The sequence below is a fragment of the Rhincodon typus genome, chromosome 22 (assembly GCF_021869965.1).
Source record: "Rhincodon typus isolate 14 chromosome 22, sRhiTyp1.1, whole genome shotgun sequence".
In the NCBI taxonomy this organism is placed as follows: domain Eukaryota; kingdom Metazoa; phylum Chordata; class Chondrichthyes; order Orectolobiformes; family Rhincodontidae; genus Rhincodon; species Rhincodon typus.
Genome location: NC_063353.1, coordinates 13,720,694 through 13,792,782, shown reverse-complemented (window position 1 = coordinate 13,792,782; position 72,089 = coordinate 13,720,694). Strand labels below are relative to the sequence as shown.

The following is a 72,089-nucleotide window of genomic DNA, read 5'->3' as shown; positions in this document are numbered from 1 at the left end:
CATCACTGAACAGATTGATTAGAAATTACTCGAAAGCCACATTCTCAGGATATAGGGTAGGACCGGGATGAGGAAACATTTCTTCATTCAGATGGTGACCAACCCTGGAATTCTCAACCACAGAAGGCTATGGAGGTCGGGTCACTGAGCGCATTCAAGAAAGAAATGAATACATTTAAACATATTAAAGGCATCACATGATACAGAGAGATACCAGGAATATGATGTTGAGATAAAGGATCAGTCATGATCATATTGAATGGGAACACAGGCTCAAATGGCTGAATGGCCTACTCCTGGTCCCAGTTTCTATGGTTTTATTTGTATTCATAGTGGCCTGCTGGTTAAATGCACGTAGTGATCAACTGTATGGGATACACAACCTGGTCAGAAGCATTCCTGACCATGTCTTTGGTCATTACAAATTGATCATAGGGCCTCACAGCGCCAGGGACCCAGGTTCAATTCCAGCCTTGGGCAACTATCTGTTTGGAGTTTTCACATTCTCCCCATGTCAGTGTGGGTTTCCTCTGTGTGCTCTGGTTTCCTCCCACAGTCCAAAGATGAGCAAGTTAAGTGGATTGGCCACGTTCAAATTACCCAGAGGGTCCAGGGATGTGTAGGCTAGGTGGATTAGGCATGGGAAATGCAGGGTTATGGAGATGGGGGAGGTAAGTCTGGGTGGGATGCTCTTCAGAGAGTTAGTGTAGACTTGATGGGCTGAATGGCCTCTATCTGCACAGCAGGGATTCCATGATTCATCTCTGTGGCATAGAAGTAATCACAAACAAACTTAAAATTAAAATAATTTTAAGGGCTACAATTAACAAAGACAATCCAGGATCTCAGAGGATGCACAAGGGCATGGACCTGATTACCCCTCACCTTGGACTGTAAGCGTTTTCCAACATTCTCTAATATACTATGTTACCTTTTAACGAGCAATTTGCGCTTGGATGGGGAAGCTAATATTTCAATAATCCTCCTACATTTACAATCTTCTACTGTACATATACAACATGTCCTGTGCTGCATACATCAGAACAAGATCCACTGCACAAAAATTCCACTCAAAAGCATTCCTTGGCTCTTCTTGTTGGAATCTTCCATGTCCCACTGCAAGAGGACTTGGATAAACTGTGTATGATGTGAATATTGACTGCTCATATCACTAAGAGACTGTATTTTGGTTTTGTTCTTCACACAGTTCCATTGGAAGCATGACCAATGGATCCAGCCACGACAGGGCTTATTGTCACAGTGTTTTTTTCTTTATTCGATAATGGGATGAGGGCGTCGCTGGTGAGGCAGCACTTATTGTCCATCCCTAATTGCCAAGAGGGAGGTTCAGAGTCAACCACATTGCTGTGGGTCTGGAGTCACGTGTAGGACAGAACAGGTAAGGATGGAAGTTTCCTTCCCTAAAGGACATTAATGAACCTGATGGGCTTTTCTGGCAAAAACAGAGTTAACGTTTCGGGTCCGGTGACCCTTCCTCAGAACAGTTCTGAGGAAGGGTCACCGGACCCGAAACATTAACTCTGTTTTTAACTTCACAGTTGCTGCCCACAGCCTACGCCGACGCAAGTCTGTCCACCGCCAACGTTTCTCCGCCCACCGCCTCCACAGCCAGCAGCTTCAGAGGAGACAGCAACACCCAGCCCTGCCGAGTCTTCACTATCCCCCCAGACCTCCCCCTTACTGAGGACGAACGGTCAGCCCTCAGTAAAGGGCTCACCTTTGTCCCCCTCCACCCACACATCAACGAATACCGGTCACATTTGGACATAGAGCAGTTTTTCTGCACCTCCGCCTCCACGCTTACTTCTTCAACCGTGAGCCTAACCCTCCCTCTACTGACCCCTTCTCCCACCTCCAACGCACCGCCTCCTCCTGGACACCACCCCCAAGGCCTCCTACCCTCCCTCGACCTCTTCATCTCCAACTGCCGTCAAGACATCAATCGCCTTAACCTATCCACCCCCCTCACCCACTCCAACCTCTCCCCCGCAGAAAGTGCAACCCTCCGCTCCCTCCGCTCCAATCCCAACCTCACCATAATACCCGCGGACAAGGGAGGCGCAGTTGTAGTATGGCACACTGACCTCTACATCGCCGAGGCCAGACACCAACTCTCCGACACCTCCTCCTACTGCCCCCTTGATCATGACCCCACCCCCGAGCACCAAACCATCATCTCCCAAACCATCCACAACCTCATCACCTCAGGTGACCTCCCACCCACGGCCTCCAACCTCATCATTCCCCAACCCCGCACCACCCGCTTCTATCTCCTTCCCAAAATCCACAAACCTGACTGCCCTGGTCGACCCATTGTCTCCGCCTGCTCCTGCCCCACTGATCTTATCTCCAACTATCTGGACTCCATTTTCTCCCCCTTGGTCCAGGAACTCCCTACCTACGTCCGTGACATCATCCACACCCTCCACCTCCTCCAGAACTTCCAATTCCCCGGTCCCCAACACCTCATCTTCACCATGGATGTCCAGTCCCTATACACCTGCATTCCCCATACAGATGGCCGAAAGGCCCTCCGCTTCTTCCTGTCCCGCAGGCCCGACCAGTGCCCATCCACTGACACCCTCATCTGCTTAGCCAAACTCATCCTCACCCTCAACAACTTCTCTTTCAATTCCTCCCACTTCCTACAGACAAAGGGGGTGGCCATGGGTAACCGCATGGGCCCAAGCTACGCCTGCCTCTTTGTAGGTTACGTGGAACAATCCCTCTTCCGTACTTACACTGGCCCTAAACCCCACCTCTTCCTCCGTTACATTGATGACTGTATCGGTGCCGCCTTGTGCTCCCACGAGGAGCTTGAACAGTTCATCCACTTCACCAAAACCTTCCACCCCAACCTTAAGTTCACCTGGACCATCTCTAATACCTCTCTCACCTTCCTGGACCTCTCTGTCTCCATATCGGGCAACCACCTAGAAACTGATATCCATTTCAAGCCCACCGACTCCCACAGCTACCTAGAATACACCTCCTCCCACCCACCTTCCTGCAAAAATGCCATCCCCTATTCCCAATTCCTTCGCCTCCGCCACATCTGCTCCCAGGATGAAGCATTCCACTCCCGTACATCTCAGATGTCCTCGTTTTTCAAGGACTGCAACTTCCCCCCCTCAGTGGTCGAGAACGCCCTCCACTGTGTCTCCTGCATTTCCTGCAACTCATCCCTCACACCCCCTCCCCGCAATAACAACCAAAACAGAATCCCCCTCATCCACACGTACCACCCCACCAACCTCTGGATCCAACGCATCATCCTCCGACACTTACGCCATCTGCAATCCGACCCCACCACCAAAGACATTTTTCCCTCCCCACCCTATCTGCTTTCCAGAGGGACCACTCTCTCCATAACTCCCTTGTCTGCTCCACACTCCCCTCCAGCCCTACCACACCCGGCACTTTTCCCTGGAACCGCAGGAAGTGCTACACCTGCCCCCATACCTCCTCCCTCACCCCCATCCCAGGCCCCAAGAAGACTTTCCACATCAAGCAGATGTTCACCTGCACATCTGCTAATGTGGTATACTGCATCCGCTGTACCCGTTGTGGCCTCCTCTACATCGGGGAAACCAAGCAGAGGCTTGGGGACCGCTTTGCAGAACACCCACGCTCGGTTCGCAATAAACAACTGCACCTCCCAGTCGCGAACCATTTCAACTCCCCCTCCCATTCCTCGGACCACATGTCCATCCTGGGCCTCCTGCAGTGTCACAATGATCCCACCCGAAGGTTGCAGGAACAGCAACTCATATTCCGCTTGGGAACCCTGCAGCCCAATGGTATCAATGTGGATTTCACAAGTTTCAAAATCTCCCCTCCCCCGACCGCATCCCAAAACCAGTCCAGCTCATCCCCGCCTCCCTAACCTGTTCTTCCTCCCACCTATCCCCTCCTCCCACCTCAAGCTGCACCCCCATCTCCAACCGACTAACCTCATCCCGCCCCCTTGACCTGTCCGTCGTCCCTGGACTGACCTATCTCCTCCCTACCTCCCCACCTACACTCACCTTTACTGGTTCCATCCCCGCCTCTTTGACCTGTCTGTCTCCTCTCCACCTATCTTCTCCTCTATCCATCTTCTATCCGCCTCTCCCTCTCTCCCTATTTATTTCAGAAACCCCTTCCCCTCCCCCATTTCTGAAGAAGGGTCTAGGCCTGCTCCTATGATGCTGCTTGGCCTGCTGTGTTCATCAAGCTCTACACCTTGTTATCTGAGCTTCTCCAGCAACTTTGTTTTTGTTCTAGCAGTCGTACAGACTGGGTGCTCCATTATCTCCTCTCACATCTGTGCTATCCACTGCATTTTTGCTGTCCCCTTTTGAGGCTTCCTGATGGGAAGGAGTAGGTGAAAATGTATTTTGATTGAGGTTGAAAGTTTAATATCTCTCTGAATGAATATTGATTGAAGTTGAATGGCCTGGTATCGCTATAGACTCTATAATGTCTGGGTTAAATTGGTTTCTTAGGTCTGGTAATTGTTCTTCTCGAGTTGTGGTGTGAATTGGATTTTCAGGCTGAACAACGGTTCAAAGCAGCTATCTCTGTCTGTATAATTTTCTTAAAGCATAGCCCAGCTGCCTTTTTTTAAGTAAAGTCCAGGATTTTGGTCCAGTATTTCAGAATTTGGGGATTTTTGCTCAATCCTACATATTCCCCCTTCATACTGTACATCCTAAAGTATCGTTTTGGGTGAGCAAAAATCATCAAGACCTAAAAGCCAATTCCCCAGATCACCTGAACCCCAAGCCACACATTTCCTCCCTTGATACACAGTGCATTGTCCCTCTGAAAGGAAAACACAAGGCAGGGTTAGGGAAAGTCAAACATACAGATATACAGTACACAGTGTACATACAGGACACTAGATTTAAACCTTAAATACATTTTACACATGTTTGTCTTTTCACCAGAAAACTGGGTACATCCCCATCAAAGGTCCCCTCCAGGAGCACAATTTTTATATACACACACACCTCCAGCATGTTATACACTCTCTCTAGTGTCGGGGTCTGTGGGCTTGATACTGTGCCCTCCAATTGACTCCCACTTTGGGTTAGTGCCCCTGAATGTGTTTGGTGTGTATGTATCAGTTCAATTTGTGTTCCCCAAATTCTAGCTTGTGGAACCTTTCGTAACATATCCAGCAGTCGCTCCGTCTCCTGTGGGCATCATTCTGGTAAGTGAGTCTTCATTTGAAACTTTAGTGTGACCCTACTCCTCCTCAGAGTACCAAACCATACCCTGGGGCCTGGGGGTGGCAGGACACCCATCTTGTGAAATCTCCCTCACACCACTGGGGCCTAGCTGTTCCCCCCCTGTTAGGTCAACCTCAACGGTGAAAAGCTTGTCCATCTGACCATCCTTCCCTGTGGACAAGGAACACAAACTCAGCCTTGCCCTTCAGCAGTATTCCGGCTCGGCTCCATGTTAAAACAATCCAACCTCCTATACATTACACAAACTATGTACAGTCAAACTATACAACGCCAGTGTCTGGGTGGCCAGGCTAGAAACTGACTGTTCTGTGCTTCCTTTGGCTTCTGGTTGGCCAGTACACTGGGGACCAGGGTGTCCTCAGCCCGGGGAGTTCTCCTCAGCGCTCCCCCCTTTCTAACCGGGGACCCTCTCGAGTCCCAAACTATGAGTGGGCTGGCCTTACCTGAGGGTGAATTGGCTGTTCCTAGTTCTGCAGCCGGTGGGACCGTGTCCTCTTCCGGGACCTCTTCACTGTCTCTGACTGCTGCCTGTCCTGTACCCTCCCCTGGGGGCTCTCCCCGTCCCAGCACTACTGCCTGGCTTCCTGTCTCCCAGGGACCACAGTGTACCTGTCTTTGGGGCACCTCCCGAGTCCCAAACTATGGGCAGGTTAACATGGCCTGGGAAGGACTTTGCTGCCCCTGAGCGTGTGGCCTGTGGGAATGTGGCCTCCCCTGGAGGGTCTGGGGAGCTTCGTGACTCCCAAACTATGGGCCGGCTAACCTACCCTGTGAGGCAGTTCACCTGCCCAGGCCATACGGCCCGTGGGACTGGGGCTTCCCCTGGGGGCTTCCCACCATCCAGGGTCACTGATGGTTGCCTGCCCCCTTACTGTGACCCATACCACCTGGCTGCCTCATTGCTTCATGCAGGTGCTCTACCTTCTTTCCCCCAGTCAGAGTTCCCAGGAATGGGTCTAGGGCGGGATCCTGTGCCTGGACCGTCTTCAGGTCTGGGGCCAGTGCTACCCTTGCACCTCCCTTTGCTTCCCCTGCTATCGGGCCTGAGTCCCTCGGTTCCCAGCAGGTACCTGTTTGGGTTCCATCCTTGGCCAGTGTGCCAGCCTAGTGCTTGCCCTCAGTGCAGCGCAGTGTCCAGTCTTTACTCTCTCTCCTGCCTGCACAGTCAGCCCCAGGGATTTCTCTTCCTGCTGGCTGATCTGTCCCTTCTTTGGGTTCACCCTGAACCCTTCCAGCTCGAGTCACAGGCTGGGGTTCTGGTGTGGGGAGCTCTTGCACTAGTCGCTGTGTCTCCCATCCCTGCCTCTATGAGTGCGGAGTGAAGCACTTCTAAAAACTCCTCAAAGGAGTTAGGGGAACCCTGCGCCACTGGGCCCTGTTCCCGGACAGGCACGGGAGGATCTCTCCCCTCACCCTTTGTCCATGGGTTGGGGCAATCCTTTCACCAGTGCCCGCTCCTCCCGCACCCAAAGCAGTCGTGCTTCTTATTGAGGGGGCTATGTCCCTACTGGGTACCACTCTTTCTTACTCAGAGCGGGCTTCAACTCGTGTACCCTTCCTTTGGGTGGCCCTTCATCCCCCGGGCTGTAGCTGCCTCACCACCATCTCCTCGGTGGCCTGGGGGTCTTTGGGGTCAAACCAAAGCTCGGCATTGGTCCGCACCCTAGGTAGGCAGTTGGCCACCAGGATGCGGAACCAGCAAGCCCGGTCTCCCCACCTCTCCCCCCACCGAGGTTATCCTGCTCGAGGTACCCTCCACAGACACTCACGTAAACAGGCCACAGCCTGTCCACGAATGCCTGTGTGTTTCACCTGCCATCTGTAGGGTGTTCTCTGCTCAGGAGAAAGGGTTTCCATCATTGAAACCCACTGCTTCCAGAATCTCCTCCTGGACGATGGAGAATGTACTCCACCCCTCCTTGCTGTCAGCCGAGAGGACCTTGTACAGTCTACTGTCCTGGGAGAACAGCACCAACTTGTCCATCTCAGCATCGTTGCCGCCATTTATCTCCCCCACCTGCTCCACTTCCATGAAGTGTACAGAGGGGTCCCCTTTCTGTGTGAGTTTCTCCAGCTGGGCTACCATAGCCCTGAGCTGCTGGGTTCATGTGAGGACACAAAGTGACCCTCCAGATCTGCCTGCTCCTGACCATCCCAGGGCATGCCATATGTCTGCTGCGTTACCGGGCACGTTGGCCCTAGTGCCAACCCTGTTCCCCCACCGACCTGCTGCCAGACTGGGCCTGCTCCCGGTGCCACAGGGACTGGTTGAGCATCCACCTGCTGCCTGCTCCCGGTGCCACAGGTAGTGATCCAGAGCTCCCCCCTGCCCTGTAGTCTATCTGCTCTCCCTGCTGCCACACCAGGCCTACCCCTGCCCCCCTGGTGCCCCAGGTGATCGACCAACCCCATCTGCCCAACAGTCCGCTCCTGCCTCACCCCCTTGCTCTTCCCTGCCTGCCTGGGTCACACCTGGGTTTACCAGGCAAACCAAGCCTTTGGCCTGGGACAGAGCTGGGCTCAGCTTATGGATCTGCTTCTGGCAGGAACTGTGCTCTCTCTTTATGAACCCCTCAGGGAAAGCTATGCTATAGGCTCCCTCAGCTTCTCCTCCTGAACTTTAACTTGATCCCCCAGGCGGCTATTCTCCTGTTTCGGTGCCTGCTCACTTGTCTTGGCTTCTATAACCTGACAACCACAGTTAATCCAGCTTGTTTCTGTACCTTTCCTCTATTTACCACCTTTCTTGTTTCTCTCGCTGCAGGTCTGCATACAGCGTTTCTCCTACCTTGGTCCTCATGCTACAGCCTTCCTTTGTCTCCCTTAACTTTGTCTTCACTTCCCTGACTTTCCTATCCAGCACCTGGACCTGTCACTGAAGGCAGAGGAGCCAGATCACTTTCTTGGTGATCATTTATTGACTGTATGTTCGTAGCTGCTTGAAAGGCAAGCTGCCCACAATTATTCACAGAAACAAATGCAACTTTTTTGTTTGTGTTTTTCCTGTTGTTCAATAATGTTAACATTTTCAACGATTTGAGGACTTTCAGACGTGATGCTCCCACTTTGAACAATGACAGGATGTTATGGGAGAAACTGTGAGGTCTCAGCTTTGTTTGTGTGCAATCATGCCTGTTCATACGATCATAGGATCGCTCCAGTGTGGAAACAGGCCATTCAGCCCATAGAGTCCACACTCACCCTCTTTTTGCATTTCAAGATTATAAGGCACAGGAGAAAGCCATTCTGTCCATCAAGTCTGTACTGGCGCTTTTGAGTGAGATTTTCAGTTCATCCCACTCCCCTTCCTTCTCCCATAGCCCTGCAAAGTTTTGCTTTCCAAGCTTAATTCTGTTTCTTTTTAAATCTGCACCTTCTCACGCTCCACTTACCAGATCTTTATTGCATACATTTGCTGCAAATAAAAATCTCACCCCAGCTCCTGTTTTTTTTTATTCCCAATTATCCCAAATCCACATCCTCTACGTATTGCCCCTCCTGCTGAGGGAAATAGCACCTCCCTTTTCAGAGGATAGTTAAGAGAGAACCACATTTCTGTGGGCCTGGAGTCACATGTAGTTAAAGAGGGCAGATTTCCTTCCTTAAAGGATATTGCCGACAAGCCTAGTTTGTCCTGACAGTCGGTGACCATTTCACGGTCACCAACACTGAGACTACCTTCACATTCCAGATTCCATTAATTGAATTTAAATTCCACCACACCTTTATCCTGGGGCTTTCAGCAACTTGTCCAGTAAGCCATTGTCTCTCTCCTGCGACCCCCTGCTGGGGGAGGGTAAGTTGTACTTGGTTCCAGTACACATCCGGTTACAAGATCAGAGGCATAAATCAGATACCAGATTGCTTATATTTTCAATCTAGAATGACAGTCATAGAGGCCTACAGCAAATGGCCCTTCAGCCCATCGAGTCTGCACCAGTCAAAAACTATTCTAATCTTGTTTTCCAGCACTATGTCCATAGCTTGTTTGCCTTGGCATTACAAGTGCACATCTAAATACTTCTTAAATTTTATGGTGGCCAAAACAGGCTATTTAATTGGACTACCTCAGTTCTCTTTGACTTTCTTTTCCCCCATTTGTTTAGTAATATTTTAGGTCATTTGGCCTTCAACTCTTCACACCTCACCAAACCCACCCATTCTCATGCCACTCCATGCCCCACCCTAATTTACTGCCAACCAATGCCACCCTATCCCCACTGTTACTCATCAACCCCATGCAAGCTTAATGCCATATCATGCCAACCCATTTTGCTGCCCACTCCAATGGTTCCTTATTGCCCCCATGCCTATTTGAGGCCAATTTATGATCTCCATCCAAACCTTATGCTGTTATATCCTTCATGTCACTCCATCCAGTATGTACCACGGGCAGACCTCAGCAAACACGTTGGAATTATACAAATTAAGGGTCTAAATACCCATTTCAGCCTTTGCCTTGATCTCTCCTTTAGGATTGTAAATCCCATATCGCAGACTAAGGCTGTTGCTAAAGCAAAATTGTGGTTGTTGAACACTGAGTTAAAATGATCCTGCAGGGTTTGGATTTCCAGTATATGTGACTCATGCCTTCATCCCTTTCGTCTGTCAATGACTTGTCAGGATTTGTCAGAAATGGGAGTAAGACTTAAGAATTCAGGATCAGTCCACAATTTTGGAAGGTACATCAAATCTCCAAAATTCCATGAAAATCTGGCAATGGTCTCTGTCTCAAATAATAACCCTGGTGGTGAATTCCATAGATTCACAACCTTGTGTAAAAAGAGTTATCCTGCTGTTAGAAATCTAGCCCAAATATATCATCATGCCTTCCTTTAGAAGTTAGCCATCCAGCAAATGTGGAGAAGGTGAGGTTAAATCTCCACTCTACTGGCAAATAAAAGATGGTTTGGGAATTCAAAGACAGATGAGACAAACAGTCAGATATCCAGGATGGATTTTACCTGGATAAGGGAGGTGATTACTAAGAGACTCATCTATCTAAACCATTTGATCCAATCTAAACGTGAGAACAATGGAATTTGCTTGGGCAGTAAACATTTTTGTACTGAGCAGAGCCAATGTTCTCTCAAAGGAAGCTTATATATTTCAAAAAGGGGCATTTCTTTGCTGAAATAAGGGATGGGCTCTCAAGACTGGATTGGAAGTAAAGTCAAAGAAATAAGGACAAAGAGATGAACAGGAGTTGCCCAAGGTTTCCAAGTGGTAAAGGAGTGGGACATGGGACATGTACCTTCCCTACTGTATGGAGCACTGGAGACAATGAGGAATCTATTTGTTATAGTCGTAGCTTGGAGATGCAGAACTAATCACTCTTGATCTGTGGGATTTGGGACGTATTATTTACCTACCATTCAAAGTAAACCAGCAAACAATTGTATAAGAATAATCATATTGTCCTGTAACCTCACATCATCAAATCTTTGTTCATGTTTCCATCTCAGTCAGCACCATAGCGAAAAGTACTATTCTACCTCTAAAACATCAAAATTCTCACACTAGCGTTAAGTCCGTTGTTGTCCACAGAATTCTACCAAGTTCTTATTGTGGTTTTCCAGTTTTAGTTTTCCAGACTGTCATTATCACCTTTTGGCTTTTACATTCTATAACACATAAAATTCCACTTTTTTACAGCCTGGTCAACTTGAGGTGCTGCCAGGACTCTACCTTGAACCTGTAAACCCAAATTGTTACAGTCTTTTAGGCAATGAACCTACTTTTGTTGAATACAATGTGTGCTGTTTTTTTTTATAAACTTTAAGTGTCTCACCATCACATTCACTGACAATTTGCACTTGCTTGGCAGTGAATTCCATCTGCCACTTTCTTATCAATGCCTCTTTGCAAATTCCTTTGATTTTCTAAAGATGTGATGCTTCCTAAGTTGTTATCATCTCCAAATTTTGACCCTGCTCCCTATCATTTTTAATCCAAATTATTGCTCTAGGGAGAGCGTAAGAGACCTCAGAACTGAACTCTGTAACTACAACTGCTTACATTTCCAACAAATCTGAAAACCATTGTTAACTCTTGGTCTATATCTCTATTCAATCTTTAATCTTGTTTAGCATTTTCCTATCACTCTTTTCTAACACCGTCAAATAATTTCTTGAAGTCCATGCATATTAAATACATTCTCTTCCTAAATTACGTCTACGATATCCTGAAAGGATGATGAAGTTTGATGTGATGAAATCATGTTTATTACTGCATGAGTGAGATTCTGTGGTCATGTCTTCCCTTTCCTATTATCCCATCCCTCACTGAAATACTCTCCACACAGAGTAACTTTGCTGTTGAACGTCCTTTATCTTGCCCTGTTTGTGGTCTCCCTTTACCACACCCACATTCCTCCACTGCTTCTGGCCTTTGGCAACTGATATGTATCACCAGCTACAATTCTTCACTTGCACCAGAAACTGCCCAGAAAATCAATCAACCAGCAGACAAATCAAAATGATCCAGACCAGACAGAAGCTGTATTATTATTTTAGATACTACAGACCCTTCCATTTCTTTAGAATTCATTGCAGGGCTTGTCATAGGAGACATTACAGTGATTGGGCAGAGCACTAATTGGCTAAAATATAATCCTAATTTATTCTCACAAATCAGGAGGAATATAATGCAGATTTTCAACTCAGGTTGAGTTCAAGATTGTGGCAGATAGGAGGTAGTACTCAGGATTCAGAAATAGCACAGATTTTGTTCCTATGGTTACTAATGCTAGTAGCGTCATTTGTTAATGTAGTCCTAGAAGGCCTAGGTTATAAAAAGAATTAGTACACTTATAGGAACAAAAATGTGTCAATAAATTCCTCCTTCCATTCATTCATAGAACAATCTAATGTTGAAGGAACTATAAAAAAAAGTTCACAACATTAAAATTCACAACAAAGGAAGCTTATTACAGAAGCCATCACTGCTGGTGAACAATTTTAATGGTTTGTATTTTTCAGATCTGAACACTTTATATAAAGTCAATGGGCTTTGGTTTGTTTATGTTTTGTGTTGCAATTGAAGATAATGACAACTTGTAAATGGTAGCCATGATGTGGAGGCGCCAGTGTTGAACTGGGTGGATGAAGTCAGAAATGACATGACTGCTGGTTACAGTACAACAGTTTTATTTGAAATCACAAGTTTTTGGAGAGTTGCTCCTTCATCAGGTGAAGTGGAGGGAAGCGCACAGGCATAGATTTTATATGCTTCCAAGCTGAGTTTACAGCCTTACTCTTGCAGTCAATCTGGTAAAGTGAGCTACTAAAACCCTTTGCCAATTTCCCAGCACTTCAAACAGTAGCTGTAGTACAGGGAGGGGAAGAGGGTATTGACAATCAGGGATCTGCAGAATATTAAACTGCCTCCCTCTCCCACCTCACCATCCCACCTTTTCTTTAAAGGCTCCCCCTACTGAGTATTCATTTATTCTTTATTTGTGGTTGTGCACAGTTTTATTAAGTTTTAAGAAAGAACAGACTAATAGCTCAAAATAAGAAACCAAGGACAGGGAACCATTCTTTCCATGCCAGTCACCCCAACCTCTATTTCCTGGTCTTCCCCGTGACGGGCATCAGGCAAAATTTTCAAAAATCTGTAACTTGTAAAACGTTTAACTTTCTATTGACTTTTGTTCTATACATATCACCAGATACTGATCTTTGAAAATAATTCAGAAATATCTCCAATTTGTGTTTTGCTTTCTGAAAATTAATAGAACTCTTAATTCTAGTTATCAAGTATATATTGCTACCATTAGTGCTTTCTCATAAGCAGCTCCTTGTGGAATGGAACTCTTATACATACTATAATTAAAATGGTGTAACATAGGCTAGCAATTACCCATATCACTGGATTTGTACTACAGATATACAGGATGGGACAATCATTATGCTGCAAGGTAGCACAGTGCCTAGCACTGCTACCTCACAGTGCCAGGAATCTGGGTTTAATTCCAGATTTCGGTGACTGTCTGTGTGGGGTTCTGCTGGGTGCTCTGGTTTCCTCCCACAGTTCAAAGATGTGCGGGTTAGGTGGATTAGTCATGGGAAATGCAGAGTTGCAAGGATAGGGTGAGGCAGGGTGGAATGCTCTTCGGAGGGTCGGTGCAAACTTGATGGGCTGAATGGCCTGCTTGCGCACTGTAGGGATTCTATGATAATTCTGCCTACTGAGAAACAGGATATGAATCACACCATCAAGTTCAGGCTATCAATCAATAACAATTATTTATTTACAATAGACAAAATAATTATAAAGAAGCAAAAAAAATGCAAGTTGGCTATCATACAAATTCTTGAGTTACAAGATACTTAAACTGCATAAATTCACAAGCTATTCTTTGACATCTTCCAACAAAGTCTCTGATGAAATACTGCACAGCTGATGGCCCATTGGTGGCTCTCTGTCCAAGTGGAATAGGTTGAAGCAGGAAATTAAATGAGGGAAAAGCCTACATCTTTTACACACTTTTCTACAATTCCAAAGATCCAATTTATGATCAAAGATTTTCTTTCAATGACCAATTAAAAAAATAGCCAATCGTGGCCCTTAACCGGATAAAGGATATACAGTATTCTACTGACCACCTGGGTTTGACTCCTGAACTCCTAGAAAAACTGATCCACATTTGTAAATAAAATAATCTAGTACAACAACAGGCTACAAATACAAGTATCCCTTTCAAATTAAATGGCGCACATCCAAGCTAATCTGTAGGCTAAAGAGCTTGCCTGAAGCCAGCAGGCAACGTACAACCTCATTTTTAAAAACAGCACATCATAGTATATTCACAACTGTTCACATTGTAGACAAGATAGAATATACATTTGTTACAAATAATTTACCTGCCCTGGTTCCTGACACACAGTTGGCATCAAGTACTCAGCAAACTATATCTATGCAGTCATGTGATTTAAAAAGGAAGTTACAGCTTTTCACATCTTGCCCACTCCATCTATCAGAATTTTAAATATCATTGCACTGAACTGAATTGGGCTTTGGTGTAGATAAATGGGTTGCAGATTCACGTACATTAGCTTAATTTGATCATTTAAGCTATGGCAATCAATGTGTTGTTTTCAAAGAATAACCTAGTTCAGAACAAGATATGACTCATGAGAAAAAAAAACTGGCTTTTGACAGAGGTAACAACAGGAAAAAGAATTTAAAAATTTTGTAAGGAGGCGAAATGGTGTGAAGAGTGGCAATTTTCATTCCAAAGATGGTGGTGCAACAAAGGGGACTTGTGCCTGGCCACCAGGCCCATGGTAGAGCACTTAACAAAAAAGATTGTAAAGTTAAACACTTATTCTTTTTTTCGGCCTTTATATTGTATGTTTTGGTTTATTTTTCTGTGTTTTAAAGTAGTGCCAGAGATACAACACTTTTCACTATATTTTGTAAATAAATACACATGACAATATGTAAATCAAATCAAAACAAACAATTGTATAATGAATTAGATTAGAATAATTAGCATTTCTTTTCTATTTTAAGCAGAATGAGTAATCACAGAGTCTCCCTGATTCTTTGGTGAAGGCAGAAATTGAACTGATAATAGTTTAGTGATGGTGACACAAATTGATTTCAGGATTGTTTTGAAATGGCAGCTGCTTGTATTGAAAAGAACGGAAGCATTTACACAATACGATGATTAATAGCCTCTAACACTTCTATGATGCAAACTTTGTACAGCAGTCCATTGCACAGTTGCCCTAAATACAACAGAAATACTTACATTTTGAATATTAAACAGACTTAACATGTAGTGTATTTCACAACCACTGGACATAACAATACAATTTACAGCAATTATTGAAATGTAGCTCATTTGGTCTTTAACTCCTACTGCAATGTGATAATGATCTGATAATTTGTTTTTGTGAAATTGAGATACAATGATTTTTCTGTTTGTTCCAAATAGTTACTGTTATCAGTGGGAAAGAAAAAATCTCCAAGTCTGAAATTCATTTTGCTTTTTCTGGGAGCCATTTGTCATCTTCCAGTGATAAGATTCAACCTTACCACATTCAGAAATAAGCCTTAAATAAATGTGAAACAACGTTTCTCTGTTATGTTAAAAAAAATTCCAGTTTTTTTAAAGCTAATTATTTCAGCAGCTGTGCATGTACTTCAACTTTTGTTATGCTGTGCAAAAGTTATTGAAGAATGAATAGTCACATGTTATTTCCTAGTTTGTTTTTGGTACAGATACTTCAATATGATTACCTGTTTACACCGCATGACAGTATCACTGTTGCTGGATACTTGGAAATCCCTTTCCACTGATGCCAGATACAAATTAATTTCAGAAAAAGATGAAATCACGGGTTTCCTTAAATCTTTGGAGCCAGCTTTTCTCAAGCTCAGTGATGAGTGCGATCACTGCACTGCTAACTACACAATCTGGGCCAATAATTAAAATTTCTCTGCCTGAAAAAGGGTCACTTTAAAGAGACTGGTGCCTTCTACAAACTAAGAGTATTAGTTTTGTGGAAGCATCCCCATGATTGTGAATGACCACAGTCCAATATAAATATTAATCATTATAAAAATCTCAACTTTATTAATCTTACTTTGGTGATTGTATTTCATGAAAATTTTGCGTCATGTTTGTACACAACTGGTTAATATTTAAAAATAGTGACAATTTCAAATCATAAGGCACATACCAACTGGGAATGGACAAAAGTAATGCAAGAAAGAAAACTATGATGGGCTCAAAAAATAACCAATTAAAACTAACTACAGCCACCAATGGGAAAAGGATGCCAATTAGCATGGTCCAAGTTTATTTTGAAAATCTGTTGGCTGAGCATCTTGAACATCTACTAGCACAGACAGTACCAAAATGAGGTTTCTAATTTTTTAAAAATTGCATGAGTAATTGATTTAGTTTGTAAGTAAGGCAGTATTTTTGCTAACTTAGAATGCATACAGAATATTCCACTGGAGTCTTGTACCTGGGAAGCCTAGTATTTGACTTAATCTTGACACTAAGTTATTGCTATTACTGTAAACAGCAGATATTGCAAATGGGTTTCTCTGCTTGTAGCTTACTACATCGTTTGGATTTGTGAAAGGTTTCCCTCCAAAGAGCAGAAATGGTACAGCTATTTCGACAACTGCTCTGTTCAGTGATAAAGGCAAAAAACCAATGTGATGGCATGTTAGGACGTACATTTTCTCCGCCTCTCTCAATTCAAGTAATGCTGATTGTCACTGACTCTAACAATATTTTCTAGATGTCCTACTACTACTTCCTTCACAATAGATTCCATCATTTACCCAATGGCAGATGTTATGACGAACTGGTGTATAACTTTCCGATTTCTGTCTCCCTTTTTTCTTGAACAGAAGTACAGTTTGCCATTCTGCAGGAACTGTACCAAAATTTAGGGAATTTCAGAAGATTGTATCTAATGCATCCACCATTTGTGCAGCCACTTCCTTTAGCAGTCAAGGTGCAGGCCACCAGGTCCCGGGGACTTATCAGTCGTTAGACTCATCAACTTTCCTGGTACTTTTTTCTCAAATGATTTTGATTGCTTAAACTCTTATCTACATTTTGCCTCTTGATTTTCTACTATCCTTGGGATGTTCTGTGTCTTCTACTGTGAAAACAGACACAAAATACTTGTTTAAAAGGTCTACCATTTCTTTCTTCCCATTATGAATTCCACACTCTTATTCCCAAAGGGAGTCAATGTTTACTTCAGGTACTCTTTTCATTTATAATACTTTAGGTAGTTCCTACTGTCCTCTTATGTTCCTTGACAGTTTGCTCTCATGCTCTAATTCTCTTTTTAGTTATCATTTGCACAATTCTAAGTTTTGGCTCCTCAATTTGCAAGGTTACTAATCTTTGCATCTTTGTAAGTTTTAACTTTCAATTTGACACCATCCTTAACTTCCTTTTGTACTCCTTTACATTTTAGGCACTATTTTCAACCCAAATTTCTCATCCTCAAACTGAATGTGACATTATATCATGTTACAATTATTATCTAATGGATCCTTTACCGTATAGTCGCTAAACCTCATTACATTGATGTAGGCAGCTCACTTTCAGATGAAATTTTGGATTGAGGCCCTGTCTCAACTTTTATAAAACATACCACAAAATACTTGATGAGCAGGAGAGCCTTTTTGTCCTGGTCAATTCTTAACCAACACTAAACAAGCTGACCAGTTACTCACTTTACTGTTATTTCTGGGACCATATTGTATGCACGTTGCCTGCTGCATGTGCTGACAAAGCAACAGTGACTGAAGTTCAAAAGCCATTCATCGGCTACAGAACACTTTGGGATATTCTGATGATACGACAGTTGCTATTTAAATACATGTCCTTTTTTCACAAGTTAAAATGTACCTTATCAATTTCCTTCCAGTGGTAGATTAAACACTTTTTCTTATGGGAACCAAAAAAAACATTCACTGTTACCCATACATCTCAAAAGACTTTCTAAGTCTTCTCTGTGGAAATGACTAACATTTACATCTCACAATGGTGTCTAACTCAGTGACAAATACCACAGAGGATCTGCAAGAAAAATTAACTATTAAAAAATATCATTAAATTAGATATATTGTACCAACTGAAACAAAAGCTTCAGATAAAAGCTATGGGATAACATAACTAACTTTCTAGTTCAATGTCAAAAAAAATTCATACAGAAAACATGACAAGAATACACCATGTGAAAACAAGAACAATAATGTCTCTAACACAGATCTAACTATGGAAAACATTAGAAGATCAGCATATCAGAATATAAATATCTAATATTTATACCAGCCCTCAATCCCTCAGTTCAATACACACATAATAAAAGTGATAACATGCAGAACTCAATGGGTTGCATTGCCAAAAATGAGATAAAACTGTTTGACAATAAGCAGGGTCACAGTTTCAAATGGATAAAGCAATTTCAACTACAAGGGCTGGAAGTACTATTGTTGTGTAATCAAGATATAACAACATTAAAGGTGTATGTATTTCAGTTAGGTAAACAACTTACTTTTGAAATAGCACAATCAAGACTAATACAGTCCATGTGACTAAAACAAATACTTCACATAAAAAGATTTCAATAAATGATGTTATCATGGTGATTAGAGAGTTTGGCAAAAAAAAACATGAACAACTATCCCAAATACAGAGGAAGGAAATAAAAAAAAGCCCTTCTTCCAAATGTTAAGAACATTACAAACATTTTGATGCATGTTAACTATTTCTGAAGCATGTTAACCATTCATGTACATGATTTTTTGACTCCAAATAAACGTGTGCCCAAAGGTCACCACATAAATCTCTGAACTTCTGTGCTATCTTGCCACTGAAAGGTTTTGTAGAGAAACAAATAAACAGTTAGCACATTCACTGCGAAATAGATAGCCAGCTCTGCAAGAATCTTAAAGCCCAAAGGCATTGGGATGTTCAGTCTGTAGATAAGATATGGCATAATGAAATAACGAAATTCTAATAATTTTTGTGGAACAGTGGCAGCAGCCAAACAGATAAAAAATACTAAGTTCCAGAAAACTGATTTGGACTTCAATGTTTCAATGAATGTCCAAAGAGCAAAGATATACCCTGGGACCAACATATACTTGATTAGTTCGTGCCTCTGAAAGATATTTTTCCAAATATAAAATGTGTAATGTCTGTTATCAGCCAGCAAGAAATTATGGACATAAGTGAACTTCCAAACCAACAACAAGGAGACAAAAACAAGAACAACATAAAATAATGGTTGCTTTTGTACTGAACTTACGAAGGAAAATACCTTATGAGGAGAAAGCAAATGTGAAACTGAGAATACTAGGGTGAAGGAGAGGAAGTAGAATAACTGAGGAAAATTGAGCGAGATCTCATGGTTGGTCCTGTCGCCAACAACTATTCCTCCATTCAGGGAGACAAATAGCAGAAATCCCACAACTAAGATGATGTATGGCCAGGTCAGAAGCATCAGTGCTTTCAGATTGTTCAGCGACAAGACATACTCTAAGAGGAAGCGCACAAACTTCTTGATTTCCACGGTGGAATTTAGAACAGCTGTCTTTTCATCCCTTTTCTTGACAGAATCGATTTTCCATGCTTCAGCCAATTTCTGTGCCACAACAGTTCCTGCACAGAATACTATCCAGACGATGTTAGTCTGACGGAACATAAAAGCACAGAATCCAAGGCAGGCAGCAATACAATGACTCCCATACAGGCACATCAGATAAGTAAATAAAATAAAGAATGTTGAGCCTGCATCTGTGTAATAGAGGAATGAGAAAAAGTAAAGCAGGGGAAATGAGGCAAGTGTTAATGCAGACATAATTCTCTGGAATGCTGAGGTGGCCTGTGAAGGGGAAAAAAAGAAACAATTACAACATTATTCATTGACAAGATGTCTGCATTAAATTAATAAAAAAGTAACTCCAATTTTGATGGGACTAATATAACCAAGCAAATACTCTATCATTCATATTCTTTATTTCCAATTTCTATTATTTTTTGAACACAACATCAGGTGATCATCATTCATTGCTAGTGACAGGTTCTACTTTTACAAGTCCAGTTAATTCACTCTGATGTGAATTATTTCCAAGCCATTATTTCTTAGAACAGTATCGGGGAAAATAAGCATGTTTTACATAAAATGATCACAGGGCTGCTCTTTTATGTGAAGGGGTAACAGTAATGGGGACCAGAGCAAATAACATATTGTATCAGCAAGAGTTACTTCAGTTCAGCAGACCTGAAGATACAGGTAAACCCTTGAGCCATCACCATTAACTCATTTGTGCAGATTTAGAACATAAATAGAACATAGAACAGTACAGCACTTTGGCCCATGATGTTGCGCCGACCTATTATCCTACTAAGATCAAACTACCCTGCATACCCTACATTTTACTATCCTCCATGTGCCTATCCAAGAGTCGCTTAAAAGTCTCTAAAGTATCTGACTCCACTACCACTGCTGGCAGCGCATTCCACACACCCACCACTCTGTGAAGAACCTACCTCTGACATCTCCCCTATACCTTCCTCCAATCACCTCAAAATTATGCCCCCCTCATAATAATCAGTTCCGCCCTGGGAAAAAGTCTCTGACTATCCACTCTATCTATGCCTCTTATCATCTTGTACACCTCTATCAAGTCACCTTTCATTCTTCTTCGCTCCAATGAAAAAAGCCCTAACTCCCTCAACCTTACCTCATAAGACCTGCCCTCCAGTCCAGGCAGCATCCTGGTAAATCTCCTCTGCACCCTCTCTAAAGCTTCCACATCTTTCCCATAATGAGGTGATCACAACTGAACACAATAGTCCAAGTGTGGTCTAACCAGAGTTTTATAGAGTTGCAGCATAACCTCATGGCTCTTAAACTCAATTCCCCTGCCAATGAAAGCCAACATACCATACGTCTTCTTTACTTCCCTGGATTACAGAATGGTCCAAATAGTCATAAGATGAATGTAGAAATATTCTACTGCTATTCTCATAAACAATCAAAGCTCAGTGTTTGATGACTAGGATGGAGACTAACAAAAGGCATTAGAAAACAATGTCAATTACATCAGTTCCAAAAAAAAATTCATAAGTACACAAATGTGTCAGATGGAAATCTGAAAATATTCCAGAACAAAGCTCCTCACATGCTTATTTGTGGAAGTCACCGTTTGATATGATACAGACCAGATGTCCTATGTTCACCTTCCACTCAGCACTGCATTAGCTGAGACATGAACTATTTCTCACTGTCCAAGGGCTACGAGCAAGGAAATTAAGCGAGAGTTTCACATCCTGATGGTTAGACAACACGTATAGAAATGGTCTTCCGTCACCTCTGTCCTTATCCAATGTACTGTGGCTTGAAACCATGAGTCAAGCATTGGAGGTCTACCTTCATATCTCTAAACATGACTGATTAAGAAGGCGGAGCAGTGAAGGAGATGCACTACAATATAAAATAATTCCTCTCTGCATAAATACATAGTATTTTATAAATCCTATTTAGAATTTTAATCTTAAAACATTGCTTTATGTTAATAGTACATTATTGGGTTTATTCATGCAGATGGTAGGCATTAGCTGAGGTTTTACTTGAGAAAACTATGATGATACTATGGCTTTAAGAGGCATATTTTGTACTTTTTTTTAATGAAGATCGAGACAGAGGTTCAGAGTGGTCAGCGCAAAGACAATAAACTGCTTGTGAGGCCTTGGGGTTGAATGGGTGGAGTCAGGCTCCCACAGAACCAAGATTTTTAGTTTTAGCTTTCTGCAGATGCTGAGGTCTTGAAGCTGGATGTGGAAGCTTATTCCTCTCTCTGTTACAGCTAAAAGCTGGGGTTCTCTTCCTGCTGCTAGAATTGCATGTGAGACCATCTATTTTACTGAATTTGCCTTTGCCAGGGGTGTGTTTATGGGATGTTATACTGGAACTGTTAATTAGTAATAGTTAATGTATATTATTTTGTTAAGCATTTCGAAAGAGTTACAGTTAAGCCAATTCTTCCCTTTTATTTTGCCTGTTTTTTAACAATAGTGGATGAATGAACTGTGTTTTGCTTCAAGCCTGGTAGTTTCACCAATTGGGTTGCATCTGGATCACAACACTTGGCACTTGCTTTTCAAATAAGGAAACGTTAGGGCCTAGGTTATCTCCCTGACATGTTTTAATGGGATTTGGTCTGGTTGATAACCACACGCAAAGACACATTTTCTGAAACTCTGGTGCAATTGAGCTAATGGTATTCTTGCAATATTTAACTTTGCAAATTAATGGAAGATTAAGGAAAGATTGACTCCAGTACTCATCTTCAATTGGCTTTCTGGAACATAACACTTACAACCAGAGCCATACAGTTTTAAGTACAGGTTTTCTCTACTTCCAGCGTATCAGGCATGCTTTATTATTTTCACGCATTGAAAAGAAATTAGAAACTTGTGTACCTTGTCCTTCTGATGTATTTTGCACAACAGCAGATAAAGCAAGTAGAGGTTCCCAGTATTGAACAGAAGATTAATGAATCGTAGCATTCCTGTAGAACACACCACACTCCCTGTCCAGCCCATCAGCCAAGATACTGGCTTGATTATCCCAGTAGACACCAGATAGAGGCCAGGTAGAGTTGTGATCATTGGATCCCACTGCATATTATGAGAGAATTAAGCAATTCATAATTTAAATATACGTAAATTGCGAATAAGTGCGTACTCACAGTACAGTTATAATATAGTAATGCAGTTGTAATCAGTGATAGTATAGTCAGGAAAATAGACACGGTTTTCTGTGGCCAGGATTGACAGTCCCGAAGGCTGCGTAGCCTGCCTGGTGCCCAGGTTCAGGGTATCTCATCTGGGCTGCAGAGAAACTTGGAGTGGGAGGGGAAGATCCAGTTGTTGTGGTCCACATAGGTACCAACGATACAGGCAGAAAGAGGGAAGAGGCTCTGCTGAGGGAAAATGAGCAGGTAGAGGCTAAATTAAAAACCAGAACCAAAACAGTAATAATCTCTGGATTACTACCCAAGCCATGAACAAATTGGCATATGATCGATAATATTAAAGAGGAAAACACATGGCTCAAAGATTGGTGTGAGAGAAACAGTTTTGAATTCATGGGACATTGACACCAGTTCTGAGGGAAATGGGAGCTGTTCTGCTGGGACCAGAGTGCTGTTGAATTACATAACAGGAGCTGTCGATAAGGTCTTAAACCAAACAGTGGGAGAGCCGAGTTCAGTGCATGGAAAATTATGGAAAAAGTTAAAAATGGGGAGGCCAGCAGAGGTTACTAGTTTCCAGAATAATTAATAGGACAGACAGTATAAAAAAGCGCAGGAATCTAACTTCAGGCACAGTAGTTAAGGGGACAATTATGAGAAGGGGGGCATTCAACACAAGACTGACGTTGTTGAACTTAAGTGCATGTAATACATTAAACAACATAAATTAACTTGTAGTGCAGGTTGAAATTGGCGGGGATGATGTTGTGGTTATCACTGATGTGGCTGCACGGAGTTCAAGGCTGGGAACTAAATATCCAAGGATCCCATGAAAAGAACAGTCAGATGGGCAGAGGGTGCAGGATTGCCTAGTTAGTAAGAAACTAAATTATATTGATAGCAAAAGGTGATATCAAGTCAAAAGGTGTAGAATCTGTGTGGGTAGAGTTGAGGAACTGCAAAGGTGAAAAAAAGACCCTGATAGGAGTTGTGTACAGGCCTCCGAACAGACCAGGATGTGACGTAGAAAATACATCAGGGGATATAAAGGCATGTAAGAAAGGCACCATGACAATAGTCATGGGGGGACTTCAATATGCAGACGGACTGGGAAAATCAGGTAATAGTGGATCTCAAGAAAAGGATTTTGTGGAATGTCTATGAAATGCTTTTTTTTGGAGCAGTTTGTGGTACAGCCCACTAGGGAACAGGCAATTCTGGATTGATGATGTATAATGAGGCAGACTTGATTAGGGAGCTTAAGGTGAAGGAACCCTAGGGGGCAGTGACCATAATATAACACACCTTGCGGTTTTGAGAGGGAGAAACTGGAATCAGATGTAACACTATTACATTGAGTAAAGATAGCTACAAGGACATGAGGGAGGAGCTGGCCAGAGTTGATTGGAAGGGGAGCCCAGCCGGAAGATGTTGGAGCAGCATGGCAGGAGTTCCTGGACGTAATTCTGGAGCACAGCAGAAATTCCAAAAGAAGGAAACACTAAGGGGAGGATGAGGCAAACACGGCTGAAAAGTCAGGGTCAGCATAGAAGCAAAGAAAATAGGTTGGGGGGTGATGAAAGATGAGAGTAAACTAGCAAGTAATATAAAAGAAGATTGCAAGAGTTTTTTTTTAAGTTATGTAAAAGGTAAGAGAGTGGACTTTGGACCACTGGAGAAGTAATAATGGGGTACAAAGAAATGGCAAAGGAATGGAATAGGTACTCTGCATCAGTTTTCACAGTGAAAGACACCAGCAGCATACCAGAACTTCAACAGAGTCAGGGAGCAGAGGGGAGTGCAGTGGCCATCACTAAGGAGAAGGTGCTGGGAAGCTGAAAGGTCTGAAGGTGGATGAGTCACCCAGACCAGATGGGCTAGTCACAGAATCCCTGCAGTTTGGAAGCAGGCCATTTGGCCCATTGAATCCACATTGACTCTGCAAAGAGCATCCCACCTATATCTACCCCTTACCCTATTCCTATAATCCAGCATTTCCAAGGCTAATCCACTTAATCTACACATCCCCAGACACTACGGGCAATTTAGCATGTGTAATCCACCTAACCTGTAGATCTTTAGACTGTGGGAGTAAACTAGAGCACCTGGAGGAAACCCGCGCAGACACCGGGAGAATCTGCAAACTCCACACAGACAGTCGTCCGAGGTTTACAAGAATGATCCTGGGGATGAAGGGGGAGCAGTTGAGGATTCTGGGTCTGTACTTAGAGTTTAGAAGGATTGTGGGGCTCTGAATGAAACTTAGTGAATATTGAGAGGCTTGGATAGAGTAGAAATGGAGAAAATGTTTCCACTAGGAGAGACTAGAACCTGAGGCCACAGCCTCAGAGTGAAGCGATGACCCTTTAGAACTGAAATGAGGAGGAATTTCTTCAGTCAGAGGATGGTTAACCCGTGGAATTCATTGCATGGGCTGTGGGGGGGGCCAAGTCATTGAGTATGTTTAAGAAAACTTCTTCCCAGGCCTTTTTATTTCCACCAGGGTAGGAGAGTCCAAAACTAGAAGGCATAGGTTTAAGGTGAGAGGAGAAAAATTTTAAAAGGATCTGAGGGGCAACTTTTTCACGCATTGGGCGGTGAATGTAAGGAAGGAGCTGCTAAAAGAAGTGGTGGAGGCTGGTACAATTACAACATTTAAAAGGCATCTGGATGGGTATATGAATAGGAAGGGTTTAGAGGGATATGGGCCAAATGCTGGCAAATGGGACTAGATCAGTTTACGATAGCTGATTGGCGCAGACAAATTGGACTGAAGGGCCTGTTTCCATGCTGTTTAACTCTGTGACTCTATGACAGAGATAGATATGTTCTTGATTGGTAAGGGGATCAAAAGAAGGCAGGAGAATGGGGTTCAAAAACATATCAGCTAAGATTGAATGAAGGAGCAGACTTGATGTGTTGAATAGCTTAATTCTGTTCCTATACATTATGGTCTATACCATATGATAAAAAACAACTTAGGAAAGAGCAGTTTGTAGAAATTTGGAATTTATAGGAAGGATATTATTAATATTATATTGTTATTCCCCTATAGGAAGGATAGTATTAAGTTGGAGAGGGTTCAGAAGAGATTTACCAGGTTATTACAGGGAGTGAAGGGTTTGAGTTATGGGGACGAGGCAGGATGGGCTGGGACTTTTTCCACTGGAATGTAGGTGGTTGAGGGGCGACCTTATAGAAATTTATAAAATCATGAGAGGTATAGAGAAGGTGAATGGTAGGTATCTGTTCCCTAGGGTGGGGGACTTCAAGACTGAGGACATATTTTTAAGGTGAGAGGTGTAAGATTTAAAAGACAAGGAGGGACTTTTTTTTAAAACAGAGAGTGGTTTATATGTGGAATGAACTTCCAGAAAAAGTGGTGGATGCAAATATAGTTACACCGTTAAAAAGACATTTAGATAAGTACATGAATAAGAAATGTTTGGAGGGATAAGGGCCAAGTGCAGGTAGGTGGGACTACTTTAGTTTGGGATTATGGTCAGCATGGACTGGTTGCATCTGAATTTAGTGGGGAGGCGATGGCCTCGTGGTATTATCGCTGGACTGTTAATCCAGAGAACCAGAAAATGCTTTGGGGACCCGGGTTCAAATCTTGCCATGGCAGATGGTGGAATTTGAATTCAATAAAATATCTGGAATTAAGAATCTAATGATGACTGTGAATCCATTGTCGATTGTCGGAAAAACCCATCTGGTTCACTAATGCCCTTTAGGGAAGGAAACTACCATCCTTATCTGGTCTGGCCTACATGTGACTCCAGACCCACAGCAATGTAGCTGATTCTGAACTGCCCTCTGGGCAATAAGGGATGGGCAATAAATGCTGCCTAACCAGCGACGCCCTTATCCCATGAATGAATAAAGAAAAAAATAAAGAAGGGTCTGTTTCCATGCTGTATGACTCTATGACGGTACTGATGGAGGTACAGAAAGTATCTAAGTCCCTGTGAAAACTATTCCACATTATCCAAACATGTCAACGAATGTATGGAATTAAAGGTTTGTACGAATGCTTTCAGATCCTCAGCAACTCCTGTAGACAGAAAGGTCAAATGAGGTCAATTTCTTTCAAACGTTACAAGAAACAAAAATTAATTAAACTGTCACTTATGACCACAAAACTGGAGTATGGAACAAGTCCCATTAATTTCCAGAAAATAATAGGCGGACCAGTCAAATTAAGGAGAGGGGGAAGAATTAAATTATTTGAAGAGACAAGAAAATAATTGCCTCAAAATCAATAGATTTTTTTTTTCTTCTCAGTTTATAGGCAGGAGCAGCTTCAGACTGGAGACCTATCACCTGTGGTGTCCCACGGCAGTAGGTTCTGAGTCTTCTTTTGTATGTCATTTATATAAATCATTTGGATGAGAATACAGAAGACGATTAGTAAGTTTGCAGATGATACCAAAATTGGTGACATAATAGACAGTAAACAAGGATTTCTAAGATTATAAAGAGATCTTGATTAACTGGGTCAATGGGATAAAAAATGGCAGATAGACTTCAGTTTGGATAAATATGAGGTATTGCATTTTGGTACAACAAACAAGGGTAGAGCTTATACAATTAATGGCAGGGCCTTGGGTAGTAATGTAGAACAGAAGGACCTAGGGGGTCAGATACATAATTCTTTGAAGTTAACGTCACATATAGACAGGGTGGTTAAAAAGGCATTTGGCACGTTTGCCTTCATTACTCAGTCCTTTGAGTATAGGAGTTGGAAAGTCATGTTGAGGTTGTACAGGATATTGGTGAGGCCTCTTTTAGAATACAGTGTCTAGTTCTGGTCACTCAATTATAGAAAGGATATTATCAAGCTGGAGATGGTTCAGAAGAGATTTACTAGGATGTTGCCAGGTATGAAAGGTTTGAGTTATAAAGAAAGGCTGGATAGGCCAGGAGTTTTTCCACTGGAGCATAGGAGATTGACGGGCAACCTGATAGAAGTTTATAAAATAATAAGACGTATGGATAGATATAATGGTAGACGTTTATTCCCTAGGATGCGGGATTTCAAGAGTGGGAGGCACATTTTTAAAATGAGAGAGAGATTTAAAAAAAAGGGGCAAATATTTTTTTACACAGAAGGTGATTTGTGTGTGGAATGAACTTCCTGAGGGAGTGGTGGATGTGGGTACAGTTACAATTTTTAATAAGAGACTTAGATATGTACAAGAATAGGAAAGATATGGAGGGATATGGGCCAGGAGCAGGCAGGTGGGACTAGTTTAGTTTGGGATTATGTTCAGCATGGACTGGTTGGACCAAAGGGTCTGTTTCCATGCTGAATGACTATAAACCTAAGTGTTTTTTTTTTAAATTTCTGATGACCTTAGGACAATCATATTGAATTGACAAATTTATGTTAATACGATTGAGTGACAGCAGGGGTTCTATTTTCTCAAAAGGTGAGAAGTACACCTGGCTGAACCAAATGTGGGAGCTGACCTCACTCTGGCAAGCTAATACCTCAGGGTAGCAGCTAATTAATAGACCAATGCTTGGATTGGCATCCAATTGAGGACACCAGCCTAGCCACACAAAGCTGCCATTCCAATTGGAAAAAATGCAAAGTTTTTCTTTCTTACCGAGCTGGGTCAACACTGGGAGGCCACGAGATTTGAGACCACAAGGATGTTCTACCTGTGTTGTGCAGCTGAGAGGTCGCTGTGTAATAGTCAGGAAGAAAGGGAGACTATGAAGCTTTACTTGGCACTTACTCCTTACAATAGTAGGGCCTCTAGACACACATAAAATTAAATCAGGAACTGGAAGTGTTTGAGTGATAAATTGTCTGCCTGTGTGCCATGGAGGTTACCATTGCTGGCAATATGCTACACCAATCAGGCACCCCTCTCAATGCCTTCCTCAATTCTCCATACAACCAGAATTCCTGCCTTCCAGCCCATCACCATACTGCTGGGAAAATTCAGCCCATGATTTTTTAAATGAAGTATTATTCTTGAATGGCACAGCTGGATCAAATCCCCTCCAAAACTGAGCATAGCCTAGTTTGCAAAGCTGATAATTTTTCAATACGGGGCAATGCTATTTAACTTCAGGATTGCAAATATAACATCCCTTTTAAAAGGTGGGAGGGTTAAACATCTCGGGTACAAACCAGTTAGCCCAATATTTATAGGAATCTGGGACAAAATTGAATGGCATTTGCAAATTATGAGCTGGTAATTTAAAATCAATGCAGATCCGTTGCAAATGAATTGTGATTAGTTTGATGTAGCTCAATGATTAAATCTCGGAGAAGGTTCATGTGCATCAGATTTCCACAAGGCCAGTGAAAGAAAAAGATCTAAGGGGATGGGGGCTGAGGACACCTACTTTTTTGCACAGGGCTCTGTGATGTAAGCCCTGCCAATAAAAAAGTGTGGCAGAAACAGATTCAATATTGTATAGGAGAACGCAGATGGTTATGGGGAGAGGGCTTAGCACAGTACTAATGGGTTGAATGGCCTCCTCTGAACTGAATGTTGTAAAGTACATCAGCTTGCAATTCCGGGATCGGACCACTAGAGGGAGGGAAGCCAAGACCCGCCCCACAGCCGGGGCCCGCCATTCAGCCGCATACCTCGGAAAATCTCCCATTGCAATATCGCTGCGCCTGCGGGACGTGGAAAATCTCGTCCATGTAAGGAGCCCTCTGCACCCGGCTGATGGCCGAGAAAACCACGGAGGAGATGAGGAAGTTGCTGCTGAGGACAGCGGAGAAGAGAAGCGGCTCAAGGCGCTCCATGCCGACCGGGCACGGGGGCGTGGCGTCAGTGGGCGGCTCACGGCACGTGATGGGGTGGGGGCCGTGTCGTCAATGGTGGGCGGGGCAAGTTGGCACCGTTTTGGGCGGGACCAATTGCGCCATTGGTGGGCGGGACTAGCGGCTTCGTAAGGGGCGGGGCGGGAGTCGTAGTCGGAACTAGTTTAGGAATAGGAGCCGGGTCGTTGTTTTTGTCTTAGGCGGAACGTTTATTCAGGTTCTCGGCTGTCGGGGGCGGGATGTTCCTGGTGGAGCTGTGTGAATGGTGGGCTGTGTTTAACCCAGTAATGGATTCTTAGTTTAATTCTTTACTCTGAGTAGTTACAGTAATAAAAACAATGTAGACGACGGAACTTTTAGACAAAAAACATAAGTTGCTGGAGAAACTCTGGCAGCGTCTGTGGAAAGACAAACAGAGATAAACATATTCCAGAAATGAATCTCTGTGGACTGGAAACATTAACTCTGTTTTCTCCCCACAGATGCTGCCCACTGCTATGTTTTTCAGCATTTTTTTAAATTTCAGATTTCCAGCGTCCGCAATATTTTGCTTTTATTTTCGTGCCTTATTTCTGTCTTCTTCATGGACAGGTTATGCTCCCACTCTGCAAATGATTGTTGATTTCCCATCTACTGTTATGTCATCTTCCTAATTGGTTATTTCGCTCTGCCTGTCCCCAAAATTTGTATTAGTCAATTCTAATATTGCTGATTGTAAGATATAAGGAATGATTGTGTAGTAGTCAATAATGGCTGTGGTTCAATCATTTAATTTTGGGATACTACCCAGCCAGGACCACCATTGAATTGTTGTCTGACATGCAGAATATAGCTGAATTCCATTTCTGAAATGCCATTGTGATTGTCATGCCAGTTGCTCTGGTAAATGTGAAGCAAGCAGGGCTGCGTAAGTTATATATGCACTATATGGAAGTTGTGAATCCAAAGATGCTTTGCTTGGAGGATATTTATTATGACATTGTCGGTATTTATAAGGTCTCAAATGTCCCAAGTATAAAGATATTAAAAGATTGTAGAGAACAGTGTTTGCAAAAATAGTTCTCAGGGCAAGTTTATCTATAGCATTTCAGTAACCTGGAAAATAATGTTGAAATTGGTATTATTGATTAATCAATGAAGGACAATTACAGTATTTTTCTTTATTGAACATTAGGGGAAATGTGTGCTGTACATTTATCCCTTCCTGCTGGTGATGAATATCTAGAAGAATGTAGTTCAGAAATATTATAGATGTGCAAAATGTTAACTCATACATTTCACTAATATAGTAAGTCTTTGTTCGTATGTTCTTCTGCACTTGTTTAGTGCAAAGTGTGAAACTCGGCACGTCCAGCAGTATCTACGGGGAGAGATACAGAATTAATGTTTCAAGTCCAATAAGACTCATCTTAACCATGCAGTTCTGAAGAAGAGGTTCTTCCAGACCAAGTTTCTCAACATTTTCTATTTATATACAAGCAAAGCACTACAGATGTGAGAAACACAAAGTAAAAACAGATCTCTGGCATCTGCAGTATTTTGCTTTTGGAAAATTAAAAAAAAGTAAATTATTTTCCTTAAGTAATATGTAACCATTACATGAATGCATTCTTGGTATTTCTGTTTTAACTGTTTTTTTCCCATTACTGGTTAGTTTTGTGATAGTCATGGCATGAACCATGCAGTATTTTTCAAGGAAGGATTTTACTTTGTAATTACAGAACCTAATGGCAAGATCAAGTTTTTTCATAGCAAAAGTTTTGTTAATCAGTTGCAATGATCCTTTGTCACTTCAGGTATGTTAATCATCACATGAATTGCTTTTAGCCAATGAACAAGATGATTTTGACACATGAACTAGAACTCTTTCCAGGATGCACTGTGACTCTTCTGTTGTTTAAAGATGTTAAAAATGCTGCTGAACTTCGAAAGAAAGCTGTGGAAGGAACTATAGATGGAGCTTTGATAAATGCATCCATGGTGAGAATGATAATCTAATTATTGCTGCGATTTTGTTTTTAAAATGTACAGAAAGGGAATACTGCAGTGATAAAGATTAGATTTCTTCTGAGGAAAGGAAGTGGTGCATCTATGAGCAGTAGAGAAGCTGATGAGCAGAGTGACTAAAATATTTGATAGATTCTTGTTATTTTGTTTAATAAAATGTGGTTTCTAGTTTCATGTAATCTTCTAACAAGTTTGTTATTCTGCCACCTTTTGGGTTAGTAAGTAATGCATTGCAAAGTTGCTGATCTGTTCTACACCAGGAAGTTTCCACCTTCAGTCACTGGCCAACTGTCGCAGTAGCTGATCTCAGCTCGGGTAATGAAGGTATCTTCGTGCTGCCTTCAGCAACTATTGGGTAAACATAGAAAAGACAAAGCCTAAGTTTCACTCTTTCTTTTTCCCCAATGGCCTCTTATAAATTGACATGGATTAATTTTTGGCTGTTTTAGTTTTGGTCACTTCTCTCCAAGTCTTGCCCAATCTAGCTTCAGGAGCATTGGATATTGTATAAGATAAACTGGTCAAGTTTGAACTAGATTGGCGGCACCCTTCAAGTTATTTCTCGGCTGTTAAATAGAGCAATTGGACAACTTTCGGTGTACTGGGTAGCAGCCCTGCTTCTAAACCAAAAGCCCCAGATACCAATTCTACTTCAGAATTTGATAGATAAGGAAGATACATAATATAAGTGTACTGGTTAAAAATCAGCTTGTAAATCCTTCTGCCATACGCCAATGACAGGTGTCAAGAAGGTGAGACTCATGGTCTGCTATCTGATGAAAAGAAATTGCAGCCTGTCCCATCATTGCCATAGCTTCAGAATGCAGCATGCATGTCAAAGTGTGCATTCCACTGCACCTCTGAATAGTTGAACAAACTAACTCTGGGGCGGTTAGCTCAGTTGCTGGACAGTTCATTGGGATCAGATCGGGACCAATACCTGTTTGATCTCTGTTCAGGCTGGAGTAGATTCTGGGCCTGCCTCCTTGCACGTATGTGTGGAAAAAGTCATAGTGATGTGGGTAGGACCTGCTATTGCGCAGAGAACTCAAAACAGAAATACTGCAATGTAGCAGTTTCTAATCAACTGTATGTACAATTGCAAGAATTAAGTTCCTGTCATAAAATCACTACATTATCGGTGTCAGATATAAAATAGAATGTGAAAATATTAATTGTTAAGTTGATTTCAGAAGACACTATTCTCCAATATTGTAAATTGTGATTTTCATTTGCAGGAACTTGTACGTAAAATGCACCTGACCTACTATGTTATCATTGAGAAAGCTATATAAAACTGTCAATTAACATGGAGCTGCAATGCAATACATGCTTTTGTATAAATTGCACACACTGTCTTTATCGCTGTCTTTCAGATAGTTGATCCATTTCAGATACTTGTGGCAGTCAACAAAGCTGTTCATTTACACAAACTGGCCAAAATGAAGACAAGAGGCCTTTATTCTGAAATCATATTTAATCTCTCTCCAACTAATAACGTAAGGCTTGATTTTCTGAGCATCAAATTGATTTTGGTGTATTGTAATAACTTGTACACATTATCAGATGTATTTGTGCTGCTTTACATTTATCTTCACGCATCCTGCATACTACAATTGTGTAACAATATAGAGTTGAACCTCATAGTTGTAAACTGGTATCTCTAAGTGGAAGGTACAGTGGCCATGCAGGAACCAGCCATTAGTGTCACTCACTAATATAGATGTTTTTTCAGTTAAAAATGAATAATTTTCTCAATTCTAAAGATGGCATCGAGAATAGAAAAAAGAACTATGAAACCTGCCTCTTCTATTCAAGATTTGACTTGTAATTTTGTTTTTTATTCACTCATGGGACATGGGTCTTGCTGACTGGTCTAGCATTTATTGTCCATCCCTAGTTGCCCTTAAAGAGGTGGTGGTGGTGAGCTTCCTTCTTGAACTGCAATAGATAGATCCAGCATGCTATTAGGGAGAGAGTTCCAGGAATTTGTCCCAACAGTAGTGAGGAAACATGATATATTTCCAAGTTCAGATGGTGAATAGCCTGGAGAGAAACTTGCAGGTGGTGGTGTCCCGATGTACCTTCTGCCTTTTGTCCTTTTTTTGATGGAAGTGTGTGTGGGTTTGGAAAGTGCTGTCTGTAGAATTTTGGTGAATTTCTGCAGTGCATTTTTTTAGATAGTAACAGCAGTGTGTACAGAGCATCGGTAAGAGTGAATAGCACCACATCCACAAGCAATGAAGGAAGCTACATTTGTCCTGGATGGTGTCATGCTTCTTGAGCGTGGTTGAGGTAAATGGGGAGTATTCCATCACACACCTGACTTGTTCCTCACAGGTGATGGACAGGCTTTGGGAAGTCAGGAGCTGAGTTATTCACTGCAATATTCCTAGCCTCTGACATGCTGTTGTAGCCACTATTTGTTTGGCTAGTCCAATTCAGTTTCTATTCATTGGTAACCCACAGGATGATGACAGTGGGGGATTTGTTGACACTAATGCTATTGAATGTGAATAGGTGGTAGTTAGATAATCTCCAATAAGAGACAGTTGTTGCCGTTTCTATGATGTGAATGTTACTTGCTACTTGTCAGTCCAAGCCTGGATATTGTTAATGAACATGGACTGCTGCAGTATCTGAGGAGTTGCAAATGGTGCTGAACATTCTGTAATCCTTATGTATCTTAAAGAACACACCCTCTCTAACATCTCTTGCTGGCCTCTCACAATTAGAATGATCGAATAATTCCTACCACACGTGTTGTTGCTTCAGACACCATTTGGAAGAGGAATATGAAATGATTAACTGCCCCACTCCTTTTATGCAACATTGAGGGTCTTAGCTTATTCAACTCTTCTTTCATTCCTGCAGCTGGTTTTTTTTTTTAAATTTTGCTATTCTTTAAAACATGATTCTTGAATATTTCTTCATCAGAAAGGATGTAAGTTTAAAAAGTCACACTTTCATTAGTTATTTTTCTGAAGATTTCAGATGCGTTCAGAAAATTTGGGATTTCAGATAATGACTCAGCTGTTCTCATTGTTCTGGTGGATGATGGAGAGAAAAAATCTGATTTAGAAGGTGTTTTAAGGCAAGTGGACGGGCAACAAATCCATGTCCAGGATCTTTCAGCAATAGCGGATGTGACCGAAATTAAAAAGGTTTGTGAATAACTTGGCAGCTCGCATAAAGTACATCATCATTACAGGATTTCAAATTAACTTGGCTTTTTTAACAGTCTGCATCCAAATCACGATTTTCACTTCATGCACTTTTGAATTGTCATTTGATAGCACTATCATTGGGGATAAATTGCGGTTTGCTGCAAAAGTCTATTTTGTATGGTAACAATTATATGTCGATGAAACTCTGTATCAGGAAATTTACTCAGAAACAAATGGCTGACACGCTGAACCATTCAATCCATTTTATTTATTCTTGCACTGTTCTTCGGATTAACATTTACATTGAAACCGCTGATGTTCCTATTAACATGTACACTTGTTCATATAGAGGTAATGGTAACAAAAAATGTTTGCAGCTGAATCATTGATGGAAAAAGTGCTCTAGCATAGTTGGATAATGTTTTCTCCACCTTCGTCAGGATCTCTTTTGTTAAGTCAATTGCAGATGCCTCTTCACACCTGTAATCCCTGACAGGATAACACATTTTCATTGTGGGAGGAAGAAAAGCCTTCCTGTCATTCAAAATGGAGGATAATCAAAATGTTTTACTTTTCACAGATTTACAAGGTGTCTCCCCCTGAGGAAAAAGTTGGCAATTTGTTGGATGCAATTATTTGTCGAATGTCAGTGAAAGATATTCTTTGACAGAAGAAACCCTGTTACTTTAAATGAACTCTTCAACTATTTTTTTTCTGAAGGTGAAACCGGAGAGCAGCAGCATACAAACTGGGATGCATTGCCTCCAATTTTATATGCAATCGAACTAGGAGTCAAAGTCCTCTTCTTCACTAACCACTGCAACCCATACAGAAAGCCCACTGTTATTGTATCAAGGTCAACTGTATTTTTAAATAATAAATGCTGACTTCGTAAACAACTGCCTGTGCTTGAATAAAGATCCTGGAAATGCCTGCATTTCTTGTTGATGTACACTTCCTTTGCTGTTTTGTTATTCCTGTGTGACAATAATGATTGACCAGTACACTTACAATAAGATAAATTTCTTATTGTATTATGTTGCTGGTCTCCCACAGAGTTAACATTGTTACTCATCATCATCTCCAGTCTATTCAGCAACTAATACTAGCACTAACTTGACTTCCTCCGGCCTGTTATCCAAAACTGCAGCCATGCTCATCCATGCCTAGCCAGTTTACTGTCTTCAGCTGTTTTCTTTTTTTCTCAATTCATGCTGCAAACCTTCCTTAACTAATCCAGGGCATATGTCTTTCACAGTGCCAGTTATTTAAAATGTTATGCTACTAGCCACAGGCTCATTCTGGCAAGTAACTATTTAACTGATGTTTCATGTATACTGGCAGGTATCCTTTCCTTAGGACGGGGGATTTCTAGACTAAGGGGCATATTTTTAAGATGAGAGGAGAGAGATCTTAAAAAAGACATGAGGGACAAATGTTTTACGGAGAGGGTGGTTTGCCTGTGCAATGAACTTGCTGAGAAAGTGGTGGATGTGGGTACGATTACAATGTTTAAAAAACACTTAGGTAAGTAATGAATACAAACGGTTTGGAGGGATATGGGTCAGGAGCAGGCAGGTAGGACTAGTTTGGTTTAGGATTATGCTTGGCAATGACTGGTTAGACAGAAGGGCCTGTTTCTGTGCTATATGACAAAACAGAGTGCTGGAGAAGGTGAAAAATGGGAGTAAAAGGTCTGGGAGGGAGTGGAGGGGAGAGAAGAAAAAACATCCAGAGCTTTGGGATGAGAGTAAAAGATGAGATTGAATTCAAGAAACGGAAGGTGGACTGAAGAAATTATGACAGTGAATTGAGGCAAAGGAAGGAGATCACTGAAGTAATGACACCTTTTATTTTACTTGCTACCGATCCTGAAAGAAGTTGCTCCAAAAATGCCCTTCAATCTCTGGCTGGGATTGCAGTGTTTTCGACATTTATTTCATTCAAATACCAGTGGGAGGGGATCTCTAGGTCCCAGAAACACTGAAGATAATCAAGCAGGCTGTGATTAAGACAGAAACTAAAACAATACAAGTAAACATTTAAATATTGAATTTTAAAAAATCACAATGGAGAAATAAAAAAAATCCCACAACCTGAAAACTAGTTTTACAGGATCAGAGTTGTAATTTAAAGCCTGGTACTGTTTGAAAAATCCAGTTGCAGCTCATAAAATATGGTTGAAGTTTTTTCTGGGTTTTTACAAGTATCATGGTGTAAAAGTGGAAGTCTGCGTCAAAATGATTTCATAGATATCCAACTGTGCGATCCTTAGTAGTACGCCTCGGTGTCGCTGACAGCAACTGTTAGATTTCCCTGTTTAGCTGGCATGTATGGATACCAGACGTTGCTGTCAGTTTCACTGGGAAATGCTGACCATTTTTCTGTCAAGACAACTGCAAAATCAAGGTCAATAGACATAAATGTTGCATGGAAAAATAAAGGGAATGAATGAGATACTGTGCAGAAAGCTGGGAGAGACAGCAAGATTGATATAGGCAGAGCACTTAAATACCTAAATTAAAATTCTGCAGATCTATCATCCATGATAATAATTAAATCAACAATGTAACGTTTCATTGTACCGTCTCAATAGATAATGCTGTGACAGTATTACCTGCTCTGTATTAGCCTAGAAGTTGCATCAAACAACTAAAAGCAAAATAATTCCTTTGATATTAATAGTATATAAATCCTTGTTGATCATCCCGAAATTTGAGGATGACATGTACCTCAGGACCATGAGTTTGTGCAGTGGATTTTCTCATGACTGAACACGACAATTTTCAACCCACAGATATTTGGGCTCATGAGTCATTACAACCCAAAAGGTAGTGGGATTCGGGTATAGCATTTAGTTCATTTCCCATCTGTCTGTGCCAGTGCGCAGTCTTATTATGGTATTTAGACACAGCACGATGCATATTAATGGACAATGCCATTTTGATTGATAGTAATCTCCTCCTACTTATTAATCTCAATGCTGACATGCTTCAGGAAGAGCTACAGAGTGCCTTTGTATCATTTTCTTTGACCTTTTCTGCAAAGTTCTTTCTGAGTTTCTTTCCCACCACGTGGACCTTTGAGGCCTGGGCACTGCAGCGATTCCTGGAAGAGGAAGCCATGTATCAGCACTTCAATTGGCATGCGTGGAGCTTCCCAGCAATTCTGCAGTCACACAGCTTAGAGGGAACATAGTCCTGCTGATATACCGGCACTTGGAGAAATGAGAAAACATGTTCTACTGTCCAGTCCACTTTCATTGATTTTGCAGATTTGCCTGAATGCTTGCAGAAGTGTGTTCAAGGAGGATAATAGCATTTGTTTGACAATCCTTCTGTTAAATCCATGAATGTGATGCCAAACAGGTAAATATATAAATCAGTACAAACAGACATGCTCTGTCTAAAAGCAGGCCTTTATCTCATTCACTGCAGCTACTTCGTCCTGAGTGGTTATCTTGGAAATTTCTGTTTACCTTTGCCTTCCACTCTCAGGAGCACAGTATCTACCTTAGATGGAAGGGGAATCTAACCTGTAAACTGTGTTTGTGTATCCTGAACCACAAGCTAGCCATCTAAGCTAACTAAACTTTCAATTGTAATCGTGTGATTGAACTAAATCTTCAGATGCCCATCGCAGGCACGCTGTTATATGAGCAAGCTGAACTCATGGTTACAAAAAGGTAGATTTGCTGCCACCAACCTCCTTTTAGATTGGGATCTACAGGTCCAGCTTTGTCTGCTGTCATAGAGGAAAACCTATAGGGAGTCCAATGAGAAGAGGCTCTTGCCTTAAACAATCCGGAACAAGTTATATTGTTGTTACAAAGGCTATAAGGAGACACAGATGATGGATCTGTCTCCTTTGAGATCCAGAACTGTTTTGATTTTCTCCAGTCCATGTGACAGATTAGAGCTTATTACCATTTTCAGAAATATTATACAACACCCCATTATAAATACATCACAATATTTCATTTTAGTATTACAAGAAAAGTATTTTCTGACTCTGTCCAAGTATTCTTTAACAAATATAGGAAGTTTATTTTAAGCACCACTGAAATTTACATTTTCGGTTATGTTAAAACTTTCTTTTAATAAGAATGTCTGTGCTTCATAGCCTAACCAAAGAGAACATTTCCTATGCACAGGATGTACTACAGACAAAATGGAACATTCTTATAAATTACTTCATTCTAAGATTTCAGAACAATTTTAAGTAAACTGACTGAAACTATGACACTGTTCATGTCTGGCAAGAGCTAAATGCATTCAATGATGTTATAAAAACAATTCAATACATCTCTGGTATTAATATTAAACCTAAGCCATTTGTGTTCTCAGTGGAAGGTTGGAAGTGAAAGATCATTTCACAGGTACTAAATGATACGGTGGATTATAATAGCATCCTTTCATCTCTGGGATTTAGTTTCAAAACAACCCTGGTCTAATGGAAGTCTCTGAAGACTGTGTGTAAATTTGGAAAACGCAGTACAGTACAAATTACAAATTCATAGTGTAACACTGATTGAAGGCTAACTTGTCAGCAGTAAAAATTGCAAGAATGCCTTTTGTGGAAAACTATGTTGTCACACTGGTGAACAAAACTTTAACTTTTAAGGATATTCTTAAAGCAAGAATATCTACCAACAAGGCGACTGCTGATTCTGGTTGTCAAAAGTGTGGAAATGTTTACCTCTGCATCACAATGTTAATCATATTGGCACAAAACTTGATAAAAGTTCTGTTGAAGATCATGAATTGGATTTCAAATATATCGCTGCTTAGGCCAACATGTTCCTTCCTTGGGAATTTTGCCAAGTACAATGACCTACCAACACTCACAGTTATGTCTGAGTAAATCAGGCTGCAGAATCCAGGAAATGCAGCAGTTGCAGTGTGAGTTACTTTGTTTCTCTATGAGCCTTACAGTAATACTCTGTTACTTATTTAGTGAGCAATGAAATATGTGGAGGGGTTTGAACTTTTGATACTTACCCAGAAGGTAACAACTAAATATACCAGAAAAAAAATTCTGGTCTAACTGAAATTTTAATGGTATAATGAATCAGAATTAGTGCCAATACACGTCTACGGTCATTGCATCTCATTCCTTCAAACATTGATTGGTGTTGGAGATATTAAATTTTCTTTTAACTTTATCTGTGTATTTTAGCTCTAAATCCCACCTTTCTTTGTTAAAATTTATTTCGCTTTATATGGATGATTTAAATTTAATTGACATGCCCTTTTATATACTCTGCATGTCTCCATGAGGATTCTTAAATCTGATTATGATGTGGAGGTGCTGGTGTTGGATTGGGGTGGACAAAATCAGAACGGTCAATGACACCAAGTTATAGTCCAACAGGTTTATTTGAAATCACAAGTTTTTGGAGTGCTGCTCCTTGTCAAGTGAAGTGACATCTGAAGTTGTGTGACTTCTGACTAAATATGATTTAGCTGAAGAACTTTGCATTTGCTAATCCCATCCACCACAGATACCTTCTTGAGGGCACCATGCACAGTCAGACTCCCCACTTAGAGCGAACGTCAGCTAAAACAAAAGACCCTCGGTAGCTGTCAGTGTAATGAATGATGAGTGCTGCTCCTTCACTGCCAAAACTGTAAGCAGAGATCTTAATAAAAAACAACTAACACACTTTCTGAAGAAGGGTCCCGACCCGAAACGTCGGCTTTCCTGCTCCTCTGATGCTGCCTGGCCTGCTGTGTTCCTCCAGCTCCACAGTGTGTTATCTCTGACTCCAGCATTTGCAGTTCTTGCTATATCTAACAAATCATTACAATTGGAATTTATATAGGAAAGCATGGAAGTTGTTGGTAATTGATTATTTCAAATAAAAATATTTGCCAGTCTTTTTATAATTCAGCTGGAGTTCATTAAAATACAAGTATAATGTACATAACCAAATCAAATAGATAAAATTATTTATAGCACAGAAATAGATTTCTTTTCATCTCTGGGATTTAGAATCAGTCTGCACCTCACAACTTGGAGTATAATGATTGTTTTGGCAGAATGTGTCCAGACGAATTGGCAACTTTGTTGGAAATTTTCACCAACTTCCTGTCATAGAAGAATATGAGAGTAGATTTACCACTTGATCTCATTTAACTGGACCTTTTCAGGCAGGCCAGTAATCACTTGAGAATAGGAAATTTGTACTGCGGTTCTGGAGGGGCATTCCCTTCAGGATAAGTGAAATGAATGCACCCAAAGTTGGCTGAAGCAATGCTTCCCCTGCAAAAGAAATTGCATTGTAAAATTTTGTCCACTTGTGTTGATAAATGGCAAATATTACACAAATTATTTTTGCAAATAAATCACTGCTGAAAGGGTAATTTTCAGCACAATTTGAGACTGGAATGTGATTGTGTTCAAAGCATTAACTCTATCCATTGTGCACGAAAATGCCATCAGACACCATACACGTAATCTTATGTAACACGTAGAATAGTTCTTCCCCTTTGTCATAGTCACACTTGTCAGTCTAACTTGCTCCAGACATTTTTTCTGTCATTCTTTTGTCCAAATTCTAATCAGCTTCTGAGTCCTGCAATATTTGATTTCTGCAGTAGTTGGTGGTATTATCAATCCAATTGATATTGTTGGGGGAACCTAGATGAATCTAAACAGGCAGATGGGGGGATCACTGTGTGCCAAGGCTAACCTGCAAAATGCACTGCTAGCAGGCTACCAGACAGCACCAATGACAATGACCTTGTTTTGATTTGATTTATTGTTGTCACATGTACCTAAGTATAGTGAAAAATTCTGTTTTGCTAGCAGTACAGGCAGATCATAACATACAAGGACATACGCACCATAGGGTGCTTAGACACAGCGAGGCATACAAGGTTATGGCTGCTCAGGAGGTGCACAAAAGCAAGATCAACATCAGGTTTGAAGTTAAGGAGGCCCATTCAGCAGTCTAATAACAGCAGGGAAAAAGCTGTTCTTGATTCTGTTGGTACGTGTGTTTAAGCTTCTGTATCTTGTGCCTGCCGGAAAGGCTGGAATAGAATATTACCGGGGTGGGAGGGATCCTTAATGATGATGGCAGCCTTTCTTAAATGCAGATTGTCTCTGTAAAAAAAAAGATGTACTCAGTGGCTGCTGGAACTGTGTTTAGAACATGTTTGAGGGAAGGAAGGGGATTGCAAATGGAACAAAAGATGGCTCTTAGATATTGTGACATGGCCCTAGAGATCTTGATCCAGCACCATCAGAGGAGGAAGGATATAATATTTTGCCATTAGACCAGGGATATCCTCCAAAGTGAATTGAAGCATGTGATAGCAATAGTCAGTTCCCAAAGTCTGGCCCAAAGACCTGTTGCTCTGCAGAAAAATAGATCACACGCTTTGTCTAGATCAGTTAATTCATCGTTCTAAAAGCATTTTCTACAGTTGCGAAGTTGGATAGAATATTTGATGTTTGTAAAATGGGGGAAGAGTGTGTGGTCCCTTTAAAAGATGATGTGTTTTTCTAGGCTTGGAGATTTTAAAAATGTGCAGGTACGCAGAGAGCTCCTGGAATTGAAACATTGTATCGAAAGGTTGTGTGGTTAACAACCAAGGCAAGAAGGGTCCAGACCCGAAATGTCAGCTTTCCTGCTCCTCTGATGCTGCTTGGCCTGCTGTGTTCATCCAGCTCTACACCTTGTTATCTCAGGCAATAGTTTTTTTTATTAAGGCAATCAGTTTGAAAATATGCCAATTAATTTAAACCAGACACTTAGAGATTAAAAACCAATTAAATTTAAATCTGATGGCTTTGACAACCTAGGACCAATCCAATTGTAATAAATTGATAGGTCATCACAGGTATAAAAGAAGAGGACATTTGAAAATCAGTGTGAGAGTAACTACAGTCTAATAGAGTTAACAATTCATCAGCTCTAAAGAGAAAATCACTCACTCTCACATAATTCACTAAACTCTCAGAATAACCATCATCTAACTAAAGGCATAGCAGCATTCTTAGCTAGTATTCCTGATACAAGAATTTGATGGAGAGAGACATTCCTGATATAAAAATTCAATGGAGTAAGGTGTTTCTGACTGAAGATCAGCGGAGAGGGTCAAGAGTATTCCGGAAGACATATCCTGGCTGTAATTTCGAGAGATTAAGTTTGTTTTTTTTATTATTTTGGTTTATATAAGTGGGACTTGTACTTATTGGAACAGCATACCTTTCAAATTTTGTTAGCAGTTAAAGGGGAATTGCTTGGTTTGTTAGTAGTTCTGTTAATTTGATCACTGTTAGCGTTAGATAAATAAATTGTTGTTTGTTGATTATAGAGTGAGTGAAAGGATTTCATTTTATTTAACCATTCCTTTATAACAGTGTGAGGGAATGAGAGGCAGATTATACCACTTTTCACACTTCCTTTAATGGATTATGAGGCAAGGCAAGCTTCTCTGCGTATTTTCGTTTTAGTTATCGGCAGGGGGGAGTCAACCTCTGTTTCATTACACTACCCATTGTTTCGGAATGCCAATGGTTTGTTCCATAATGTTGCTGGCCATGGCATGAATCCCTCTGCTAGTGTACCATCTACATGTGGTCAGGTAGCAAAGGAGAGTCATGAGCTGTTGTGGATCTGATAGCTCTTGCAATCCAGCAAGCCAACCTTTGCCTGGGATTTCATTGAATTATTAAGGACAGAAAGAGACAATTGACTGCGATGGTTCTTTGGAAAAGTCTCACTGCCCTTCTCTTTTCCAATAACCCCACTAACTTCTCTTTGTCAGTGGAAAACCCACATTTCTTTTGAACATGATTATTGAAGCAGCTTCCATTTCTCCGGGAATATCTCACATCTTAATGTTGTCACGTTAAAAAAATACCCCCTTTCCTCCATTGTTTTGTCAAAACCCCTTATGATTCTGAGGACCTCTATTACAATGACCCTAATCTTCTCTGCCTTCGAAAGAGCAATTCAGTTTCTTGTGCCATAATTGATGATTCTCTACCTTGATAATATCCTGTCAATCTCTGCACCCATACCTCTTGGAGCTGAATATTTAACTGGGGGTGAGGTCCCTGCACCTGGGTGAGTAGCTCAGAGGTAGGTCACTACTCTCAGCTCTTGGGGCTGTTTTGGGACCATTGATGCTTCCATCATGAGGGTGCCCTACCTCTCAGATGTACCAGCCAATTACACAATCTTGTTGCAACAGTGCCTTTGACAGCAGTGGTCATTGTTGGGATTGCAACAGTCCTGGAGAAAAGTGCCAGGCAACAGGACCAGAATGAAGGACGAGATCTGGCTCTGACCAAGGACAGGTTGTCAGGTCTTGGGAAGGGGAATGGAGGACCAATGCAGACAGGTCAGGTGTCCAGAATTGGACACAATACTCTAGTTGAGGCTCAAGTTTCTAATACCAGTGATTTATAAAGAAAACCTATTTACAGGACTTTTCCTCTTCTATCTAATTTATCAAGTGGAAAATTATAGGCTGTGAATGTGTAATTTGTCAAAGTGGAAAAGCTCTCCCATAATCTTGGCTGTCATTTCAGCATCGCATTGAGGATAGGCTGCTTTGTCAGAGGTGCATTCCTTTGGATGTGCCATCTTATTAAGACCTTATCTGAACATTCTAGTGAAATTGAAAGATCCCATGACACTATTTGAAGAACAGTAACTTCTCTCTTTGTGTCTGTTGACATTTGTCCCTCAAACATCCAGCTCCAAAGAGAGATCAATTGTTGGGTTCGTGCTGTGTCAGCGAGCTCAGTTGGCTGGACAGTTAGTTTGTGATGCAGACTAATGCAGCAGTGGGGATTCAATTCCTGCACCAGATGAGATTACTGTTAAGGAGTCTCTGTCTCAACCTCTCCCCTTGTCTGAGGTGTGGTGACCTTCTGTTGTCTCTGTCAAATAAGGAAGTGACACATGGACTATGGTTACTTTACTGTGTGCAAGTTTGCAATTGCAATTTTCTACAATACTTCAGTGATTTTGGGCACAACTTTGCAGACTGCCTTGACTGGCATTGCAAGTGGAAATGTCTGTGAAATACTAAATGAAAACTGAAAGAACTGCGGATGCTGCAAATCAGGAACAAAATAGAAGTGGCTGGAAGCTCAGCAGGCCTGGCAGCATCTGTGAAGAAAACGTCAGAGTTAACGTTTCAGGTACGGTGACCCTTCCTCAGAACTGATGGTAGCTGGGAAAACATCAGTTTATATGCAGAAAATAGGTAGGGGAATGGGGTAGGGAGTAAACGATAGGATAGAGCCCGAAGAAAGAGAAGAGCAGTTGGATAGATAAAGGAGTTTATAACGATCTGGCTAGGAGGGTATTCCGACTCGATATTGAGCGAGTTACTTGCTGCAGTGTTCCAGCAAAGTTTGGCGCAAGCTGGAAGAACAGCACCTCATTTTACACTTGGCGACCCTGCAGCCCTCCAGACTCAATATCGAGTTCAATAATTTTAGGGCCAAAACTCTACCATGTCCTTGCCCTTGACTGCGCACACCAGACCTGGTTATCACATAGCCTGCCATTACACACTACCTATTGTTAGTTATTAACAGTCCCCATTAACAAATACTCACCCTCCTAGCCAGATCATTATCATCTCCCTTGTCTATCCAACTGCTCTTCTCTCTCTTTGGACTCTATCCTATTGTTTACTCCCTACCCCATCCTCCTCCCTATTTTCTGTATATAAACCGATGTTTTGCCAGCTGCCATCAGTTCCGAGGAAGGGTCACTGGACCCAAAACGTTAACTCTTATTTTTTCTTCACAGATGCTGCCAGACCTGCTGAGCTTCCAGCAACTTCTATTAATGTCTGTGAAATTCCCAGGATGGCATCCCCATGGCCCTCCCACCTTTTACAACATGCCACACCTTCTAAAGTACTTAATTGGCTGCAAAGCATTTTGTGACGTCCTGATGTTGTGAAGGAACACTATAAAAATGCAGGTCTTTCTTTAAAACTAATGAAAACATCCTAAGAGAATAGTAACAGTCTAAGTAAATATAGCAACAGTTCTCCTTTCTATCATTTCCTGTCACTGTGTAGAATATCACAGCATTAAAACCACAGCCCTATATTATGGATGATCTTGGCAAGTCTTGTTGTATCAGTGTGAGCAGTTCCAGAGAATTGTCCTTAGGGATGATGCTTCCTTCAGGAATCTTAGCAAGCAGGAGAAGATGTTGGCCAGGAGCTCATTGAACTTGGTGTTGAAAAATGTGAAATACATGACAGTAATTAGAATCACACAATGGATGACGTATTATGAACTAAGATGGATCATTAACTGCCAAGTGATAGCACAAAACATGCTGATTGTTTTCAATTTGATGAAATGCCAAAGCCCATAAATAGATCTATAGAATGTCAAGTTAACAATTTATTTCTGACTGTGTAAAGAATTATTTGATGGTGATTTTGCTTTCTATTTCTATCACTGAATCAAAGCAGGGCAAGAACTAAAGGAAGGTTATTCATAACAGTTCCAGACTTCAGATAATTACATTATGAAGACAGGTTGGATATTGATAGTAACATTACAAAAAGCAATAGGGAACTCCAGTACAGTCAGTATCACAATATTTTATTGCTTATTGGCCTTTTTGGCTTTAATGAAACTGGAATATTGCTTACAAGAGAGACATCTTGCTGAAACCTTTTGACTTGTTCACATCAGGACAAACACAAGATGCCAAATTTCAAATGGTCATGACAACTTATGCTAAAAAGCAAGTGAAGGGTACTGATAGATAGACAAATAGAACTTGATTGGCCAATGTTTTGCCATGGAGGAAACAATGGGGAACTATAGGCTCCTCAAGCTGCCTAGTAATTCAAAAAGGATACAGGTCTTGAACATATTCCTTTTGTTTGCAGGAAATGGATGTCTGCATAGGACTGCATAGCATTTTGAGCAAACATAAATGAGTTACATTACAGGTTCAACTAATTATCTTAAATTAGCTGCTAGCTCAAGTATGAACCCACTCATGATTGTTCAGCATGTGCTATTAATTGTGAAATCACATCTGACAGTAAACATTTTATGTCACATTTTGCAAGCATGGGCTGGCTATGGATAGTCTGTGCATTTCTACCATGAACAACCAAAAAAAACATGGTTGATTCAATCAGCCAGTAGCTGAAATATATGACTTGTATCACATTCAATGCAGCTACTATATTGATACTGATCTGTAATGTGACAACACCCAGAGATATAGAGACCCACTTCCCACAATGGAAAGAAATGATTGCAACAATGACATTTTTCTCACAATGATGTGAAACCTCCCTGTGTTAGTAGTCTGGTCTGTATTCTTCTACAGCTCCTTAAAGGCAGTTGTTGTTTTAAATCTGGTAATAACACATTCATTTCCCCTTATGCTACAATTATCAGCCTTCCTGCGGAAGGTACTCCCAAACCCATTAAATTTCTGCATCTGCTTTGGTTGTGTTAGCATCACAGGCTAACATCCACATCCCAGCAACATTAATGAATGTGGTGAGCACTTGTTGAACCAGACATGACCTGCTAATATAATCATTGTGACATTTTCAGAACACCAAGAGCTCAAAATTTTAAACAACAGCGGTAGCTTTATGAAGGAGGTGCTGATTCTGCAGGCAGCAATGTTAGACTAAACTATTTACCTCCAAAATGTCCAATCTTTATGAACAAACTCTTAAAGTAACAGTCCACCATATTTACCAAATATACAAAAGTCATCGTGGTAATGAAAAAGATTAAACTTAAACCTACATTAGCTGCTTCACATTGCAACCCACTGAGGAAAAAGATTACTTTCTAAAAAGCTGTTAACATGATAATTTATGGGAGAAGGTCAGAATATCATCTCTCAAATGCCAATACTTCGATCTCAGTAAGAATGTAATTATAACATCTGAAGATAGACTGGTGGGGGGATATCTCATGTTAGGAAGTCAGCATGTAGCTCATGCCTCAAGACGAGACATAAAGAAAACCATGCACATGAAAAAAGCATCTGAACAATTATTTTTGGGTTGGAGAAGCCTGGATAGTATTTCTTTGAAAGGCCATCAGTAAATAAATTGAAGACAAACTATTGGAAAGCTGTTTGTAAATAATTTAACTGGGTTCCAAACAGTTCTGTAGAATGATGTGTGACGGCAAAGCTTACTGTTACTGCAAGACAAATTGATAGGTTTCCAACTTTGATGATTAGTACATGATAGAACCAAAGTAAAAGTGATCCTCTAGGTTAACATGTAATTTATTAGTGAAGAGGAAGTCATAATATGGGATCAATTAATATTCGATTTGATATAGACATTGACCTTTTTAATGCATCATTATGCCACAGATTGATTCATGCTAGCCCAAGATAAGGTCAAATCCAGTGTTGGTAATGCAGTGCCAATATGGCAGATGGCTCTGGCCCTGCTAGATCAGATTACGAAGTTCTACCAATGCTTCTTTTGATAATTGCAGCCGTCTTGCTCAGTGCTTCCCACTAAAGTGGGAGCAGGTAATTCTGAGCTCCTATAACATATGTGCAGGTCGAGGACACATGTGAGCAGCTTTTCTACATGGTGGACTCATTAAGACCTGATCTGCAGCACAATACGTTGTTGTTGCTGCAGATGCTGCTTCTCCTTTTCCTGTCAGAAAGAAGGGCCATAATGACATCCACCTTGTGCTGTCCCCACTATCTTCCTGTTCTTCCTGAAGATTCCTAAATTATTTCCATCAAGGATACCTTGATATTCACCCAGATAATAATTTTACTGAAGCAATCTGCTTCAAAATGACCAGGCAGCCCTTTGTGGATGTGAATTATTCTTATGCATCTGGTTCAATCTCTTTTCTAAATCTTTGAGGAATGCAGAGATGATACACTCCAAGTTACATGTGTATAAGAAATACATTTACAAGAGTTTTAAAATAGCATTGCATTCACAAAATATCTGCATTCATACTACAGCTTGAACTTCCAACAACTTCTACATTTTGTTGACTTTACACAGAATCCACACCCAGGCTTAATCAATTACACGCAGTGAACATCAATAGTAAGAAGACTTACATAATGCAAAACAGAATAATTGACCATTGCAGAACTGATGTTATGCAGAACATTTATTTGAGGGAAATATAAGCAGATGATGGAAGGAAATCTTACAGAGTAAATGTGATAGTGTTTCTCAATAAACATTTAGTAATAAATATTCAGAATATTGCATCCATGAGGGGTATAACTTGATATACCTATATCCTACCTGCTTGACATAGGGAGGCTGCTCCATTTCTTTGTAGAATCGCATCAAATGATCCAACAATGATGACTTCCTTCCAGTCATCTTCAGCAGTTTGTCAGGGTACTTGGCGGTGGGTCTGAAGAGAACCCCTTCCTCTCGTGTTATTTTGATGGCTCCATTTTGAACAATTGAACGTGTCGACAAGCGATTTGGCTAATTGTCCCTGGCTCACAGTTTGTACAGACCTTTTCCCAGCTGTGCTGCTGCTTTCAAAGCTTGCTATAGCATGCAACTTCTCTTTCAAAAATGAGCATGCTTTTAATTATAGGTGATATTTTTGTGAGATACTCACCACACTATTTGAATCAGCCTGATACTGGAAGATCAGCCACAAGAACCACACTTAACTGCATTTTTATTTCATAATTATATGATCTCTAAACTCCAGACTATTGAAGGGTCTATCAAAATATCCGTGTTGTATATGTTCCCCATTCTTCTGTTTTGACATATTATACTTGCACATCCGAGAAAGCTGGTGGAAGCAGGTTCAATACTATACAAACACATAAAACATTTTTGAATATTCGAAACCAATGCTTTAGAGACTGAAAGTTTTGGGGTCAACCTTTAACATGCTTGCTTGATTTGGGCCACATTGAATGGTTGGGGTAACATTTAGTAGCTAGAGGTCTGAGATTTTGGCAAATTAAATAGTTTTTAACCCATTGTAAAAGAGTTTTGAGGTCTCTTAAATCAACTTTTCATACTCAACCCTCTGCTTAATATGCTTAACCACACACTACTGCAAAAAAAACACTTAGCCTGTAATTACATTTTAACTGCATTTCATAAAATATTCTTCTTTTGCTGCAGTTTTTGAGGGATTCATCAGTGAGTATATTTTGCACATTGAGAAGTTCAGAAAATAGTCCTTCCGTTTTTTTTAAAAGAAAATCATCAGCATTTGTAAGCTGGGCTACTGACTCATCTCTGCAACTATCTCTGTAACTTTTATGGCAGCCAGGATCTAACTCTTGCTGGTTGATTTCACTCCTGCCTTTTTGATTGAAGCATGGACACTGGGGGACACAGTGTCACAGTATATTAGCACTGCTGCCTCAAATACTAGGGACCCAGGTTCAGTTCCAGCCTTGGTTGACTGTCTGTGTGGAGTTTACACATTCTCCCCATATCTGCATGGGTTTCCTCCTACAGTCCAAAGATGTGCTGGCTAGATGGATTGGCCAGGGGAAATTCAGGGTTACAAGGATTGAGTTGGAGGGTAGGTTTGGGTGGGATGCTCTTCGGGGGATCAGTATGGATTTGATTGGCCTGCTTCCATACTGTAGAGATTCTATGATTAAAAACAGTACATTCTGTCTTCTCAACTCCCACATATCCTCTGGTTCTCAGTTTTTTTTTGGGGCTGATGTTGGAAATTCCAGGTGAGAGCTTTACATTATTAAAAAAAATATGTTTTGTTTAGTACCAAAAACATGGCGTCAACCCTTACATGAAATAAACTTTTACGAGGGTTTATATGGTGGGAACTTTCAAAAGAAATGTTGATAAATACTTAAAAGGGAGAAACTGTAGGCCTCTGAAGGAAAGAGCAGGAGAGTATACTAGACCATAAGAAAAACGGGATAAAACTATTCAGTGCCTGTAGCCTGCTCTGCCATTCAGTGGGATTATGGCTAACTGAATAGCTCTTTCAAAGAGCTGACACAGCACAATGGGCTGAATGTCATTATTCTATACAGTGTGATTAGTTGATAAAGCTCTAAATGGCAAGACTGTATAGAGAAGGTGGAGTGTGTGTGTTTGACAATAACATTGGGGTTAAGATTTGATTTCGTTGAGGATAATAGGAGTTTAAAGGAACTGATAGGATGTACATGTAGTAAGAAAGGTTTTTCTGCTGATGAGGGAATCAAGGAGAGCAGGACTTAACTTAAAACTCAACCCTAACCATCCAGGAGATAAATAAGGAAGCACTTCCAGGTCGAAGTGTGGAACTGACATGCTGACAAAAGCAGTGGGCCCTATCTCACTTAATAATTTTAAATGTGAGATCAACCAACCTCCACTATTAAAAAATGCAAAATCCAGGCTGTTTTTTCAGAAAGGTTTATTCTTTTGGGGGACATGAGTGTCACTGGCAAGGCCTGTATCTGTTGCCTTAATTGTTCTTGATCTGAATGGCTTAATAGAATATTTAGAGGACTGTTAATGGTCATTAATAATAATGTAATTACATTGAATATGGTTTCACAAGTAGGCTACACCAGGGAAGCATTACTTATTTCCATTCCTGCAGCATTAATGAAGCAGACAGGTGTTTAAATGACAGCCAATGTTAGTTTCAGTCACTGTTACTGTGACTGGTTTTCAGTTCCAGATTTTATGAATCGAATTTAAATTCTGTGAACTGCTTTGGTGAGATTTGAAACCATACTACCAGAAAATTAATCTGGGCCTCTGAACTATGAGTTCAGAGATATTACTACTACCTCACCAGAAAGTCATTGAATGGTGTAACAGGATCAAGAAGATGAATGGCCTTTCCCCAGTCCTGTGGTTAGAATTCCCAAGGATGGATAAGCATCAGCTACACCCCAAAAACTGAACCATAACATATACAAGAGAATGACGCATCTAATTAACGCCTCTTACTAATTTGGAATATTGAAATTAAAAACAAAACTGTGCATGAGGATGTCTGCCTCATTATCTGATTTCTGCTGCTAGTGAGAAAGATTGTATGTCCTATAATTTTGGCATTATGTGCTTTCAGTCATTAATGCATTGCTACATTCTGTGTTAGCTATTTCCTGGAGTTTCCAGAAATCGGATAATGAGGCAGACATCCTAATGCACAGGTTTTTCAATTTCAATATTCCAAAATTGTAAGATGTGTTCATTAGATGTGTGATTTTCTATTCTATGCTATGGTTCAGTTTTTTGGATGTAGCTGATGCTTACCCATTTCCAGGTTTTTCAATTTCAATATTTCACAATTGTAAGAGATGTTCAGTAGATGTCTGATTCTCTCATATAAGGTTAAGTGTACCCTGCCCTCTGACCCCAACTGCAGACAAAACCATGGCCTAACCTAGCCAATTGACTCACTTCAACATCCCTAACCCAATGCTTCAATTCTCCACACCTTGACCCAAACTGAACTTACTGCCCAACCTGACTCCTGCCTGATCCACTGCCATCCTACTTGCCACCCAGTTCATCCAGATACTGCCAACCCAGATCCCATCCTGACCCTTATCCACTGACCTCACACTTTATCCCTTACCCACTTACTTACCCACACTCAGTCACAAATAAATAGCAATGAATGTTGAATGAGAAAAACCAACTGCACTTGGAATTATTAATTAGCAGTATCATTAAAAGTTCAAAGCAAGTTTAAAAATTCATTGCATTTACAATTAGAGAACAGCAACAACATTAAATGTTTAAGAGAAATGAGAAAAGAAAGGCTATGTAACACTCGAAAAATACTGCAGAAGTTTCATTTGACTTTTCTTGTAGTTTAAAGCCCTATGCTGTCTGCTGCTGCCCCTTAAGGAACATTTTCAGTTCCTCCAGTACCATGGGGTGGGGCGGGGGAGGGGGTGGTGCTGGGGTGGGGAAAGAATGGTGTTGGGGGCTGGGGGGAATGGTTTTGTGTGCTTTCACCTTTCTGAGGCCAGTTGAATTTTCTAAGATTTGGGGAGCGGCCGGATCCTGAAGACTGACCATATGTGGGGAGGTAGGTAGTTTTCCTACAATTGATGACAGTTCCGATATCAATTGAAAGTTCTGGAACAATGTGACTGAAATGTGTGGATCTAGCCCATCCCATTGGTTAGGTTATATTATGCTCTTGAAGCTACCCATGAGGCAACTTGCTACTCCCTTGTGAGAATCTTACCTTGACGCCCGGAACTTAGCTAAAAGATGCAATGAGTTTGCTCCTGACATTGAGATAGGCCTCATTAGACTCCTCACATGTTTCTGGCACATTTCTCACGTAACTCTCTTCATTCAGGCCCCTATAAGATTTTGCCTATGATGTCAGCTATGGAAAAATAGGTAATAAGTTCAGTTCTGTGTTAGAAGGCTGTGGGTCAAATCCCAGTCTAGACACTTAAACTCACAACCAGGGCAGTCACCCCTGTGCAGTGTTGCAATTGAGCTGTTAAACTGAGGCTCTGCCTGGGCTCTTAGGTGACTGTAGAATATCACGCGGCATTATTTTGAAGAGGAGCAAGGCAGCTTTCCCTGTATCCCGAACACTGTTGTTGTTTACTGATCTGGCAAAAGCTTTGACTTTAAAATGTTCCCTTCAAGTCAGGCTGACATGGAAATATATCACCATTCCTTCATTGTAGTTGGCTCAAAGTCCTCAAACTCCTTCCTTAACATCATTTTGGAAAGACCTTCATCACACAACCTCGAGCAATTCAAGATGAAGACTCACCATCAGATTCTCAAAGGACTTAGAAATGGGCAATTAATGCCAAACTTGTTAGTGGCACTCAAATTGCAAGAAGAAGTAATATAAAACATCTAAAGGCATAAACCTGCCCAGTGGGACATCAATGGAATAAGTTTCTAAACTACAACGTCAAGCAAAGGTCTACAAGTAGGTTCAGCAACCTCCTGAGTGGGTGTAGGGAGTGATCCCTGTGCCAGAACAACGAGGCTGAAGGCACCTTTAACATCCAGAGGATGAGATTGGCAGCCTTTGATAAAGTGACTCCGGAGCGAATGTTCCCTCTTCTCAGGGAAAGCACAACTAGGGTTGCCAATGTTTTGAGTTATAAGGAGAAGCTAGTTCCTTTTTCAGTGGGGCGTAGGAGGTTAAGGAGTGACCTTGCAGAGATTTATAAAACCATGAGGAGCATAGGTAAGGTGACTGCAGGAGTTTTTTCCTAGAGTGAGTGAGATCGAAACTAGGGGGCATATTTTTAAGATGAGAGGAGAAAGATTTAAAAGGGATCTGAGGGGTAACTTTTTCACACAGAGAGTGGTTCGTGTGTGGAATGAACTGCCAGAGGAAGTGGTAAATGCAGGTACAGACAGAACATTTAAAAGGCATTTAGATAGGTGCGTGAAAAGGAAAGGTTTAGAGGGATGTGGGACAACCACAGGCAAATGGGACTAGTTTAGCTTGGGAAACTTGGTTGGCATGGATGAGTTGGACCAAAGGGTCTGTTTCCGTGCTGTATAATTCTACAAGATGGTCAGCAAGAAATTCAACAGGGAATGCAGAAAATCTGTGCTCAACTAGGTATAGTGACAGTGTGGAACTCACTAAAAAAAGTGGTTGAAACAAATAGTTCAGATGCATTTAACGGGAAGATAGACATATTTTTGACAGAGAAGGGAATACAGAGTTGTGCTGATTGATTTATTTGAGGAAAGATGGGAGTAATCTCAAGTGAAACATAAATACCAGAATGGACACTCAGGATGAATGGCCCATTTCTATGCTGTATATCTTACATGGACAATTGTCTGGTAGCACAAAGCAGCTTGTTGGTGAAGAGGATTTTAACTAGGAGCCATGGTATCAATAACAGTAACTATCAGCTCGGTTTAAGGGAGTGGTGGGGGAGCGGGTTGGTTGAATTGATCTGGAAGTTGATGGTTGATCTGGAGACTGCAGGAATAGATGGACTATAGTCATCAGCAGAAAATCACCAATTTGCAGAAACAATGGAGTTACAGCCAATTTTAAGTGTGGGTCTTGGATATCTATCATTCTTCACTATTATGGTATGCACCTTCCTGACATCCCTTACGATTAAAAGATGATTAGATTCTCTAACCATACAAAAGTGAAAAACTTGCATTAATATAACACCTTTCATGACTGCCAGACTTAACATTTTAAACCCAACAAAATATGTTTGAAGTGTCATCATTGTTATAATGGGATAGTTAATTTGCAAAAAGCAAGTCCCACAAACAACAACGTCTTAATAACACGATAATCTATTTTTGTAATTTTTCTTGAAGTATAACTATTAGGCTGGACACCAGGGAAAAAAAAAACCCACTGATCTTTGTCAACAGAATCATTTATGTACAATTGAAAGGCCCTTCATTTAACATTATCTCCAAAAAGTGGTATCTCTGACAATGTAGCACTCCTTCTGTACTGTGCTTCTGAAGTGGAATTTAAATCTACAACTTTCCAATTCAAACATAAGAATGCTATTTACAGAACTCCAAGAAACATTGTTCAGCAATTATATATTAAAATTCTTGCACAGATTAACTACTTCTTGTCAGTTAAAGTTTTCCAAACACATATATCTTGCTGGACTGATACAGTTCTCTTGACCTTATCTATCTCTGATCAGGTCCTCGATGCTTGGGCCCAGTAGATGTCACTGTATACTTACTATAGCTGATTTACAGCTGCGTGTTCAAACTAGACAGTGGTAAGGGAATCAATCTGAAACTTTTGCACATCAAGGAGGTAAGCTTTTACATTTTAATTTATAATTATAATATTTTGAAATAGTAATTGTTAATGAGTTAATGATTTTTAACATAGCTTTTGTAGCTGGAAAGAACCTAATCCAGTCACTAATAGCTGTATCCCAGTCCCCGAACTCCCAGTGCTGTTATGAAAATAAGTGAGCTAGTCTGGCCTTCCTCAAATTTGATGCCAAAAAGTTGATCCAGCCATCAAAATCCGCCACCTCCACAAGGTACACACACACAGCTGGCATTGGACCAGAAAAAGAGACTAATGCAAAAGAACATGGAATGTCCTCAGAACATCAACAATACCTAAATTTTCCCCCAGCCCCAAGAACCAGATCAAAACGAATAGAGCATTGACTGGTACCACTACTATTCAACCTACATGTGATTCCTGTTCAGCATTAGGATGGGGTTCATTCCCTTTAATTCTAAGGCAGCTAAAGATGGGCAACAAATTCTGGCCAGTCAGCAACATCCACATCCCATATCCTACAAATGAATAAAACAAAGGAGGCTGTGATGGACTATCTGTGCTGAACCCCTGAGTTCAAGAGACCATCAGGAGAGAAAGATCCCTTTTATGTCCAGGAGGCAAAGTGATTTGTGTTACATTTTCACAGTGAGTTAGCATTAGGAGCTTCTCCAACTGAACTCCTTATCCAACTGATGAGGGATCAGGAGTTCAGCTCTACAGCTCCAGGCAAATATTCATTGTAAGTAAATCAATCCTCTAAGCTCCACTTTTCCATTAATGTTTATGAAGATAACTTGCCATAGGAATAAAGAAACCCTCTTTTTTAATCTTCAAATCGTGTGTGATTAAATTAGCTGTTACATTACACAGTAATTTTGAAAGATAGTACATCTAGTTAGTTTACTTCCTCACAAGTAATAGTGCCTCTTCATAACCTTTAGTTTCCCATTGCTTGCCCTTGGAAAGTACATGCATGTGACTTACTTCTTCATCTTATGTTTCAGTGGCAGATTGCAGCAAGCTTGCTTTCCCCCAATGTGTACACAGTCCTAAATTTTTTTTCTAAAATAGGAAAAATTCAAAATAATGACAAGATTAAAACTAAAGTTATTTCTGCACCAATACAAATATTATCCATATTTTTAGGATTGGTTACACTAAACTAAGCAAAGAAAGATCTGTCATGGCAAAGCTATAGCACAGAAAGATGCCATTCAGCCTATTGCATACTCTGTGTAAGAGCAATTCAGCTGGTTCCACTCCTCTGCTTTTTTACCCTGTAATCTTTCCTTTTCAGAGAATTATTTAATTCTCTTTCCTGCCTCAACTATCCTCCCAGGCAATGCGTTCCAGATTCCCACCACTCTTTGGATCACACCGTAACTTGTCATCAATGCACGATGGAAAATGTCACCTTCAGCGTAAATGCACTATTAGTACTCAATCAGCAACTATAGATTATTTAAGAGTGAAATTCTCTGGAAGCTGGTGTTATAGTCAGACCCTAGGTGAGATTCCCCAATATGTTATAATTCCAGATGGAATAACCCAAATTATTATGAGGAATGAAGTCTCTCCTTCTTTATTCACCTCCCTCAGATAGTTGCAACTGTTGCAAGTTAAATTACAAAGGATCCCTTCTCTTGTGAATATCTTTCTCCAAAATCCATATGAACGTATGTTTTAAAGGAGGTCAATTCAACCAGACTTTCTTAAATTAACAAACAGGGAGTTAATGAATTACTAAATGCGAGAAGGATTAGTTACATAACACAGGTACACACAGTTTAGAAATGATGTGGCCCATGCAGATAAAAGTAATAAAACATAGATGTATGTATCAATCTCTGAATTGTTCTCGAAGAGCAAATAAGACAAACTTGCAGCCATTACTCGTCAGCATCGGTAACATCGTCATTGGTAGTTGAATGGTCGGTATCACAATTCTGGGCTTTGTAGGCTCTTTGAAGTTCCTTTACCTTTATTTATTTATGAACTGGCTTTCAGCACGCGGAGTGAGAGAGTCTTCCTTTACCTGCAACACAGGGTGACTAGCGGATAGTTCCTTGACTGTGACCTTCACAGAACACTAACATTCAGAAGCAGGTTGGTACACACAAAAGCCTTCAGTCCCACAAGCCCACTCCAACAAAGTTGAAACTGCCTTTTAAACCCTTGTCCTTATGTGTTCTTCAAAGGTCAAAACACGATATGTAACTGAATTTTGGGACTTAATCCACATGGGGTGGCTGACAATTGAGCGGGGAGGGGATCATCATCCCCTTGTTATCTTTGTAGTAGCAAGATATCACAGTCCAGTCTGCTTAAAGTTTCTTTGACAGTTTGAGATGTCACATCCCAGTAGTTCTGCACAGAGGCTTTTGTCACTGTAGCATTTTTTTTTAAACAAGTTTTGGAATTAAAGGTTCTAAACGTCCACTGCACTGAGGTTACTGACTTATGAATGTACAACTTATGAATATTCATACCTATGAACAAGATCCTATATTACAACTAGTTTTAAGGATTTTACATGTGAATGTTTGGTCATACTTATGAACAGATACTTTATATTGTGCTGTACTGAGTGCTGGCTGAACATCGTCTGGAATGGAACCTGATAATAATCGGGGCACTGACTTCATGGTTCTGGCCCATGGTCATTGCACTGGAAATGTGAAATTAAAGCAGAAAATGCTACAAGCATTCAACCAGTCAGGCAGCATCTGCTAGAGAAAACAAAAACAGAATTAATATTCCAAGTCATTGACTTTTATTGGAACATGAAAATACTGGAGGTGCAATTGGTTTAAAGTGAGGTAAGTGGGACAGAAGCAGGACAGAATGTAACATCAGTGGTAGCGTGGAAGGAAGGAATGATCAAATGGTAAATGGTATGATGGTGCAAGGAATAAAGGAGTTGTGTGAGGTAAGTAAAGAATTAAAAATTTACTTATCAACTGCAGAATCATTACCTGCAAATTAGAAGTAGTGATTATGGAACTGGAATTGTTGAATTCAATGTTGAATGCAAAAAGTTACAACCAATGAATCAAAGGTGAGATCTTGTTCCACGAGCTTCTGTCAATTTCAGGTAACAGTGTGGGAGACTGAGGATTGGTCAGAGTGGGAGACGGGTAGCTCAAATGACAAAAGACTGAAACTCAAGAGTCATGCTTTTGGGCTAAACAGAGGGATGTAGACCAGGGAAGTGATTGGACACGAAGATGGACAATAGTGTATAGTGTGAAGCTACCAACTTTAACGAAGCAAATTAAAAGAAAGGATTTATTTTAGACAGCGAGAGAGTATTATATGCTTATATTCAGAAGGATCTGGAGCTCTTTGTACATAAGAAGTTAACATGCAGATGTAGTATGCAGTTAGGAAGACAAATGATATGGTGGCATTTATCACAAGGGGTTTGAAGTATCAGAGTAAGAAAGCTTCACCAAAATTATAACAAATAAGATTTTTTTATGAGATCACTACCTGGAGCACTGTGTAGGGTTTCTGTGTCCTTACCCAAGGAAGGATATATTTCCTTTTAAAGGTGCGCCGCAAAAATTGACCTTCCACTTGCTCTCAACAGATGCTGCCATATCAGTTGGGTATTTCCAGTATTTTCTGCTTTTATTACCTTGTTTATAACCTAATATACACTTCAAAACATGTTGTAAAACTGTTATTGTATCCTGTACTTGGCTGAATTGTGGGTGAGGTTATTGCTTCAGTATCACCGTACCCATTTACATTGGCACACAATGGCAAAATGGCCCTGACCACTTTTAAGGTCTACATTGAAATTCACATTTCTTTGTAGGCATTGGGGATAATTCATGACAAGCAACAGAACTTTCAAATGTGAAGTTAATACAAAGACTGGGTTCGTTTGCAAGTATAGCTGATGTCAGTGAACTTGGTTAAATATTACAAACTGCATTTCCAAAATTAATGTTAAACATTAAAATTGAACACGTTCACCGAATGTTCTAAAACAAATGTACAAGTGTCAACAACGTTGTAGATTTGTGTCCTTGTCTAAAGCAATTGTACTGCAGTTCTGAGTACCCAGATTATTTACATCAGCGGTCCAAACAAATGCTGTAATTATGAAATGGCTGTGTCGGGTAGTGACAACTTTCGGCATTCTGGAGTGATAAGTAACACTGAGATTTGTGAGTCCTGTGTTGTGGCACAGAACAACACACTTCTGTTACTGTATCCTCATTTCTTTATAGCCTCTGTGATGAATGCAATTGAGCCAATTTCCTAGAACAATGATAGCTGCATAAATTACAGGAGTTTGGGGTTCTGCTGTGTGTGAAAATTAATTTTATGAGGCTTTACCAGACCAAAGAGTTCAGGGGCAGAGAGGGAAGAGTCATGAGTGATTATGGATGAATTCTATAGGCACTGTGTTTTGTTTCATCACATTGAAATATTTTTACATTCTACATGTGTGATGGGCTCAAACCTCAAAAATTATTCAATTAAGTGATAAACTGGATTTAGCTGCATTTTAGAAATAGCACCCATATGAAATAGAACATAGAACATAGAACAGTACAGCACAGTACAGGCCCTTTGACCCATGATGTTGTGCCGACCTACTATCCTACTAAGATCAATCTACCCTGCATACCCTACATTTTACTATCCTCTATGTGCCTATCCAAGAGTCGCTTAAAAGTATCTAAAGTGTCTGACTCCACTACCACTCCCGGCAGTGCATTCCACACACCCAACACTCTCTGTGTGAAGAACCTACCTCTGACATCTCCCCTATACTTTCTACCAATCACCTTAAAATTATGCCCCCTTGTAATAGTCATTTCCGCCCTGGGAAAAAGTCTCTGACTATCCACTCTATCTATGCCTCTTATCATCTTGTAAACCTCTATCAAGTCACGTCTCATCCTTCTTTGCTCCAATGAAAAAAGCCCTAGCTCCATCAACCTTTCCTCATAAGACCTGACCTCCAGTCCAGGTAGCATCCTGGTAAATCTCCCCTGCACCCTCTCTAAAGCTTCCACATCTTTCCTGTAATGAATTGACCAGAACTGAACACAATATTCCAAGTCTGGTCTCACCAGAGTTATAAAGCTGCAGCATAACCTCACGGCTCTTAAACTCAATTCCCCTGCCAATGAAAGCCAACACACCATACACCTTCTTTACAACCCTATCAACTTGGGTCACAACTTTGAGGGATCTATGGATGTGGACCCAAGATCCCTCTGTTCCTCCACACTGCCAAGAATCCTGCCATTAACCCTGCATTCTGCATTCAAATTTGATTCAAAAATGAATCACTTCATACTTTTCTGGGTTGAATTCCATCTGCCACTTCTTTGCCCAGCTCTGCACCCGGTCAATGTCCCGTTGCAACCTATAACAGCCTTCCATGCTGTCCACAACTCCACCAACCTTCGTGTCTTCAGCAAACTTATTAACCCACCCTTCCACTTCCTCATCCAAGTCATTTATTAAGATACAAAGAGCAAAGGTCCCAGAACAGATCCCTGTGGAACACCACTGGTCACCGAGCTCCAGGCTGAATACTTTCCATCTACTACTACTCTCTGTCTTCTATTGGACAGCCAGTTTTGTATCCAGAAATGAACATTGAAACACAGAAGCAGGATTAGATACAGCTCTTCAAGCCTTTCTGCACCATTCAATAAGATCATGGCTGATTTGGCTTTGGTCTCAGCCTTACTTTCCTGTCGGCCCTGGTACTGCCCTTTTCAATCAAAAATCCAACTAACTCTGCCTTGAATAAATTTAATGACGCAGCATACCTCCACACACAACTCTCTGGGAATAATTCCACAGCTGAACACCTCCAGGAAATGGTACTGGAAATCAGAGATTACCTAAAAATTAATGCAATAGCATCCCTTCTGAAACAACTCCACAGGGGCCAGGTATCCTGTCACAAATTCATTTTTTATTTACACAAGAACAGTCCTTGACTGTAGTACTGCCTCATTCAGAGTCAGGTACCAGCATGTGTCTGACACTCCTGTTTTCACCTGTCATCCAAGACTCCCTGATTGGACCAGATGAACAGCCCCAGTCAGGGAACTCATATTCTGTGAGGTCCAGCTGGCTGACCTCATTACAATCTATGAACCTTTTATTGATGAATTCTGCAGGGTTGTGCCCACTCAGTGGCAAGTATGTGCAGTTGATGGTACCTGGCTGCAGCGCTCACCTCATGGTGGGAGAGCAACATGATCTTGTGTGATCTTGTACAGATGGCATAGGTCACTGTCCTGATACATTTGTGGATGCACGACTGACAATTCTCACACAGGTCAACTGTCGCTCCTTGGAAGGAGCCAGTATCATTACAATTAAGCACCCCAATGATCCTCACAGTCACCAGGAGCGGATGACTTTTCACTCCACCTTCAGGTGCTCCTCAAACATTCCGCTGTCAAAGTGTCACACAGGGCACACAAATCCTGTGTCAACATTGCACCTCACCCTTCCTGAGGAAATAGAGTTGGGCTGGAAAACTCTGGATTTCCTGTGCACTTTAGGGGCCCTGCTCCTGTGACCTGTCGCTGAACTGGGGGCTCGTCTTCCTCTCTGATGGCCTGCTGCTGCTCTTGGCCTTGCTGTTGGCCATGCTGCTCCTGTACATCTTCACTATACTGGGAACAGAAGGGGCAAGACAGTTTTGCAGATCTCAGAATAGACATCGGTGGTTTGCTGTACCCTGATAATGAGGCACATTTCTCCATTGTCCATCAGGCCCAGAGTGCGCAGCAACTTGATGAACGTGCTACTCCAGCTGAGACACCACCCAATGTCATCAAGAGGGCACTGCCTGCAACCTTCTGAGACCCTTCCTACCCCAAACCCACATCACACACTGAACACCTTACTGCATTCGGTTCAGACCATCATTGCAGTTGCAAGACAAATGATGTTGTGTGGCTCATAAAGACCCTCAGAATTTAGACGAATCATGGTTCCTTTTCACAGATCATTTGCCTTTTGCAGCATTGTTGCTGCTAAACTCCACACTATTGAAGTGCCCAAGTTCAATTTGCATCACCAAAGGCATACAACAAATCACCTTGGATCAGCATCTGACCCCTAAACACCCTCACTCTGCATTTACAATAAATAGGTGATGAAATGTTTGCAAATGAAATATAGCTGGGCTTTGCAAATGGCTGATTTATGTATTTTTTCCTCCAATGTCCTAGTGCCCAGCAAACATGGATACTATGGTTTCATCCATCAATGTGACACTTACTCCACTTTGCCTGAATTTTGCCCGGCCATTTTCAATAGAACCTCACAAGTAGAGACTGAAAAGTGATAGCTAGGAAGGCACCAGGCCCCAGCCGCTGCTTCCCCAAAGACTCAATGTCTCCTATTATTTCACACTACTCAACATCCCATTTCAACCCATTCCCCCCTCCAGTTCCCCCCCACCCAAACAATGTGAAGACCCAGCTTATTGAACTTCACCTACAACTGTCCTCCCTACCCCCTAACCTTGGCATTACACACTGGTGATGGCCACCTTGTTTTCTCTCTGTAAGCTATCTCAATGGTCCCTGCCCCTAAAATCCCTTCTCCCATAGTCCACCATGTGCTCCAATTTAGTTCACAACCACCTTGAGTTTCCCCCAGTTACTGTCCCTATCCCCACTATACAAATGCTGCTGCTTCCCATTACACACCCTGCCTCCACCAAACCTTGACTCCCTCAGCCTTTCTGGCAGTGATCCCCCTGCTGTTCCTACAGGCCCCTCCCCATTAACAATTGATGGACGGACACACAGAGCTGTATTTGCTCCAAATCATGATCAACTTTGATGAGCAGCCCTCGACATGACTGAGTAGACCCTTGACCACTGTGTCAGCAGCTCCCCTTCTGACGGTATGTCATTCCCTGATTGTTAGTGCAGACCCTACAGACCTTACAGCTGAACAGTCCTCAGACTGTCCTGGGAAGATTCCCCTAACTGTGACTGTCCCAAGTAGCTCACTAAACATGTGAAGCTCCTGGATTCTGTTTGGACAATGCCTGTGACTGATAGTAACAAACTTTCTCTGATCAAAAATCAACCCTCCTGTAACTGGCCTGAGGACCAGCTTCCACAAGTTTCTGACAAGGCTATTTGGTTGAATGAACGTATTATGTATGCCATGCAGGCAGCTGGCACATCCTGTGCATGTTAAACTGATGTCTCAGTGTGCCATTCATCAAGATGTTTCTCCGCTCCTGCCACTTGGACAGATTCCCACTGACAAGGAGCTTGTCTATGTGTCTACACAAAAGAGAATGCCAATGTGGCAGTACTGAGAACCTCTAGCCTTGACTGAAGGGCCAACCCTCTGGCAGGCATGGCACAGCATGGCAATGCAAGGTACGGATGGTGCAAGCATGACGGTAGACACTAATTGTGCGAGCACTAGGAGTGCAAGAAAGCAGCACTACAATGCAGCATGGTCCAATCCTTGAGTTGTTGCCTGTCCAAGTATGCAGTGTCTCCTTGCAGCAGCTTTTCCATGCTAGTTGCTAATGTGTCCTGCGATACAATTCTGTGCTGCATGAGCATCTGCCAGTGTATCAGAGATAGACCATGAGAGTTGTGATGGGTTGGCAGATGCCAGGTACAATGCTCGTGGACAAGGAGAGCTACAAGAGCTATGGTGACAAGTGCCTGTCACCTGACAAACAATAGTCTCCCTTAATTGGCAATTGCCAAGTGAGAAACTCACCACATCACTTACGAAAAGCATAAAACATGCAGTGACCCTTTTCTGAAGAAGGGTCCAGACCCGAAACATCAGCTTTCCTGCTCCTCTGATGCTGCTTGGCCTGCTGTGTTCATCCAGCTCTACACCTTGTTATCTCAGATTGTCCAGCACCTGCAGTTCCTACTACCTCTCGTTGTATTATTGAATTGGCCTGTGCAGGTTTGATTCTATTATTGTATTGCTTTCTTTTGATTTTTATTGATACATTGCATTTTGTTGCAGTTTGGATTGATTTTAGTTTATACTGCAGGGCTTTTATTTTGAATTCTATTTCTTAAAGCCATTTTGCTTGAAGAAATTTGTGCAGAAAATAAATTAGGCAGAATGAGTGTTTCTTTGGGGTTGCAAATGATTCTTCTGGATTTGTAGAAGATAAAAAGTTTCTTAATGAAGGAGAAAGTTACCGGATTGGTGCCTGCCCTTATAACAGGTCAGTTGACCATGTAATACTTTTTAGGCTGACATGGGAGACTAGTTTTGACGCCCGAAATAAAAGAACAGACTGCATGAAGCTAATGCTGGAAACCACAGGGTAAGCTTAAGTTAACCTCCTCAGCAGAAAACTAGTTGCATTGAATTGACTACATGTATTCTAACTTTCCAGTGATTTCAAAAATAACAGTTGTTCCAATCAGGAGGCGGCAGAGACGTCACTGTGAGGAATTCTGGGAGACGGCACTGCGGTCGCCGCGATCAGTCTGAATAGCTCAGAGGAACTGATGTCAAGGAGTGGTTAGGTCCTGTGAAGACAATTCAGGGAGTTAAAATATAGGACTACCAGGGATTACTACCTGCGCTACGGGCTAGTGACACTAGGAACAGAGGGAGAGTGCAGTTGAATGCTAGAGCTGGTGTAGGAGGGAGGGCTTTAGGTATATGGATCATTGGGATGTTTTCTGGGGAAGGTGGGAGCTGTACAGGAAAGACGGTTTGCACCTGAATTGGGGGGGGCACCAATATCCTGGGCAGGGGAGCTGAGCTCTTCAGGAGGGTTTACACTAGCGTGGCAGTGGGTTGGGAACTGGAATACTAGGCCAGTAAGTGCAAGGACTGGGGACAAAAGTGTGACAGAGATATGCATAGCACAGAGTAAGAGCAGGCACAGGGAAGTCAAGGGACTCAGGGGGACTGGAGGACTGGAATGCATTTACTTCAATGCAACAAGTATAGCAGGTAAGTCAGATGAACTAAGAGCATGGAATACTGTTTGGAATTATGATGTTATTGCCATTACAGAGACATGGGTAAAGGAGGGACAAGACTGACTGCTTAACATTCCTGATATCGCTGTTTTAGATGGGACAGAAAGGGAACCAAAAGGGGCAGGGGAGTTGCTTGCTGATGAGGGATCACATCAGAGCCGTGTAGAGAGAGGACACATTGGAGGGATCTTGCATTGAGGCATTATGGGTGCAGCTCAGGAATAGGAAGGGTGAAATTACAATGTTGGGAGTTTTCTATAGACCCCCCAACAGCCTGTGGGAGACAGAGGAGCAGATATGTAGTCAGACACTAGAAAAGTGTGAAAAGAGCAGGGTAGTTATGGTGGGTGACTTCAAGTTTCCTCTTATTGAGTGGGAATCCCTTAGACCCAGAGCCTCGGATGGAGAGCAATTTGTTAGTTGTGTCCAGGAGGGACTTTTGAGACAGCATGCTGACAATCCAACTAGAGAGGAGGCCATATAGACTTGGTCCTCAGGAATGAGCCAGGATAGGTGATTGATGTTTCAGTAGGAGAGCATTTCGGGCTTAGCGACCATAACTCCATAAGATTTCGAGTAGTCATGGAAAAGGACACAAGTGGCCCTCGGGTGAGGGTGCTTATTTGGGCAAAAGCCAATTACACCCAAATTAGATAGAAACTGGAGAATGTGGATTGGAAGCAGTTATTTGAGGGCAAGTCTACCTCTGGCATTTGGGAGGCTTTTAAAGACCAATTGACTAAAGTGCAGGACATGCATGTCCCTGCAAACTAAAGGATAGGAATGGCAGGTTTCAGGAACCATGGATGACAAGGGAAATTGTAAGATTAGTCAAAAGAAAAAGGGAAGCATACGACATGTCTAGGCAGCTACAAACTTACGAAACCCTCGAGGAGTACAGAGATATTAGGAAGGAACTTAAAGACGCAATTGGGAAGGCAAAAAGGAGCCATGAAAAGTCTTTAATAAGCAGGGTCAAGGAGAATCGTAAGGCTTTTTTATGCATATGTTAAGAGAAAGAGGGTGACAAGGGAAAGAGTGGGCCCACTCAAGGATGAAGAAGGGAAGTTATACATAGAGCCATAGGAAGTGGGGGAGATTCTGAATGAGTACTATGTATTGGTTTTCACCCAGGAGAAGGACATGACTAATGTTGAGTTCAGGGATGAGTGTGTGAATACTCTCGAGAATGTCAACATATTGAAAGAGGAAGTTTTGGGAAATCCTAAATTGCATTAAGATAGACAAGTCTCCAGGACCAGATAGGATTGGCCTCCGGTTAGTCAGAGAGGGAGGGCAGAAAATAGCTGGGGCATTGGCAGATATCTTCACATCCTCATTGACCACAGGTGAAGTTCCAGAGGACTGGAGATTAGCGAATGTTGTTCCCTTGTTTATGAAAGGATGCAGGGATAATCCAGGAAACTATAGGCCGATGAGCCTGACATCTGTGGTGGGGAAGCTCTTGGAGAAGATACTGAGGGACAAGATATATGCGCATTTAGAAGAAAATGGAAGAGTTAGTGACAGGCAGCTCGGTTTTGATTGAATTTTTTGAAGAGGTAACAGAGACAATTGATGAGGGAAGGGCTGTGGATGTAGTTTATATGGACTTTAGTAAGGTATTTGATAAAGTCCCACATGGCAGGTTGGTGCAAAAACTAAAATCACATGGGATTCGGGGTGGCCTGGCTAGATGGATAGAAAACTGGCTTGGTCATAGAAGACAGAGGGTAGCGGTGGAAGGGTATTTTTCAGAATGGAGACTGGTAACTAGTGGTGTTCTACAGGAGTCAGTCTTGGGTCCTTTGCTGTTTGTAGTATATATAAATGATCTGGAGGAAAATGTGGGTGGTTTGATAAGCAAGTTTGTTGATGACACAAAGATTGGTGGAGTTGCTGATAGTGCCAACGATTGTGAAAGTGTAAAATAGGATATAGATAGATTGGCAACTTGGGCACAGAAATGGCAGATGGAGTTTAATCCAGACAAATGTGAGGTGATGCATTTTGGTGGATCAAATTTGGGTGTCAATTGTATTGTAAATGACAGAACCCTTACGAATACTAAAATTCAGATGGATCTGGGCGTGCAGGTCCACAGTTCCCTGAAAGTGACAACACAGGTGGCCAAGGTGGTTAAGAAGACATATGGCATGCTTGCCTTCATCGCCCAGGGCATGGAGTACAAGAGTTGGCAAAACATGTTGCAGCTATATAAAACCCTTGTCAGTCTGCATTTGGGGTATTGTGTGCAGTTTTGGTCACCACACTACCAGAAGGATGAGGAAGCATTGAACAGAGAACAAAGAAGGTTCACCAGGATGTTGCCTGGTCTCCAGGGCACTGACTATGTGGAAAGATTAAAAAGACTAGGATTGTTTTCACTGGAAAGACAGTGGCTGAGAGGAGACCTGATAGATGTCTACAAAATTATGAGATGCATTGATAGGGTGGATATTTCCCAGGGGCTTTTTCCCAGGGTTGTAGTTTTAATTACAAGGGGGCACAGGTTCAAGGTCAGAGGTGGAAAGTTTAAGGGAGATGTGCACGGGAAGTTAATCACGCAGTGATTAGTAGTAGCCTGGAATGCACTGCCAGAAGAGGTGGTGGAAGCGGGCACATTGAAGACATTTAAAAGGCTCTTAGATAAGTACATGAACAGGGAGGGAATAGAGGGATAGATTTTTGGATTAATGAGGGCATGATGGTCAGCACAAGGTTGGAGGGCTGAAGGGCCTGTTCTTGTGCTGTACTATTTCATTTGTTCATTTGATACTGGGCAATTGGATTTGATATTGACATTGATAGTCATTTTATAGCTAAAATTCAGGTTAGGTACTGATCAGCCTTGGTGGTACAATTCAAGGGGCTTAATGCATTAGTACTGTTGTTATGTTCTGAGCTTTGGAGCTTTCTTGAGGCAAAGATCCCATAAGATTACGTTCCTTATCATCTTGTATGTTTTATGTCCTAAGACAACCCTCCTAAATGTTTTGGAACAGAGCTTGAGAGCTATAGATGCTTCCTTATTAACAGAGCCAGTTAATTCAATAATGATCAAATCTCCAGGGAAGTCAGTAAACACCTCACAGAAACTGGGCAGACCTCAAACTCTGCAGGGTGATGTTGATGATTAACCAGTCACCTTGGTTTACTGATGGTGCCTGTCACCGTGTGTTCCAAGATTAGGTTGGAGATAGTTAAACAAGCTCTGAGAAGTTTGCATGATTTTAGCTGATTAAACTCGAGAGTTGCACAATGCAAACTTGGAATTCTGGAATAATGGTACTCATTTATAACGATTTGTATTTAATTCACAGGGTCGTGTACCTAACAGGAGCACTGTAGCAATCCATACCGAAGAGAATTCTTAACAGGCTCTTTGTATTATTGATTCATAGGATATGCACATTTCTGGTTAGGTTAGCGTGTATCCCCCTACTCACTATCAGTGAGAAGGTAGTGGTTATCAGCTTTCTCGATCAGCTGCAATTCATATAGTGTGGTAGAACTTCCGGACATTAATCAAGTAACAACGAAAGCTCAGCATTGTGCCTTCATGTGGGATCGTATGTGATTTGGGGGGATCTTGTAGCTGGTGGTATTCCTGACAGTCTGGGCTGCCCTTGTCCTTACTGATGGTCGAAGTCACAGGTTCAGAAGATATTTGTGAAGGAGGCTTGGTAAGTTGCTGCAGTGCATCTTTTAAATGGTACACTCTGCTGTGAGCAGACAATGGTACAGGTAGTTCTGCTATAATGCGTGTTTCATTAATACAAATTGGCTATAATGTGATTGATGAATAGTGGGCACCGTTTGGATAATGCAAACTTTCTGTTCTACAGGTACTGCGATTTTCTATAGCGATTTCTCTATAAAGTGATTTTCTATAGTGCATTTTTTTACAGCGTGAAGTCACACAAGAACACAACTATTGCATTATAGGAGAGCTATCTGTAGTAGGGGGAGTGAATATTTAAGATGGTGGATGATTGGTTTATCCGGAACGATGCCAAGCTCCTTCAGGATTGTAGGAGATCTAGGCAAGTGGAGTATTCCTTCACATGCCCATTTGGTATTTTGCAAATGGGGTGTACAGGTTTGGTTGCATCAGGAATTGAGTTACTTGTATAGAATTCCCAATCACTGGCCTTGTTTGGTAGCCAAAGTATTTAAATGGCCCGTGCAGTTTATTATCTTGTCAATGATTGTTCCAGAATGCTGGGTGATTCAGTAATAAGAATACCATTGAATGTCAAGGGGAGGATAATCAATCTTCTCTTGTTCGAAATATTCATTCTCTAACATTTGTGTGGCACGAATATAATTTGTTACTCGTCAACATGTGCCAAAATGTTGCCCAGGTCTTTCTACATGCAGACAGCGTCTAAGGAGTTGCAACACTGTGCAATTGTCAGTGAATATTCCCATTCTGACCTTATATTGGAGAGAAGGTCATTGATTAAGCTCCTGAAGATAGGCCAAAGACATTACTCTGGAAAACTTTCAGAGATTAAAAATTTGGGCTTCACCAATCACAACAATCTTCCTTTGTGCTTGGTATAACTCTTTGGGCCTCAGGTTATGTTGGTTGATTCCTATCTTGAGGTCAAGCCCTTCAGCTTTTGAATAAACTCCTTCATCCATTCTCAGACCCAGGCTGTAATGAGGCTGAGAGAGAAGTGACCCAATGAAACCCAAACTAAGCAGGTTATTGGTGAGTAAGTGCAAGTTGATCACACTTTCCATCACTTTGTTGATGAATCAAGAGTAAATTAATAAGGTGGTAATTGGGCAGGTCGCAATTGCCCTTTTTTTGATAGTCAGTATATACTTGTATGATTTTTCTATGTTGTTAGACAGATGACAAGATACAGGAACAGCCTGATTTGGACCATGTTTGGTTCTGGAGCAGAAACCTTGCTTCTTTTGTCAGAATGTTGACAGGGCCCACAGTTTCTGCAGTAGCCAGTGCTTTGACCTATTCCTTCATATCACATGGAGTAAATTAAATTGTCTGCAGTCTATCATAATGATGGACTATCCACTGAGACATCCATTGTGAATGAACATGCTTGCAAGTACTTCAGCCTCATCTTTCGTAAGGAAGTCCAGAATCCAGAACCCCTGTCTGATGTTCTGAGGACTTGGCTTTGAATCCCACCGTGACTCACGTGAAATTTGAATTCAATTTTAAAAATCTGGAATTTAAAAATAAAGTCTAATTGCAACCATGTGACCACTGTCAATTGTCTGTAAAGACCCATCTGGTTCACTAATGTCCTTTACAGAAGGAAACTGCTATCCTTTGCTGATCTGGCCTCCATGTGACTCCAGACCCACAGTAATGTGATTGAGACTTAACTGCCCTCTGGGCAATTAGAAATGGGCAGTAAATGCTGGCCTCACCATTGACACTCACATCCTATGAATGAACGAAAAGCATGAAATACTTGACTTTACCATCAGTGACAAAAGGGATGTTTGTGGACCCTCCTAAGTGTTGCAATGAGTCCCATTTTGTGCTTGCTTTAAGGTAGCTTCCTGGTTTAAACATTTCACAGTTAACAAATAATGATGTGAACTCTGACTTGATTCAAACTTTACAGTTAATTATTATGGAAAGATTACAAAGCACACTTCATTGAGGATTATACTCTGATGTTATCTAAAAGGCTTTGACTGGTTCATGAAACTGAAACAGAAAAAGGAGTGCAACTTTGCAGAATGAATATTATGATACTGTGTGTATAATTTTCTAGGTTGACGGGCATATTGTTTTATGAATGATCAATCTGCCCAAGTTCAACATGTCAATGTGACTTCAACATTCATGTTGCGATACCAAATTTTGATTCTGAAAATATTTAATAAGGTGGCCTTGTGACAGATATAAACCATTTATATCCAAACTGCCTCAACATGAGCAGTCATTGTATCCTCTATAGCTCTCTGAGCACACTCACTGTTAGGGTGACTGGACAGTTGATCAAGGAAAATAATCTCACTTACATCCAATGACTGAATTGACCCAAATGATTCCTGAGGTTAAACTTGGCCAGAGCTGTGGCTTTCCTTATTTATCTATGATGTCTAGTATTGATTTTTTAATTTAGAATAGCTTGTGTCAGCGAATTAATAAGCTACATACATTTGGATGTTTTCATCATTGTTAAATTTCCAAACGAATGTTTAAATGCTATTAAACCTACATTTTTCCAACTGAAAGGAATAGAACATAGAACTGTACAGCACAGGAATGGGCCTTTTGGCCCATGATGTTGTGTCGATCATGACGCCAAATTAAACTAATCCCTTCTGCCTGCCCTTGGTCCATATCCCTCCATTCCTTCCATATTCATGTGCTTATCTAAAAGTTCCTTAAACGCATCTATTGTACCTGCCTTCACCACCATCCCTGGCAGTGCATTTCAGATTCCTACCACTCTCTGTGTAAAAAAACTTGCCCCTCACATCTCATTCGAACATTTCCCCCCTCACTTTAAATTAATGTTTTGGTGTTTTGAAAGTTGCTATCTATTATTGAACTGTATTTTCTTGTTAATCTTTTTAGGAATCTGTTACATTTACACTTTACGGTTCTTGTGAAGATTTGTATCTCGAGCTGTGAGTGAGGTTGTTGATTTGCTAGCCGAGCTGCCTGGTTTTGTTGCTAGCTGGCATTCGACATGACGAACTTTCCCTCATTTCCATACACTCAGACAACAAAGGCCACCAATTTAACTGGGGCAATGTGACCATCCTAGCCCAAGCCAACCATTGGCATGCATGGGAATTCCTAGAGGCCTGATTCTCCACCCGCAATGCAATCAATGAGCATGTGGAATTGGACCCCATATACAAACCCATG

General features: G+C 41.4%; 2 protein-coding genes across 8 annotated transcripts; one reads left to right on the top strand and one right to left on the bottom strand.

The window, feature by feature from the left end:
- Window positions 1–13,561: 13,561 nt before the first annotated feature.
- On the bottom strand, window positions 13,562–29,316 carry alg10 (ALG10 alpha-1,2-mannosyltransferase). The gene is made up of 3 exons (XM_020516986.2): window positions 29,128–29,316; window positions 22,240–22,437; window positions 13,562–19,636 (listed from the first exon to the last, which is right to left on the bottom strand). Exons 1-3 carry the CDS (start codon window positions 29,290–29,292, stop codon window positions 18,584–18,586), a joined length of 1,416 nt encoding a protein of 471 aa, XP_020372575.1. The 5' UTR covers window positions 29,293–29,316; the 3' UTR covers window positions 13,562–18,583.
- Window positions 29,317–29,463: 147 nt separating this feature from the next.
- tprkb (Tp53rk binding protein) lies at window positions 29,464–35,442 on the top strand. 7 transcript variants are annotated; one of them, XM_048610432.1, is made up of 5 exons: window positions 29,464–29,575; window positions 31,107–31,290; window positions 32,694–32,816; window positions 34,305–34,481; window positions 35,065–35,442. In XM_048610432.1, exons 2-5 carry the CDS (start codon window positions 31,141–31,143, stop codon window positions 35,149–35,151), a joined length of 537 nt encoding a protein of 178 aa, XP_048466389.1. In that variant the 5' UTR covers window positions 29,464–29,575; window positions 31,107–31,140; the 3' UTR covers window positions 35,152–35,442. The 7 variants fall into 7 exon arrangements, with proteins under 7 accessions (XP_048466389.1, XP_048466392.1, XP_048466388.1 ...); XM_048610435.1 differs by having other exon boundaries at window positions 29,473–29,575; window positions 31,138–31,290; window positions 35,205–35,442; XM_048610431.1 differs by having other exon boundaries at window positions 29,473–29,575; window positions 31,138–31,290.
- Window positions 35,443–72,089: the final 36,647 nt, after the last annotated feature.

Excerpts from the sequence above, each read along its gene's own strand:
- tprkb (XM_048610431.1), top strand. Across the intron at positions 31,291-32,693 it reads CTTTGATAAATGCATCCATG|ATAGTTGATCCATTTCAGAT; the intron begins GTGAGAATGATA and ends GCTGTCTTTCAG. Across the intron at positions 34,482-35,064 it reads ATGTGACCGAAATTAAAAAG|ATTTACAAGGTGTCTCCCCC; the intron begins GTTTGTGAATAA and ends TACTTTTCACAG.
- alg10 (XM_020516986.2), bottom strand. The coding sequence starts at position 29,292 with ATGGAGCGCCTTGAGCCGCTTCTCTTCTCCGCTGTCCTCAGCAGCAAC. Across the intron at positions 22,438-29,127 it reads GCAATGGGAGATTTTCCGAG|TGGGATCCAATGATCACAAC; the intron begins GTATGCGGCTGA and ends CATAATATGCAG. Across the intron at positions 19,637-22,239 it reads AAATACATCAGAAGGACAAG|GCCACCTCAGCATTCCAGAG; the intron begins GTACACAAGTTT and ends TCCCCTTCACAG.